Source organism: Lissotriton vulgaris, chromosome 12 (assembly GCF_964263255.1).
Source record: "Lissotriton vulgaris chromosome 12, aLisVul1.2, whole genome shotgun sequence".
In the NCBI taxonomy this organism is placed as follows: domain Eukaryota; kingdom Metazoa; phylum Chordata; class Amphibia; order Caudata; family Salamandridae; genus Lissotriton; species Lissotriton vulgaris.
Window position 1 is genome coordinate 418,393,342 of NC_141700.1, and position 72,089 is coordinate 418,465,430.

Here is a 72,089-nt window from a genome sequence, read left to right on the forward strand (position 1 = left end):
CAAATACACAGCATGCCAAAGAACCACTGGTCACGCATTAGATATCAAAACCAATTGCCCTCTCACTGTGATTTGATTTGATTTGATTTGATTTATAGATTAATAGAGCGCAACAACTATCCATAAGGCATCCAGGCACTTAAATAGGAATCAACATGAGGCTGATAGTCAAAACCACACTGAACTATGGAATAGATTACAAAAAAGATACCAGCTAGATAGTGGCTGGATGTTTCCAAGGAAGAGAATGCCAAGCTTTAGCTATGAGTATTGAAAAGGCATAATCTCCTCGATGGACCCTGGCTAAGCAAGGTATCACAGCTAGATTAGCATTCTGTGAAAGGATTGTTGTTTGGATGGACCTTTTGAAACAGTTTTTCATATAATGGGGAAAAACAATGCATAGCATTATTACAGAGTAAAAAGCTAAACACTTTCAGAGGAAGCCAATAGAGTGACTCAAGATGAGATGAAGAACATGACCTTTTAGGGATCCTAGGATGCAGTCTACTGTAGGATTTTGAATACGCTGTGGATGGAGATAAAATAGGGAGAATGGCCAACGGGAAACATTGTTTACAACGCCCGTGTTACAACGCGTGTCAGTACAAAAAATGTTTCACAACCAGAAATCCATTACAACACATGTCATTACATCGCATAATCCATTACAATTCATTCCCCAAAGTAACGCTCCAGCAGAGTTAGAATAGTAATTGGTTGCAATGGATTATGCGCTGTAATGAAATGCGTTGTAACAACAAGCATTGTAAGGGATTTAGCTATGTAAAAATATTGTTGTAATGACACACGATGTAACCCGTGCATTGTAAAGTGTCATATTCTCTGTGAGAAGATATGGGATTTTTCTCAGGGTGTGTAAAATGAAAAGTCAGTTATTAAACAGCGTGTCAATGTGATTTTTAAAAGAAAGGATGCTGTCAAAGATAAATCCTAAATTTTGAGTATGTAAAGATGGAAAAGTGGAGGTGTCCAGTTCTCCCAGCCACCAAGTTGAGAATCAGCAGGAAAGATGCCCAAAGCCAATCACATTCATCTTATTTGTTTTAAGTCACAGAGTATTGTTGTTACTCTAAGGTATGACTGCACAGAGAGAGTCTTTAAAGTGGTCATTGATTCTGTCCAAATGGAAGCATTAGGGCTACTAGCTGCATTGGTATTAAATAGTGTAGGACTCAGCTCTGAGCTTTGCAGAACAATACAGGCAATTGCTTATTATTCAGGGATGAAAGGTGCCAAAGAAACAGCTCGTCAGCAATTTGAAAGAAATAAAACAGGTTAAGGCTTAATCCTGTCAATACCTCGTTCTTGATGACAATATCCCAAGCTAATGTATAAGAATAGGGTCCTGGCCAAGTCCTGGTCATTGATACTGATATCCTCAAGCTGATGTATAGGAATAGGGTGGGACATGGTGTCCAAGGCCACTGACAGGTCCTACAGTGTCAATGTGGCAGTTCCACCTACATTCATAATCCCGGGGATCTCTTTTGCTTCTGTAACTAGGACTGTTTCAATGCTGCAAGCCAAATAAAAATCAGACTGATGAGGATCCAAAGTATCATTTGATTCAATGGAGTGAGTAAGTTGACTGATTGCTGTACTTTTGACAACTTTAGCAGCAAAGGGGAAACAAAGGCTTTTGGGTTATAGCTGGATAGGATTGCTGGGATAGGGTTCCCTTTTTTCAACTGTAGGGTGACTAGCACCCTTTTCTAAGAACTGGGAACATTATTATTATTTTTTTTTTTTTAAATATATTTTTATTTTCTCCCATTTTTTCCGTAAATTACATTACAATATATACAGTACAGAATTTTCTCACAATTATACAGTCATATATATTATCATACATCTTTCTTGCTGGCCTGTATAGGCTAGAACATCATACCCCATTTGCTCCAACAAATACATCTCATTAACGGCTATGTGCGTTTCTTGCAGGCAAACAATGTAAATTTTCCAGAATCGCAGTAGTGCCCCCAGTTTTTGTCTTTTTTCTCTGTTATTTAGACCACATATATTCAACGTAATTATCTTAGTTTCCATCTAACATGTTTTTTTCCCCCCCTTCCTTTTTCCAGCTTTCCACTCCCATTACTTCCAATTTTCCCTCTTGACATAATGATTATAATGACTTTTACCAATCTGTACTGTATTTTTACTCCACCAACAAACCGTGCCCCCCCACCACCCACCCCTTCTGAACCCCTTCTGAACCCCCCCTCCCCTGCTGCTCCCTCCCCCCCCCTGTGACAGGCAAATAGGTCAGTGCTGACCTATGCGTGTCCACTGTGCGTTGTAGCGTCGCCCCCCTCTCCTCCCCTATCCCCCCCCCTATCCAAGCGAAAAAAAAGAAAATCCAATCCCTGAAAAACTCCTATTCTCCCTAGTCTTTATACGGTTTTCCAAATTACCCTTTTTGCTGAACATTACTGTTTTCTCCCCAACTCCTTTTCCTCGTCTTTTCTTTTCTTTTTTACCTTTTTACCCGTCTGTCCCACCCTATTCTCATATATCTGCTTGATACTATCTTCTAGCACCACCTTTTTCCTTCATCTCTTTTAATTCTTCTAGATATTCTCCAGCCTTGATCTCTGAGAAGAACATTCTGACTCAGCCCCCAACAATAACTTTTAGTTTTGCTGGGAACATCAAATAGGCTTCAGCGCCTTGACTCTGAAATGCCGCAATCATTTGCCTGAGTCTCCACCTCCTTTCCACTGTGACGTGGCAAAAGTCCGGTCTTGCAAAGAATGTTATTCCATCCACCGTCTTTTTAGAGTCAGGTCTGGCTTTATCCATCAACTCTTGTCTCGCCAGAAAATTCCCGAAGAACACTAACATCGCTCTTGGAAGTGAACCATCCCCTCTTTTTTTCCCCTTTGTCGTAAGCGGAAACCTGTGTGCTCTTTGCACCTCTTGTTCCCATTGCCATGGGGTCTCCGGAAAGGCACCTTTTAACAACTTAATCACAAAGCCTCTGGGGTCTTGCCCCTCTGCCCCTTCCTCTATTCCAAGAAGACGTGCGTTATTTCGCCTCTGGCGATTCTCCAAATCCTCCACCTTCCATTGCAGGTCCTCCATCAACTTTGAATGCTCTTCTCTGCTTGCCTGCCAGTCCGTCACTTCCTCCTCAATCCTGCCAGTCCTTTCTTCCACTTCGGTAACTCTTTCACCCACTTCCTCGCATTTTTTGTTTATTCTCCTAATAGAGGCTTGAATTTTTTTAGTGTCATGCCTGGCTCTTCTACTCTCTGCTCTAGCTTCCATTTGAATTTGTTTTAGCGTTGCAAATATTAGGTCTAGTTTCCCATCCTCATTCTGAGGGTCTTGCCCATCCTCGTTATAGAGGTTCGAAGTAGCGGAGTAGTCCCAAATCAGTTTTTTATGAGAGCTCTTATGTAGTGTTGTGGGGGAGCCTGTTCTCCTACTAGTCAGCCTGCGTTTTTTTTGAGTACCTTTCTCTTTGGAGCCCCCTGTATTTTCAGTGCTAGAGCACGAGTCTCCTGTTTCTCTCTCTTCTTCACTACTAGTTATATATATAGAACTGGGAACATTATTAGATTCAAGTGAAAACATACAGAGCTCCATGAGCTTGGGACTAATGCAATTTGAGAGAAAAACTGTATCCTTTGACAGGCCATCGATCTAAAAACATTTTGGTGGAAGCAGTTTGAATTTTTTTATGTTAATTCCCTATTAGTTATTAAAGAAAAGGAGGGGATAAAATGTAATGCCTTGCAGACATTCTTTAGGAAGATTTTGAATTATAATGTTCTATGTTTCTTGATGATTATCAAGAACAATGCGTAAGTCTTTGGAGAAATAAAATCGTAAACAAGATCACAAAGAAATTGGGTAGGAATAATAGAGGAATTGTCAGCCTCTAGGTTGCTAATCCTTTAAAAAATGAAAAGCACTTCCCTCATAAATGTTTGAGACAAGGTGATCCAGCTAGAATAGTATGTGCACCAAGCATGCTTAATATGTTTTTGTAAGAAATTAGAGCAGCTTTGTAGTTCAATTTAGCCAAATCAAAATATTTTCCCCAGGCACATTCCAGTTTACTATAATTATAATTGACAGAGGTTAGCTAGACAGTGTATACCCAGACTTGGGTTATATAGTTTTATTGTTTTGTTGAGTAGAAGCATCCAAGGCAGAAGTGATCCAGTTGTTAACAGAATTAGCATCCCTTTGGATGCTGCTGGAAAAAAATAGGAAAATTGGTATCCACAATGGCGTGGTTTTGTTCAATATGAAGTTTGGTTCAACATCTGCTAAAACAGGCTGATTTATTAGAAGCATGTGTATGTTAGTCTGGGCAATTATTAGAGTAAAGAATGCTGCCTTGTGATATGTCCAAAAATGATGAAGGGTTGAGTTAAATTTGTACCATTTGGAATTTAGAATATAAAGTCAAGAGACAGGTTTCCTATATATGTGGCACCATTCACCAGCTCTGCCAATCCCATGGCAAACACATGATCTCATGTTTGTTTTGCTCAGGGTTCATCGATCTAAACATTGACATTTCTAGCTAGCAGTAATTTGTTGGAAAGTGTGAGAGATGTAATACAGTCTGTAAGGTGATCAATAAAGGATTTTAAAGGTCACAGCTCTCTAGATTAGTACTTTTTTGATGGTAGAGGAAGTGCTCAGGCCAAAGTTTGAAGGAAGAGTACACATTGGGTACAGAGCTTGTCGTGATGTAGTTTTATATGTTTAGTTATATTCCGCGAGTGAGGTGTTTCTTGAACAACACACTTCTCAAGCTATTTCCAGAAGATGATGATGGAAAGGGAACCTCTCAATTCAGGAGTAAGAGTTCCAGGTCTTTGTTACTCCACATCAAGAAAGATGAACTGAAGCTGTGCACCCTTTTACAAAAAGGAACCGTTGGAATGGAGACTGTGGGTTTTCATGTTTCTTTGCAAAATATTTAGACTGAATTGCCACAGACCCTTTGTATCAACTCCAAACCTGTTAAGACAGTTACACTATTTTGTTCCACATTGTGATACTTAGTACTGACCCAATCAGACTCAGCCTTCAAGCCTTCAAAAGTCCTCTGGCACTGAAATATGGTTCAATGCCAAGTTTCTATTAAAAGGGTCTGGGCTATAGGACTATTTTGAGGAGTTGCAACATAATGCTGATATTTTTTGACTAGAAATTAGTTAACAGTGTTGGTTGAATTTGCCACATGGGTGTCAACTTTTTTTCATATGGAACGTTAGATGAGCAAAGTCTGGCTCTGCACCTGAGAAGCAGAGTTTAGAAAAGGGGAGTATTATGTGGTGCGGGGGTTAGCCCTCACCATGTAATACTATCACGATACCTCAAAAATGGTCCTTGTATTCACACTAATAAATCCTTAGCTCATTTCTGGTAGTGTGGCAAACAACAGTCAGGCTTTACTAGAGGAACATGTCAAGTATTTCAGAGTACCATAATGGTTGATAAGTAATTGACATAACTCGACAGATATCAGAAACCAATTTATAAAAATAGAGTGCATTTTTTATATTAATTTAGACACCAAAATGAAAGGAATAGCATACATATAACTGAAGTTCTATATTTTGAAGCTATATAAAATCAGTGAAGAATAATACATGAAACTTTATCATTGTGGTCATTGGGGAAAACCACTAGTGACAATCGGTCATGTGCAGATCAAGTTGTGTGGTACCTTTGCAGGGTAAAGGTGATGCGGGTTCAAGGACCAAGCCACAACAGTCAGTTAGATTTTACCTGGCCCGTGGAGCCCAGGTGCAGAGTTGTCCTGGCTGTCCCTGGTGCTGAACGGGAGCTGCGGGACAGCTACTTTTACAACTGAACAGTGCTGCAGGGGAAAAAGATGCAAAAACTCAACAAAAGAGTGGTTGCTGATGTCAGTCAAAGGTCAGATGGAGTTCCCTCTTGATGTAGTGTTGAGTAAAGGGGTCGGTTTCCGAAATGGTAATCAACAAACCTTGGCAGCAGTAAGCTGAGCAGAAAGTAACGTTGACGTCCGGTGATCCATGGGAACCCAGTAGATGCCTGTAACTGTGGAAGGCAAGAGTACAGTTCCCACAATGCACTAGACCATCTAGATTTGGGAGATCACTTGCAGGGCCTGATGACTAGGGGGTGTTTGGATCTGGAGCATTGTATTACCAGCAGTTTGCCAGGGACTAGTGCCACAAGTCCAGGGAGTTTGAGGGTGCTTCAGGCTTCCACAGGGGTCCCTCTGTCTGGGGCAAGTGAGAGATAGCCTAGGACGAGTCTGGATCAGGCATTTGCAAGGGCATTGCCACAGGTGCAAGGTATCCTTCTTTAGCTTTGTGCAAGTCTTGTAGTTGCTGATAAGGGGCTCTTTTTATGTTTTCTATGATGCAGGTTGCTCAGAGCTGTGGTTCTGGTGTCAGGGGTGTCTCTTAAATCCTAGATTTAGGGGTTCGGGAGCAAGTAGTCAATGGGTTGCAATTCCCTGCAGCTAATCCAACCCTGAGGTGATCACATCCATGAGTGTGGGTCAAATTTCTACCCAGAACCCTCTATTTTGCCACGCCTAAAGATGGCAGAAATCTAATTAGTATACACACCAGGCTGCCCACCCTGGAGGTGTGGCTAGTCTTCTGTGGGTGTACACCTTCGTGACTAAGTTCCCTCCTGTCTGGGTGCAAATATGCCTTGAGCAGGGGAGGGCTGTTTTCTCCTGTTTGAGTCAGCCTTGATACATATCAGAGGTGATGCAGCCTTTGACGCTCACTGCCTTGATGTGCCACTTTACTTTATTTTTTAAATCTTTTTTATTGAGGTTTTCTTACTTTTGTGAGAGTGTTAAATTACATCATGCCATTTGTTGTACGGGAAAAATAGAAAATTATTTTCCGGCAGAACACAACAATGCAGATGCTTATTTAACGTGACTAGTCATTCATTAAGAAACAGCAGCAATCAAACGTATGCTGCACAGTGTGAAGGTAGGGGTATGAGCATGTGATTCTCTTTTCCTAGTAGTCAGTTCAATCAGAAGGATAATTCAAATTTTGTGACACAAAACAATTATCATCAATGTTTTGAGTGGAAAAAAAGTTTTTTATTTGGCGCCACTTTGTCATTTCATTTCTGCAAAGAAATTCACTTTTTTGGTGAAATGGAACAGCTGACACGTGTTTCGCCCTTCTTGGCGATTTTTAGCCCGGGCTTTCTCAAGGCTAAATATTGTATTCAGCAGTCATGCGGTCAGAGGATTCATATATGCATTCATATTTGCTTCAGAAGACTAAAATCAACATCAACAGGTATTTAAGTCCATATCCTATCTGTACAGACGAAAGGGTCCCAATTTAATCCCGTTTACAATTGATCCAGCGATGTTGCACAGTGCGCTGTTCCATGAAACAGGTAATGATTTCTGTAATGTACATCTGCATGGAGACACATAGTCTAGGATTAAACCTTGCGTATCCCAGGCTCAGAGTGCATGAGGTATGCCCTGTGTAGTACCATAATTTGAATGTACATGATAAAACCTGGAGGGATTCCAGGGCTCTGGACCACTCAATATCATGTAAGGGCAGTGCCAAGTCCTCCTCCCAGATTTGGCGAAGGCGGGTCGGCGGTCCCCGTGTGTTCTCTGATTGCTTTGTAGAGCCAATTTATTAGATGTCACCCTCCTCCCATTGTACGTACAGTGTGTATTATGGCATGGGTAAGAGCTTCCTCATCTACTATGCACCATAGAGTGTGAAGTGCTGCCAGCAGCTGCAACTGCAGCAAGAATTGGCCTTGAGGGTTGCCATGGTCCTGTCTTAACTGATCAAATGTGAGAAACTAGGTATCCTGAAAAAGTCAACCCACCATCTCAACAGATCAATCATGGCATGTTGTTAACTGGTTGGCTACGTAGTGCCCCAGGGGTCCCAGATGGCTCTGAATGAGGAAATAGGGGGAGTAAAGATGTATCTGTATCATCAGCTGGGAGATCCTCCTGAGGCATTTTGTGGCCACCCACACAGGGAGGGACCAGTAGTGTTGCAACTTTATAAAAGGGTAAAGTAGCTGGCGGAGAATATGCGGGGGCAGGGGTCCATCCCCAGTACTTGTCTTGTATGACATTGTTCTGCATTCTGTCCATCACCTGTGGTTTTTGCATGAGTTAACTACTGCCAGCAACTGGGATACCCATTGGACCTGTGCAATCTTACCCGTGAGAATGAGTGGCATCCATTGCCAAAACTGAGTTTGGGATTTGAGGGCTGTGAAGGCCTGTTTCAGGTTGATATTTGAACAGGTCCTGTTGTGAGTGGTATAGCCAAATTCCGAGGTATCGGACTGCTGAGAACCTCCACTATAGTGGTTTGCCACCCAGAGGTATAATCTGGGGTGGCTCATCATGCCAAAACAGGAAGATCTAGGATTTCCTCTGATTCACTGGAAGGCCTGCCACTCCTCAAAGCTATGGAAGATCGATGTGATCAATTCCACGTCAGCAGTCGCATCACTGAGGTATAGTAATAGGTCATCTGGGTATAGCAACACTGCATACCTGGTCAAAGATGGTGAGCCAACTGTTCTATGCCAATGGTGAAAAAGATGGGGGAGATTAGGCAACCCTGATGAGTGCCCAGACCAATGGGAAAAGGGGAGAAGATCAGACTGCACACACGCACACTGGATGTCGAGACAAAATACAGCAGTTTGGAGTATGCAAGGAGACATCAGCTGAGACACACCGCCTGCAGTACTCTGACGAGGTAGTCCCAGGATAAAGAATCAAAGGCTTTTTTGAGGTCCAATATGAGACACGCCCCTTGCTGGTAACACAGGGAGGCCTGATCCAGAATGTGAAAAAGTCTGATATTATTAGAGGTGCTGCAGCCAGGGACAAATCCTATTTGATCTGGATGGACAATGACTTGTAGTACTTGAAGATATCACTCGGAAAGCACCTTGTTGAGAATCTTGTAATTGGCTCCCAAGATGGCAATGGGCCGATAAGAAGATAAATGACTAGGGTTCCTATTAGGTTTCAGTAGGGAGACAAGTAGAGATTCCTGTAGGGAGAGAGGAAGTGCTCCATTGGTAAGAGCCTTGTAATAAATATCGACCCACTTGGGGGTAAGGTGAGGTAAGAAGCAGTCGTAGTACCCAAGTGGGAGGCAGTATGAGCCAGATCGTGTATCGCTTACTTCACCTCAGCCACTGTGATCAGTTTGTCAAGCTCGGCATGTTCGATGATAGCATTAATGTACAGACGGTGGAGAAGGGTAAGAAAACGTTCTATGGCATAGGGAGGTATGGCTTGTGTGCCCTATACAGTTTGGAGTAGTATGATTTAAACACCAGCAAAATGGCCAATTGAGAGTGTAAAGTGAAAACAGTGTCTAGGATTATTTCTATAATCAGAGGGGTATGCATCTCGTGGTGGGCTAGCTACACAAGTAGGCAGCCAGGTTTGTCCCCTGAGGCATGTAATCAGGCCATTTGGTCCACAAGGTTATAACAATGGAGGCGCTCAATAAGAGCAGTATGTTTTGCCTAAGCGGCAATCAGGGCCTGATGCGCATTGTTGCCCGGGAGTACGCGATTGCCGAGGGTAGATAGTGACACCTCAATGTCTCAAAGAGCCTCAGTCAGGTCTTGGGGTACCCCCGTCATGTTCTGAATACAGAAATCCATAGTGACAACTTTAAAGGAGTCTCATTCAATAGCATGTGTCTTAGCTGGTTCATGGTTATCAGTAAAGTATTGACTGGTTTGGGTCAATTGTACATCCTGGACTACTGGGTCATCCAATGTATCCTTGGATAACCTCCAGGTGGGAGCTGGGGGGTGTGTTGTCCCCCATTCCATGTTCATTATGTGGGTGGCATGGTCAGGCAGCACCCAGCTCAAATAGTCTGAGTGTGTAAGCTGTGAGAGCAGGATTAGGGAACACAAGAAGTGGTCCAATCGGATGTGTAATTCATGTGGGACAGATTAATGAGAATAAAGGAGATCATTTGGATGGTGAGCCCTCCAGGCACCGAGAGGCCATTGCTGGGCCCGGCGGGAGAAGTGTTGCTTGGGTTGGTGAGTGGAAGCCTGAGGGAATGGAGGTGCTAGCGATCAAGGTAGAGACCTACGCCGTTGTTATAGTCCCCCCTAATATCCAGGGAATATCTACCCACTGGTCTAATATACCTGACAGGGTGGTCCAGAATGTTGACTGTTCTGTATTTGGGGCATAAATGCAGCCCAGAAGAAATTAGTTACCATCTAGCCAGCCATCTGCCAAGACATATTTCTACTCTTTGTCAATGACAGTGTTGTGAGGTTGGAAGGGTGTACCCAAGTGGATCCAGAGCAGAGTACCCCGGGCATAGGTAGCATATTTCTTGTCATAAATCATGCCTCTCCAGCATTTACTGAGTTGCTGGAGTTCCACACTGGTTAGGTGCGTTTCCCGCAGGAAGCTAATATGTGCTTTCTGCCTCTTAATGTATGAGAATGAATAATGTTGGCATGCCGAGTGCAGCCCCTGTTCGCTCAGTGTGAGAAATAGGGTGGTTGGTTGGGCGCCAATGTAGAAACCGTAAGTGTATTAGTCAGGAGCGGGAGAGGTATGAAGGGGAAGCCCTGTCCCTCTGCCCATACCAACCTACGGATGAAATAGTAGGCCATTGCTCATCTCATAGGAAAAACTACCATGGGTAACAAACAATAGAACTCGAACATTATCTAGAGCCAGCAGCAGAGAGCTGCATGCCCGAACAGTCTCTCAATAATCAGGGAAACAGTAGGGAGTAGTGATAGTTGGTAACCATGTGCCAGTGGGATGGGGTGCCAGGTGGCAGGCAACCAAATCAATTCAGTGTTCCGTGCAGTAAACCATCTATCCTCAGCCTGTTGTATAGTCAGGCAGTGATAAGGTAATGGTCTGTAGAACAGGCAGCAGATGAGGGGTGGCAGGGGTTCATGTTCAGAGACTTTACATCATACAGTGGTCAGTTTTCTGAGTGTACTATGCAGCCATTCGCCGCTCAGCAGGGGCGATTGGTCTTTACAGTAAATCATCAAACATTTGTGGTGTGACAAGGTGACCTGACAGCAGTCTAGTTGTCTCCTAGGTGCCCGAATTCACATCGTTTTCACTCATGGCCAAACTGTAGTTGATATTTGGGTGGGGTGAGAGTTAGTGGAGGGCAAATGCTTCCGCAATGGCTGAGTGTTGACTCGACCTCAGCTTTTGCGAGGAAGGTGCTGCTTGTGGTCCTCCGGACGTTCTGCGGGCCCAACTCAGTCGACCCTGAGGTCTGCTAGGGAAAGACGTTGTCTGCCAGAGAGTGATAATTTCCCTCTAAGTAGATTTCCACCAAGTCAGAAGCCACCTCATTCTCCAAGAAAAAGTGGTTTTGTTAGTCATAAATGACTTTTGCCTCACTGGGTATAGCAGGGAGAATTGGATGTGAAAGTCTCAAAGGCGGCTTTAGACTGCGAGAAAGAAGGAGCGATGGCGCTGAGTCTGCATGGTGTAGTTGGAGATGATTGCAATGCGGCAATTCTCATATTCAAGTAGGGCAGACTGCCTAGCGGATTGCAAGATAGTGTCTCTATCTTTGTGTTGAAATAATTTGGTCACCATGGGGCAGGGAGGTGCCCCCAGTTGAGGATGATGAGCTTTCACGTGATGTGCTCTTTAAATGGAGAAATGTGAGGAAAGGGAGTAAGCTGGCACAAAGGACTTCACCTACTCCTCTAGGACCTCTATCATCGACTGGGTGCCCTCTGCACCCTCCAGCAGGCTCACCACTTGTACATTGTTCCTCCGGACCTGCCCTCCACCTCCTCTGCCCAGTGTTTCAGGCACAACAACCTTTCAAGGAGGTCACTCGTGCTCTTCTCCTGGTCTGTTAGCCATGGTTGTATGTCCTTAATGCTGTATTCCATGTCAGTAACTCTAGAGGTCAGCTTTCTCTGGTTGGCACGATGTAGCTTGAACTTCGCTTGAACCTCCTCGATTCTGGACTTCACAGAGGTATAAGATATTTCTATTATAGTAAGGATGGTGTCTAACCTGGAGGCAGAGTCCTGAAGTAGGGGAGGTAAAAAGGTCATCTGATGCCTGGTGGTCTGTAGAGCAAGACGTTGGCGAAGGGGGCCGGGACTGGCCTCTGTTTTGCTTCTGCAGGCCCATAATTTATGGGACGAACTGTTTGCTGACCCTGCTAATCTCTGAACTAGCCAAGAGATTATGTTCCCTCAGTCAGTGGGTAATCCAAAAGGAAGTTGGCATGGCAGAGGGGTGCGCGCAGCCACCAAGTGGTTTATCATGGGGGAGATTTTCAGCAATAGGTGGGCCCTTATCAAATCCCAGGGGTAAGACGGAGATGCCCCAGGGAGGCAGAAGTTTGATTTTGTTAACGTCTGGAGTTATGGGTCTCTTCCCCACCTGTGCTGTTGAAGTGCAGAGCCCTCTATCCCAGTCTGGCCTGGTCTCATGGTCCGGGGCTCAGGCGAACACCCAAAAGAGGACACTGAATGATGTGCCACTTCACTAGCCTGCTTGGGAGGAGGGAGGTGTGACCTCCTTCCTGCCCAAGTCTTTGTCCTTTACTCCTGGGAGTGATCGCACTTCCTGACAGGAGGTCAGAATCCTGTCTTAGCTGCAACAAATGCAGAAAACGTGGGCTTATCAACCAGAGCTTAAGGAAGCTGGCGCAACCAGGGGCAATCTCTAGGGTAGCCACCTGGGTGCACGGCACATCTCGCTCGACACGAGATTCGTGTCAGGGGTGAGAAGGCACATTGTTTGATACCAAATACCAAACGCAACACATCTAGGCGGTACCATAATGGAGCTGCCAACTTTGGGTTTGCCCGTGTGCCAACACATGTTATCCTGTGGACCGTCTACCACTTGCAGTGTTATTTAATGGTAAAGGGCACTATAGGGTCATATAAGCTTGCACCTACATGTCCATACCTTTGATATAAAGCACCCTGACTCCTGGAATTTAGGAGACTTTTCTTAGGGGTGACTAGCGTATATCAGAGATAGTGCCCTGACTTTGCTGCACACGGTGAGGGCAACATTGAGTTCAAGCAGTTTGTACTGCTTCTGCTGTTTGCAATGGCTGGCCTGCTATCAGTAGTTTATTTGGGTCACTCAGGGTGGCACAAACAGTAGTGAAAGTCCTATGGACGCCTTTACCATCCATGCCCTGGGTATGTATGTTACCACAAACTAGGGACTTATAAGAGGGGTAAAGTCCTTGTCAATTGGGATTGCCAATTCACACATAACAGTTTTAGGGAGAGAGCACTGGTACTGGGGCCTGGTTAGCAGGCATCAGTGCACTGTCAGTGTAGAAAAGCACAACTAGTAGTCCAAACGGGAGCAAAAAGCGGGGCAGATGCAAAAAGCCCGGGGTTATACGCATGGATTCTGTTGTGTATTAACCTATGCATAGACAGAAGTTCTACGATTGTTGTGGCATTTAAAGATAGGGCTACGTGCTCGAGACCCACCCTTCACAAATACATGGTTGTTTGTTAGTTGTCTTAGGCAATCTGAATTTGATATCTGTATAACACAATAAATTCCTTTTTTGTGAACTAAGGAAGTTGAAAGAGAGTGACAATGTGACTAGACTGTGTATGCTTATTTGAAATGTGCTGATTTATTAATTATAATTGAATCTTATAGCTCTGGCATATTGAAAGAAGCTACTTATGTATCTCTGAATCTCTTGACCTTCCAAGAGCCGTGAGATTAAGCTCTTTTGAAGGGTGATTTAAATCAATAGAAACGAAACATTTCTTGGAGGTGATACAATGGTTCATGGTGGATGGTCCCATCGAAGTTCATGGGAGTAACTTCTCTTGTTTGGCAGGTGAAGATGAGTCCGAAGAGGGAGACGCCACTGAATAAGGATGAGTTGAGAAGTGTACACTCCGTAATGAAAGATGACCTATAGATGGGGCTCATATTGCTCAACGAAGTTGAATATTGCCATGTAGACGATAGCTAGTGAGAATTCAAGAATGTCATTTTGGGGAACATCGGGAGATCATGTTATGCTAAGGGGGTCTGATGAATGTGCCCAGGACACAAGTCCTAAAAAAAGAAGTGGGGGACTCTCCAAGTTAGGTAGTGTCACAGAAAGTGCCATCACGGCCGGAAGTGCCATCATGGCCGGAAGTGACATCACAACAGGAAGTAATTCAAAAAAGGGGGTGGTGATGAACAGAGTGTCTGAATTGAGCAGACCACTCTTACCCAGTCCAAAGATCAGGGCTTGATCCATCACCGTTATATAGCTCACTGCACCATCCCAGCTCAGAACCTGGCTATATGCAAATTAGTCTGTCCCTGGCCCAGTGCATCATGGGAACAGGGCAGACCAAACTACCAAGCCAATTCTTCACCGGAAAGGAGACAAGCTTCCGGGGACCGGTTTCTGGCATTTCAGCCGTCGTCGGCCCGGCTTGCTTGAATCTTGATGGTGCAGTGAGCAACGGACTCATGTCTGAGTATACCCTGCCCCCTTTTCTGAATCGTTTTGTCCACCATAAGCATGGAAGGGTATACTCAGATGTGAGTCCCTTGCTCATTGCACCATCAGGATTCAAGCAAGCCGGCCGATGACGGCTGTAATGCCAGAAACCGGTCCCCGGAAGCTTGTTTCCTTCCCAGTGAAAGAATTGGCTTGGTAGTTTTGTTTGCCCTGTTCCCATGATGCACTGGGACAGGGACAGACTAATTTGCATGTAGCCAGGTTCTGAGCTGGGATGGTGCAGTGAGCTAAAAAACAGGGATGGATCAAGCCCTAATCTCTTGACTGGGTAAGAGTATTCTGCTTCATTCAGAAACTCTGTCCATCACCACCCCCTTTTCTGAATTGTTTTGTCCACCATAAGCGTGGAAGGGTATACTCAGATGTGCGTCCCTTGCTCATTGCACCATCAGGATTCAAGCAAGCCGGGCCGATGACGGCTGTAATGCCAGAAACCGGTGCCTGGAAGCTTGTCTCTTTTCCGGTGAAGAATTGGCTTGGTATTTGGTCTGCCCTGTTCCCATGATGCACTGGGACAAGGACAGACTTATTTGCATGTAGCCAGGTTCTGAGCTGGGATGGTGCAGTGAGCTAAAAAACGGTGATGGATCAAGCCCTGATCTCTTGACTGGGTAAGAGTATTCTGCTTCATTCAGAAACTCTGTCCATCACCACCCCCTTTTCTGAATCGTTTTGTCCACCATAAGCGTGGAAGGGTATACTCAGATGTGAGTCCCTTGCTCATTGCACCATCAGGATTCAAGCAAGCCGGGCCGACGACGACTGAAATGCCAGAAACCGGTCCCCGGAAGCTTGTCTCCTTTCCGGTGAAGAATTGGCTTGGTAGTTTGGTCTGCCCTGTTCCCATGATGCACTGGGCCAGGGACAGACTAATTTGCATATAGCCAGGTTCTGAGCTGGGATGGTGCAGTGAGCTAAATAACGGTGATGGATCAAGCCCTGATCTTTGGACTGGGTAAGAGTGGTCTGCTCAATTCAGACACTCTATTCATCACCACCCCCTTTTCTGAATCACAACAGGAAGTGACATCACAACAGGAAGTGGTTCATAGTTCATAAACTTTCATTCGATTATAAAATTGCATAATCATAAAAAGTACAGTTTTATAAAAATTCAAGAATTAATACATTGAGACACATGTAATAGTTAAGAAACGATTTCACAACGAGTTTTTGTTACTAGTTTTAAAAAGGTCACTATCATTTTAGCTTCATGCGGATTTTTCGGTGACTGGAGATAAGCGAGAGCTGGGTATGTACATCTGAGTCCACTTAGACGGAGAAGGGGAAGGATCCATTTTTTCCTAGCTGCTCTGTAGTATTTGCAGAACAAAATAACATGGACCGTTGATTGGTTGGAAACCCCGTCACAAGGACAGCATGACAGGCTCCTGGACCAGTTGTTCGGTTCTGGAAATGAGACCATTCGGAAGAAAAGGTCGAACCGTAGTCTTGTCAATAGGAACTTTTCGTAGTTCGAGAGAAAGAATGACAAGTAGGGCTGTGGTAACTTCTCTAATTGTAGTGAGCAGATTTTTTCATTTTGTGTTTTAACAATCTCGGCCTGATGGCGGAGTTCTCTTAAGTGGCCATACATAGTTCCTTCAACTGTTTCTTTGAAATGTCCTCTATTGATGGTGGTTCGAGAAAGTATTGCTCCCGATCAAGGTCTTGAAGGAATTTGTGGATGTAATTGAGCCAGGGTATTTTCCTCCAGTGGGCTAGGCCAAGGCATTCGGTGATGAGGGAACGCGTTATGTGGCTTTCAGGATTACACCATATGCGGTGCCAGAGTATAAGAGGCTGGCATCGTATGGTGTCTGTCACATATTCCATCCCTAGCTCCCGATGCGATGCAAAGATCGGGGCGCTTTGGGGGAGGGCTAGAACGTATTTAATAAAAGCGTTCTCCGTTACCTGGAGTTGGTCAATGTTTTCGTAGCCCCAAATGCCTGCTCCGTAAGTGGCCACGCTATGGCATTTTACGTAGTATATTGTTAGCAGTTCCGATGGAGCTGGTTTGCCAAGTTTTCTGGAGAAGGCACTTAGTGCTGATACTGCTCGGCGGAAATTGAGATTTCTAGTTTCGATTGCCTTGCGCCAGGTCATTTTGTCATCCACAAGTATACCCAAATAAGGGTATACCGATGTTTTTTCCAGTCGGTTTTTATTGATATACATGGATTTTGAGGCTCCGTGTTTTGGTCCGATGGTCATTGTGAATGTTTTTTTAATGTTGACTTTCAGACCCAGGGAATCCATAAATGCCACGTATTTGTTCAGCTGCCGCTGCAGTTGATTAGCTGTCCGGGCCAGGATGACCGAGTCGTCGGCATACAGGAGGATGGGTATTGGGCGGCGTGCTATCTGCGGAAGGTCCTGGCTCCCTTCCAGCAATGCTTGTTCAATCCCGTTAGTGTATAGGTTGAACAGGAAGGGAGCCAGTACGCACCCTTGCCTTACTCCTCGTGTTATTTTAAAGGGGCGTGATAGTTCGCCTGCGATGCCATAACGAACTCGGCCTTCCGCGTTGGTGTAGAGTTCCCTGAGGAAGGCTAGTATGGATGGATCCACTCCGAGGTTTATCATGGTCTCCCACAGCTTGGCATGCTGAAAGCAGTCGAAAGCCGCGCTCAGGTCTACGTAGACCAGATAGATTTTGCCTCCTTTCGCGCTGGTGTATTTTCCGGCCAGGAGGGTCAGGTTTAGAGCCTGTTCCACCGTCCCGAGCCCCTTCTGGAAGCCGTATTGCAGGTCTGTGATGATGCTGTTCTCCTGGGCCCAAGATTGTAATCGGTCCAGGAGTAGTCGGCCTGCAATCTTGCCCGTGGAATCCAGAAGGGAGATCGGCCGGTAGCACGCGGGATCATTACGGTCCCCTTTCTTGAATATTGGCAGGAGGGTGGAAGTAGACCATGATGGGAGAAGTCCAAGTTCGGTGACTGCTGTCATTACCCGGGTAATTATTAGTGACCAGTAGTCGCTGTTGTATAAGAACAAGTCCATAGGTACCCCGTCTGGGCCGGGAGCCTTGCCAGTTTTTGACGCAGTAATGGCCTTTCTAACCTCATTAACAGTAAAGCGTAGATTAATGGGATGGAAATTATTCTCTACTTGTGGTTGATCTTCTGCTTGAGAGAGGTCGGTTTGCGAACCAAACATTTTTGTAAAGTGATGGACCCAGTCATTCTCAGTTATTGCCACATCTAGATGATGTGGGTCTGTGGTGTTATCTAGAAGGGGTGATCTGATGGTCTGCCAGAATGTGGTGCTGTCTTTTTTTAGTGCGCTCTCGTGAAGTTGACACCATAGGTCTTGCTTTATCTGGCGCCTTCGAGTTTTCCGGGCAGTGTTGTACTTTTTCCTCAGGAGTGAAATTTTTTGGGCATCTCTGGGTTTCTGTCGGAGGGCTTCTTTGAGGGACGTGAGGGCCTTTCTGCAGTCAGAGTCAAACCATCTCTTTGTTGGAGGTTTTGCTTTGTTTGCAGTGTATTTAAATAGCTCGTCCCTTATTGCTCCTTGGATATTATGGAAGGAGTTGACAATTAGTTCTGGAGAGGCCTCTGCAGACAGACAGTCCCTTATCCATGGTTGCGTTTTTGCAAGTATCCTTTGTGAAGTAACTTCGGGGTCTATCTTTGACCATTTAATGGCATACCCATTCTTCTTCTTTAATACTAGTGATTGTTGATCGAGAAGGCTGGCTTTTGTTGTGGAGGGACCCGTGTTTTCCATAAGGAGATCCACGCTCAGGGGGTAGTGGTCGCTAATCGGACTGGACCCTACTTTGTAATTTTTTAATAATCCTTTACAGGTGTTTGAGGCTAGGATAAAGTCAATAGTTGACATACAGCCGCGCCCATGAAAAGTAGGTAGAAATTTCTGGACCGGGTCAACTAATTCGTTGGCAAAGTCTAGGTCCAAGGTGAAGAGAATTTCGTTGAGCTTGTTTCCACTCGGAGTGTGTGCAAAGTGTGGGATGGGATCTCCGGATTCAGTCTGTAGACCGCAGATTCCACTTTCATGATTTGGGCATGTTGTTTGATTGAAATCGCCTCCCCAGATGTAGTTTATTGTCGTATTTAAGTTCACGTTTTGTAATGAAGATATGTGTGCTACCATTTCGTCTAGGTAAGTGCAGCATTCCAGGGAGCCTGTGTTATTGTAATAATTTATGATTATGAATAAATTTCTTGACGCTGCCGTCTGATGAGTGAGTTGAATGATTTGATAAGTGGGTGTTTCCTTTGTTAGTTTTGCTGTTAGTGGTAAGGTGTTGGAGAGATAGATCAAGAGCCCGCCTTTTGGTCTTCCCATTATACTTGGCGTTGCTTTTGTGAAAAATGTCTTGTAGCCCACTAGATGAAGAGGGGATGTACGCCAGGTCTCTTGTAGGCACAAGATTTGGTGGCTCCTTGCTGTGTTCAGCCATAGAGGGCATGATATTTTTTCCGTTAGGCCTGCAACATTCCAGTAGGCTATACCTATGCTCATGACCTCTTTATTTTGCGTGATAACAGATACTGTCATCGCGTTGGTGTGGATTTCAATAGTTGTATCGGGCTCGATGTTTAATCTTTGGCCGGTATCCGCTTCTACTAGGTGGGAACGGTTCAAGAGATTGTTTAAATGAGTCAGTGATGACTCTGGTGTGTTGGGCGACTCTGGTGATGATGTAGGATACTTGTCGGAAGCAGAATGGTGTACGGAATCTGCATTGTGGTGGTTAGGTTTGTCCATAAATGGTCAATCGATCATTTCAAGGCACTCAAATCGGTTTTGGGTCGGGAAGCCCTGCCATCCGTCATATGCTTGGTAAGGTCTGTCCTGCCAATAGGGTATTTGGCGTTCAGCATATCTGCCTCTTGGTCCTCCCCTGTCTGAGTAGTCGCATGGGTACTCCCTCTGATTCCATGGTGTTTGACACCAAGGGTCCTGATTTCGTAGATCTTTAACATGATCTTTAGGATAGTGGTGCCATTCCCATGGTGGAAAGTTGCGATGTTGTTTCGCTGGGGGGTAAAAGAAGGAGAGGTGGCGGGCATCTATTCCCCCTTTTTTGTCGAGTTGGGGCCAAGCACAAATGTGGTCTACGGTTGCGGGATCTCTACATGTTACGATGATGCAATCACCGCGTATTGTTTTCTTTGTTTTGCCTATCCAGGCTACCCTACGGGCTGTAGTGATCCCTCCCGAGAGATGGGATTCAAGGGGTCTGTTTATGCTAAGCCACTGCATGGCCTTGTTTTTAAGTGACCATGCAGTTTCTGGGATGTCATCTGTTAACTCTGGTACTCCTGTTAAAACTATTGTATAGGGAGTAGCTTCCGGGGGCAACAGGAAGTGATATCACATGTGCAGCAGATCTATCATTTGTACGTATTGCAAGATTTAACAATTGAAGCTGCTCAGTACTTAAGACTGTAACTAAAGGTCCCTGTATGGAGGAATTACCAGCCCAAATGTGGATGAAGTTTACATTAGTCAATCCACAATATTTCGAAATTGCTGCAAAACACCTGAAATAAAACGTTGCTTTTCATTCCATGTTCACACATTCAAATGCAATCTATAGTTGTGAGAAATTGGAGAGCAAATAATGATTAGCCTACACATGCTTCAAGCAACGAAAATGTAACTTTCTGAAAGCCAGCCAATTAAAAGTGATGGTAAAGTACATTTGCTTCATGGGAGCATCGAACAAGATTGGAATGTACTTATTTCCCCGTCAAACCTCCTTTGCCCCATGATCTCTGTTCCTCCCTATCCATTCTGTGCTTCTCCCCCAGGAAGATGCTCCGTCTGCTCTGTGTTGCTCTCATCCTCGTGTACTTCCCTTTGCAAACTCCCTCCATGCTTTTTGTTACTCTCTCCCCCTCTGTATGCTTCTCTCCCCTGAAAACACCCCCTGCCCTGCACTCCTTGTCACTCTCTTCCTTTTGGGGTCCCCCAAAACCAGAAAAACACCTTCCCTGCTCCGTGTTGGTCTCTCCCTCATGGGCCTCCCTCCTCTAATTAACTAAACCCCTGAAACAACATTGGCAAAACAAGTAGCCCATCTTGTTGGGGTTTTCTTAGTTTTGTGCAAGGAAGCGTCGGGCGGCTTACAAACACTGGAACTAACACATGGCGAAGACGTGAGAAAGTTTAGAGAAGCTTGGCATGTGTGTAACATTAAACCGAAGTACAGCAACTACACACCATGGGCAAACACAGAAGATTCCAGAAGAGTAACAGAGATAACACAAACAAGCAAATCAACAGACCTAAGACAACATTAACAGATGATCAAGCTGGCCAAAAGAGGTACACCTGATGCTCACAAATGTAAACAAAATGATAACGATAGAGACATGTCACAAGGTACCCAAGACAAGGACTCAATACAAGGTTATTACACACACATTGGCGCCACTGGAAGCAGCTGCTCAGAGTACAGTGTTCTTTTGAACAACTGGAGTGGGATAACAATGTGAGGGAAAACTGAGGAACACACAATCTACTGGAAATGAGGACCTAGCACAAGAACTGCTGCAGCTGGACACCACCGTGGACCATGTCTTAAAATTCTGTTTCCTTGTCTGTGCCCTCTGATGTGTGCTGAATTTTTTCGTGGTTTTCTTCCCTGACACCTCTGCTGCCACGGAGAGCTCTCTGTTGACATTCCAGTGGCCTCCGTGCATGTGTCCTTGCACCCTCATTGCCAGTATGCCAGCCACAGGGGCGCAACTAGAGCCAAATTTGGTGGGGGGGAGGGCGGCTAACAATTTCGGTGGGGCTGACTCTTCCAGCAATATGCAGAGTGGAGATGCAAGGGCTCTAAGAAGGGGTGAAAGCAATTGGTCTTATAAAGAACTGTGAAGTACTCGGGTGCGACTGTGTGTGTGCCCGGGAAGCTGTCTCAGCCCGGGCTGACACACACGACGGGGGGGGGGGCTGAAGGCCTTTAAGCACAATGGGCGTTGCGCACCTTACCTGCCAATGGCAAATTATCCCCGCTCCGGCCCGGCCTCCATGCGGGCAAGTAACTCGCCATCTTAGATAGTCCAGCTTTTGAGCAGAGAGGGACGGCGTCCACCCTGTAAAATAACTGGGGGGACGCCGTCCACCCGCGTGGTCCACCCACTCGTGCCCTGGTAATCGAGTTCTTTTTTCCTAAACTGGAAAGATCTCAAAGCCCTTTTGGTCAGTCGATACATTATTAAATACAGACTATAACATTTAATGAAAATCTTCTCTTCCAGTGTAGCCAATGTTACTCACAGGTTTACAGATATTATTCAACTGGTTGTAGCTCAGAGTGGCTTTTGCTAGAGGAAATTATGCACGTGTAGAGACCAACATGAAACTATTAGCAGAGCGTTTGGGTTTAGAACTAAAGCACACATATCACCTAATCTAGTGAACAGAGAGTACCTTAACAGTTTAGGAAGGACCTGTGTTTCCCATCTCATGTGACTGCTGTGATTTTATCAGGTTATCAGGGAGTGAAAGCAGAATTAGTATTCCAAGGAGCGCAAGTGAGTAATATAATATATTGCAGTAGAACAGGAAACCAAGCAGGGCTGCCAACTGTCCTCATTGCTTTTACGGATAGTGAGGGATTCTATAATTTGTGCTATAAGTGGAAGAAATAATTACGGCTGCCCTAAAATACAGGGGCAGCAACAATACTATTATTTGCAGAAGATGCTGCAGTTTTTCCTGCATCCAATAAGTAAAGTGTGTAAGAATGAGTTGACTGTAAAATATTTATGAATTCCGAGTCAATGAATCAAAAACCACACTCGTCTTTTTAGAATTTTTCGGGATGGGAATTAGTCAATGAAATCGGAGTGAAAGGTAGCAGAAAAATAGCTTATCGGGGCACATGAATCTTCAGAAAGGCAGTGGGAAAGTAAAGCTTAAACGGACAGACTTACTACAATAAACAATGAAGGGCCTTAAAATATAGCAGCCTATGGCTGTACTTTCACAACTGTCATGCTCTGTTTCAAGGCCTGTCATATTTTCAGAAGAGCTTCTTTAACCAATGGAATGTTATTAAACCATCTCATCGGAGCATGGAAAACGCCCTGTACAGTTAGGGAGAAGCATCAGCAACCTTGGACCCAAGAGGGGAGGGCCGCTAAAAATGTCGGGAGGGCTGACTCTTCCAGCATGCAGAGTGGAGATGCAGGGGCTCTAAGATGCGTGAAAAACAACAAAGCCTCATGCACAAGCAAATGGTCTTTTAAAGACCTGTGAAGTGCTCGGGTGCGGCTGTGTGTGTGCCCGGGATCTGTCTCTGCCCAGGCTGCGACACACGACAGGGGGCGTGGGGGGGGGGGGGGGGGGGGGTTGGGTTGAAGCCCTTTGAGCATAATGGGTGTTGCGCACCATAGCAAATTATACCCAGCCCGGCCTCCCAGTCATGGACACCGCAGAGGGCACAGCAGGACTTTGATAGGTAGCGCATTTGCGCGCTACACGAGATTGACAGCGAAGGACGGGTAAGTCTCTGAGAAAGTTTGGGGCAGCTGTGCTGGCAAGTAACTCGCCATCGCAGATAGTCCAGCTTTTGAGCAGGGGGGACGGCGTCCACCCTGTAAAATAAATGGGGGGACGCCGTCAACCCGTGTGGTCCCCCGACTCGAGCCCTGAATGTGCCAAAAGAGTACGGTGTGTTGCAGATTGAGCCACGTCAGTTGCTGGGGACACTTAGGGGCGGTTGCTTTTTTAGCCAGTGTGCAGCAAGATTAATGGTTCTATAGCGGCAAACAACTTCAAAAGAGTGCCTTATCAACAGCCCATTGCAATTTACAATTGTGATTACTAAACTCAATTACATAACAGAGAGAATGGAGTGAAGAAGCACTTGGAGATGTTTTCAATGTTATCGTTTATATGCAAAGATGGCAGCGATTTCAAAGCCATATGCACAGTATGGAAAACATCTGGCGGTCCACATCTAAAGTAGCAGCAATGTATTTATCAAAACACGCACTCTGCTAAGACACCAAAGGCATCTTTATGCTACCCAAATGGCCAGCAGCTGACGACAGGCTTCTGCTGAAGGTCTTCGGCTGTGCAGAAATACCCTGCAAACCGAGCACTTGTTTTCTGTCATGGCTGGATCAAATCACAGCGCTGCGGCTCGCCTTCCAGCTGGGCCTGCACATCTCTGTTTCATGCATTTTGAATATACTTAAAACCCAGTAAATGGCAGCTTATAATATCATTATCTACAGTTAGAGATATTACAGCTTCAAGAAATATCAAATGAACAGAAAGTGCAACCATATGTCGAAATACTTAATTGCGCGAACTCTTAACCCCCAGAGGATTAGTCACGTGAAACAAAGTGGTCAGTTAAATAAAAAAAACAAAAAGCTGAAAAGTTGTTTGGCAGGTTTTATTCTCGTAGCATACACGAACATGTTGTGGCGCCGTACGCAACGTGCCCGCGTAGTGTGCGTAATAGCTGCTTTTTTTGGGCACGTTCCCGAACGTTTTCGTTATTATGCTCTCTGGCGTGTTCACCTCTCTACCCCCATCATATTACGAGCTGATTTAAACCTTCACTCCAAACAGCCGTAGGGGTCACGAGGACCAGCGCGGGTTGAATATGGATCAAGTTTAAAAGTCGTTAAAAAAAACCGTAGACCTGTTGTTCGGGTGAAAAAAAAATTCCCCTATCGGATTCCTTGAGTGCAAGTTTCTTTTCATGTGCAAACTGCACTAAATGGGGCATTTAATTCAACAAATCCCGAGATGTGATCCACCAGAAACAGAGACTGGGTTAGTTCAATTTGTAACAAACGATCTTCGGAATGATCAAAGGCCTGGACGCTGATTCCAACATGCGGCTTAAATTAGGCCTAACACCGAAGTGTTTGGCTCTGAGACAATATTTGGAATGTCTTACCGGGAGGGTCATTCTTCCGAACACATGGTTCCAATATATGGCTGGGTCAGCCTTGCTTTTTAATGGGCTGACGGGGTGCTTTCGGCGCTAACTTACTGACTTCGACGCGTTCTTTCGCTGTCACCCGCAAACCGGCCTGGATAATTCCTCCTCGGCTCCCTTATTAAGGCCTGAATGAAGGGATTGTGTGGCGTTATTAATGTCACTCGGTCTGTTTGCCATAAATCCCGGCCCCACGATGAAAGCTCCACTTATATGTCTCTGGGAACCGAAATCAAGGAGAAGGCACCCAGCTCGACAATAAATAACTTTCCTTGAATTATTAAGTATATTTCACATATGCTGTGTTATCCTTGCGTCAGCGGTTCAGATAATGGGTAATTAAAAAAATATAATCTGTGCAATAACATGTGACGTTGCCAACATCTGGGCGACACACATAATGAATGGGAAGGCAGCCCAAGGAGGGGAGAGTGCATCTGAAAACAATGAAACAATATTCTGTGTGTAAATGCAATTGTGATTTGTTTGGGGAATACAATTAAAAGATGAGAGTATTCACATATTATATTAGTGTGTGATAATGGCACTATCCGCAATATTGTCGGTTGTCTAGAGTTTTGGGTGGCAGCATCCCAACTAGAAGCAGGCACAGCTTCAGTGGTTATTCTAAAGTAATTTGAGGATGGTAATGAAGGTGTAAGCCCAGATTTACTAACACTTTGTGTCAGTTTTGTGACACAAACCCAGCGTAAAGTGTTAGAGTGGGATTTACTATCCAACGCAAATCAGGATTTGCATTGAGTAGTTTCCAAAAGTAAAGCAAATTTGTGCTTTGCACAGCTTTGAATTATTTTGTGTCAAGGAAGCGCTTCCATGCAACCACCCATGGATTTTGACGCAAATCCCTATCTACACTGGTAGGCAGGGATTTGCACCAAAATATTATGCCTCTTCGAGGCAGGGGTAACAAGGAGGATTGTTTTCATTTTTATTTGTTTTTCCAGTGTTGCATGTGTGATACATTGTACACAATGAGGAAAGCCTTAAAGCATAGATTTTTTACTGGAAGGTGCTCCTACCGGTACAAAGCCTATGCTTCAGAGAACCTACACTCCCTTGCAATCAGCGGCGGCTCCTACGCAATGGCAGAGGAGTGTCGCCCCTCTGCCTGGCTCAGAGCCAGCAAATGAAAAATAAAACAATTTCATTTTGTTTTATTTTTCATTTGCTGGCTCTGAGCCAGCTTGCACATGGAGGGGTGAGGCATGAGAAGGAGGAGTGCTATGTGCACTCCCTAAGTGCCCATATGTGTTTGGCCGGCCGTCTCAGGCCGACCAAAATACACATGTGCACATAGGTTTCTCCAGCCTGGCTACATTGAACAGCAGGGCTGGAGAAAACCTCAACAGACTCCCTGGTCTGAGCGGAGCTTCTTTCCAGGCCGTTCAGACCAATCCCCGCGCTGCTCTCACATGAGAGCAGCACAGGGATTGCAGGTAGTCCGGGATGCGGACCCATCGCTTGCTGGAACCAGGAAGGATAAGGCCTAGCACAATGCGGGAGGTGGGGAGCAGCTCCAAGAGTTAAAAAAATATATATTATTAAACCACCCCCACAGGAAGTCCACTTCCAACGCTCCCCCGAGCCCTCACCACCTCTTTATTGTGGCGGCCGCCACTGCTTGCAATATGGGCAAGGGGTGTACACGTTGGCGCTAGGCTGCCAAATTGCTCCAGTGCTGGGGGTGGGGTGGAGATGCATCATATCTTAGTAGATATGGCACATTTTCTCTCTCTCCCTTTTTTGCAAGGCAGCTGAGCAACTTTGGTGCAGTGTTGTCTTGCGCAGTGTGCCGTAGTGTGCAAAGGTATTATTGTAGGGTGTGTAGTTTTTTCCTGCCAGAAATACAGCCCTTATGTATCAACATTTTTTCCCATTGACATAGAATGGGTGACATTCTTTCATATATCAGGCCCTATCTGCTTTTTGCATTCTATGTGAGAATGCCACTCATGTGAAAACTAAGAACTTAGCCATGATTTTCATCTCTATTCTTACCTTCTATTCCAGAGCATACGTTTTCTTGTGCATCTTTCCCTGACAATTGGTCATTTTTTTAAACTTGTGCAGTGAATGTTGCAAACACACTCTACACGCCCCATTTAATAGTTCCAGAGAGACATTTCTGCTGTAACCAAATCTCCAGCAAGAAAAAGCTATGCTGTTTATTATTTATTTATTTATTTATTTAGAAGTTTTCTATAGCGCTAACAAGACCCGAAGGTAGCAGAGCTCTTTACAATAGAGGGAATGAAAAGAGAACAACATGACACAAATCCAATAAAGCGATCAGCGAGCGACAATTTGGAATGCGGAAAAGTTCGGACAGCAGGACTTCTTGGTAGCAGGATTCAATGTTACTGCATGGGTTCAGGGGACGCTTGCTGATCCAGGTTACCCGCAACCAAGGGAACGGATCAGGCACAAGGATTTGAGTTGGCTCTTGAATTCTGAATAGGACGGTATAGTTCTGATGTGCGGGGGGATGGCGTTCCATATTTTGGGAGCATTTCCTGAGAACGGGCAGTCCGCAGTTCTCTTCTTTCTGGTTTTTGGTAGGATGAGCAGCAGGGAGTTGGAGCTTCTCAAGCTTCTGGCTTGGCCTGCTTTTTTGAGCTTGTTTGCCAAGTATTCCGGTTTGCCGGTGTGGAGGGCCTTGTGGGTGAGGCAGGCCGTTCTGAAGGTGCTCCGCATTTCCGCAGGGAGCCATTCGAGTTCTTTGAGTGCCGGGGAGATGTGGTCAGATTTTTTGCAGCCTGTGATCATTCTCGCTGCCGAATGAAGTGTTGTTTTTAGAGGGGCCAGGTGCGATTTGGGGATGCCTGTTAGGATTGAGTTCCCATAGTCCAGTCTTGATAGAACTAGAGATTGCGTGGCTAGTTTGAGGTCCTTGTTGGGAATGTAAGGTTTGATTTTGTTCAGAAGTCTGAGGTTGAGAAATGCGCTTTTCGCCGAGTTCTTAATGTGGTTTGTCAGGGTTAGTTTGGGGTCTAGGGTGAAGCCCAGGGATTTGACGGAGTCGGCTAGCGTGAGGTTGCCTTTGAGAGCATCGATCGATTTTAGCCACTCGGTGATTTGAGGGTTGTCTTCTTTGTTTGAGATGAGGAGTGTTTCTGTCTTGTCGGGGTTGAGTTTCAGGTGATTCTTTGTCAGCCAGTCTTGAACTTCATTTAGGACATCGTTAAGTCTGTGGATGTCTTTAAGAGAAGAGGTTTCCAGGTAAATCTGCGTGTCATCCGCGTAGAGGTGGAAGTGGATGTTGGCGTTCCTGAGTAATTTGGCGAGCGGTTCCATGTAGATGTTAAAGAGCTGAGGAGAGAGCACTGATCCTTGCGGGACACCCTTGTTGACCTGCTGGGTTTCGGAGGTGAAGTTCTTCATTTTTATTGTTTGCGTACGGTTATGTAGGAAGGAGGAGAACCACTTGAGAACTACATCGCCGAGGCCGGCTCTTTCTTGCAGGGTCATGATGAGGAGCTTGTGGTCCACCGTGTCGAACGCTGCGGAGAGATCAAGGAGTATGAGGAGGCAGCACTTGTCAGCGTCAAGAGAACCATGAATGTCGTCTATGATGTTCAGCATCGCGGTTTCTGTGCTGCGGCCTTGTCTAAAGCCGGATTGGAGGGGGTCCAGGAGGTTGATGTGGTCCAGATGTTGCGTCAGTTGCAGGAGTACGCAGCGTTCAAGTGTTTTTGAAAGCAAAGGGAGGTTGGATATCGGTCTAAAATTGTTCAAGTCACTTGAGTCAAGACCGGGTTTTTTCAGCAGAGGAGTGACTTGCCCCATTTTTAGACAATCGGGGACCACTCCGCTTTGTAAGGAGCTGTTTATGATTCTTTATGTAGGTGTAAGGGATACCGCAACATATGTAAGCTATGGGTAGCCCAATAACACAAATCTACACAATCAGACTATCTTAATAAAACGTATGCATGGCACAACAACAGAATTGCTTAAAGTCAGTCCTGCTGATCACCTGGTTGTATTTCAATTCTTGATAATTGAGTTGAAAGTCCATTTGATATTATGTTGCTGGGTATCGCACATTGATATCAGAGGTCTACGGGACCGGAGCTCACCCAAGTTTTAGGGGAAGCATCCTTTAATGGCCCTGTGAAACCTGAACACAATTCACATTGACTGGTGTCTGCCAGCAGGGTATATGGTTCAACAGGCATTATTTTGAGGATCAGGTGATCACCTCTACTACTGCTACTACTAATGACCATGCATACAGCGCACAACAGAAACACATTTTTATTGGTGCCTTATAGCAGGTGGTAATTTACATCTAACTCAATGGTATTCTTTTTTTCACCTTAGAAAAACTAAACTTTGCAGTAATTCTGCAGGAGCTCACACTGGTGATGTCTACGTTACATGCAAGTCTCATCAACATGAACATAAGTAAATGGGCCATTTTAACAACACTGCAACTAGAGATCTGTAGGTTACAGCTGAATCTGCAACAGCCCTGTGAGCAACCATCTAGGAGTCAAGCCTGTAACCTGCAGATTGCACACAGTGCACTGAAGCAAATAAATTAACCACCTGAGCTACTTTACTATGATTTAAAGTTGACGCTTGCAGATTACACACACTTTTGAGAGGGTGTCTTAACCCACAGAGCTACATTAACAGCTGATTTCAAAGGTAATAGCCAAACATTGAATGTTCATAATTGTGGAGAATGTGGAGAAGTGTGGCTCAATGGTTAGAGCGGCAGACCCTGATGCAGAAGTCTAGCCCGTGACCAGGATTCAATTCCCCGCCTCGGTGGGTCTTGGGCTCAAAATTCCACGGACCTGATAATTCTCGCCTCGGTGCCTTTTCCAGTCATGGAGTCCCACTCTGCAACTCTGGGCAATAGCTTGCTTAATCTCCACAACGGCCCCCACAACGCTAAGGATGCCTGGCCTCCACCTTGGGGGTGCCCAGGAGTGGACGCCTCACAGGGAAAGCCAGGGAGGGTTCCACAGCGGTATTCGTACAAGCGCCTTGAGACCCTTGCGGGTGAGTAGTGCGCTATACAAGTATCAAATTACATCATTTAAGCCAACAACACAACATAGATTTCGCATCCAATGTCAAATGTATCTATTCTAATGACAAAGGGTAAGGATGCCATATAAGCTGCCGAATGTCATGGTGGTTACTGACTCCAGTTGTTGTCCTTATTTGTAGATTTGTGAGGTAATGGATTCCATTTCACTTGTTTTAGGCCACACTGTTAATCTAAATGGCCATAGTTCTGATAAAGTGTCTTTGGTAACGTCCTGTTATAGTCTTCCCTTCTTTTTCATCTCACTTACTGCACTGGTCGTTTTGCACCATCAGACATACAAAAAACAAACAACTACACTGGAGAAAATTGTATTCACGGGCATGCTCACAGAAAGGCTAAGAGTACACCGTCAGCAGTAGCAAGCAGAGAGCATGTCACATTCTCAGCAACTGAAAGCTGGCAAAAAAGGATATTCACGCAGATGGAAATACATACTTGCAGTACATGAAGTAAAAGCTTTGGTTCTTCAAAATACACCTTCAGTGAAGGTTGCTATGTGATCCAGCATAGTAAAGAATCAATTACTCTTGAAAAAAAAAATCACAACCAAATTAAACCACTTAATTAAGGTTAATTGTTGGCATTATTAACTGGGCCAGACACTAAACTCACCACAAAAAATATTACAGGGCCAAAGATTTTGAGTACAGCGCAAATTTCGGGATCTCCAACAAATGCCCAGGATGAAATTACACAACAATCTGAGGATTAGACAAAAAACTGCCCTGCAAGCAAAAACAGCAGACACGACAATTATAAGTTCACATCCTACAATACGTTCATGACCCAATAGTCACCCAGCCACTCATGCTCCACGGCATATTACATGGGAGCCTATTGCTCCAGAATACATTTGCTATGCTGCTGCTGCCACCACAAAACCAGCCTGTCTCTGGCACAGCAGGGTACCAGTCCATGGCCATGCAACTCAGCATGCTCATGCATATGGACTACAGAAAAAAGGACAACCACCACGTAAACCGTGCCACAAAATGTCACCTGGCAATCTAAATTCAGGATGCAGCACCCTTTTGGAGAACATCTCATTTATACAGACGAAAGATTAGTCTAAACAATTAAGAGATCAGCAACACTATCACAAGCAGGCAAAACAATTGTCCTCACTCAACTGTGGCAAAGTCACAGAACAGCAGAGCTGATTGTCTGGCATAGGCACTCACTCCACGCCTAGAACCTTGTCATATCACTACACACAGGACATCCATTCACAAGGCAAATGGGATACTCTCCAGAAAGTGTGTTTTTGCTCTTGTGGTACCAGTACAAACACATGAAGAGACAAGGCATCTGCATAGAAATATACATACAGTGCTGAGGAAAAATACACATCGCCAGTAGGATCATCGAGATAACCATGACCTCTCCTACATCAACACCAACAGACCGCGTTGCCCTGCCCTTTGTGGCATGCAGCGCGCAGCCAAAGAAGATGATACCCCAATCACACTAGAAATTATACCTGGGTCCTCAATTAGATTTTGGTAGATGGTTCAACAGTCACTCGGACTTAAACCCACCCTGGAAAAGGTCAGATATTTACTTATGCCAGGGGCAGAACAAATATATTTACATGGTGGAAAGATGAAGAGCCACAAGTTTGTAGGTTTACAGGTGCCAACAAACGTTCACTGCATTCCAGTCCTGGAATGCCACTTCCTGCCTGAGAGTAGATTTAATTACATTAATTTCTTACGAGGGTAAACTAAACTTTTGTAAAATCGAAAAGTGGTTTTACTTCTAACAATACAGGTTATTTGTAGTTGGTCCCTGTACTTGTATTTATAAAAAGAATTGCACATGTTTGCAACTAAACAAATGATGTGTAAGAAGGGTCATGCTTTCAAACTAGTTACCCTCATTGTCCAGTGCCACAATTACTCAAAAATCAAACTCTTCTCAGACACATTGATTTCTCTAGTCCACCTGCTCCACCACTGTTACATAATGAGGGGTGCTTGTAAATGCCCCAAGTGACACAGGCTCCCTTTTAGAAAGCCAGTGCAATATTTACTCCTGAAGGTTTCCTTTAACATTTGAAGTACATTTCATAATGGCTTGAAATTCACAAATTATTTGCGGAGAATTCCTGGAAAGCTTCATCTGTCACAGCTTTCCCAGAATATACCTAGCAGTCTTTTTCAAATTGCATTTTAAAACGAGCATGGATATCAAATCAAATTAAATAATAGTTATATAGTGCAGTACTGTCACCCCAAGGATTATCTGGGTGCTGAAGGTGTAGTGTTTCTGCCGAAGAGCCAGATCTTGAGCTTCTCTCTGAAGTCCACCAGGGAAGGTCCAGGTCTTGGCAGCGATGTATGAGAAGGAGAGTCCCGCTGCGACTGAGACCGATGCAGGGTGTGTGTGTGCGAGAGCAAGAGAGGAGGTGCACAGATGTCTTGTGGGTAGATCGAAGCTCAGTCGATGGTTGATGTAGGATGGTCCTTGATTGTTTTGGGATTTGTAGGGATGCGTGGACATCTTGAACTGGCATCTTTTCTGAATGGGGAGCTAGTGGAGGTCTCTGAGGTGGATGGTGATGTGGGTTCGTTTTTGGAGGTCCAGGATGAGTCTGGCTGCAGTGTTTTGTATGGTCTGGAGTTGTCTGAGGAGCTGGGTGGAGATGCCGGTGTACAGAGCGTTGCCGTAGTCGAAACAGCTGGTGACAATTGGTTGAGTGACAGTCTTTCTGGTGTTGACTGGGATCCATCTGAAGATTCTGCGGAGGATGAGGAGGGTGTGGAAGCAGGAGGAGGAGACTGCGTTGACTTGCCATTTCATGGTCAGTTTGCTGTCGAGGATGAGGCCTAGGTTGCGTACATGGTCTGTCAGTGTGGGTGTTAGTCTGAGTTCTGCTGCCCACCAACTGTGGTTCCAGACAGAGGTATTCTTTCATGAAGATCAGTACTTCCATCTTGTCAAAGTTGAGTTTGAGGCAGTTGTCTCTCATCCAGTTAGCTACGTTGGTCATGGCATCGCAGAAGTTTGTTTTGGCACTGGAGGGGTCCTTGGTGAGTGAAAGGATTAGTTGAGTGTCATCTACATTGGAGTTTATGTTGAGGCTGTAGGATCTGACGGGGTCAGCAAGGGCCTTTATGTAGGTGTTGAATAGGGTGGTGCTGAGGGTTGTAGTGGAAGACAATGTCGAATGTACCAGAGAGGTCGAGGAGGATCAGGGCCACAGTTTGTCCATGGTCGAGGTGAGTTCTGATGTCATCTGTGGCAGCGATCAGCGCAGTCTCAGTGCTGTGGTTGACACGGAAACCTGATTACGAGGCAGTGAAAAGCTGGTTTTGTTCCAGGAAATCTGTGAGCTGAAGGTTGATGGCTTACTCAAGTACTTTGGCTGGTTAAGGGAGCAGGGAGATTAGTAGATAATGTTTTCGGTCACTGTGGTCAGTGAAGGGTTTCTTTAGGAGGGGTCTGACATCTCCATGTTTCCATTTGACTGGAAAGGCTGCTGTGGAGATGGAGGTGTTGATGATGCTGGTGAGTTCTGCGATGATAGAGTTGGTTCAGAGGTTGTACAGACATTGGGTGCAGGGGTCGTTGAGTGCCCCAGAGTGTTTTGAAGACATGATGGTTGTGATGGTCTGTGTGGTGAGCAGGGCCCAAGTGGTGATCATGCGGATGGTCTGCGCTGAGTGGTTGAGGTTAGTGAGGTTGAGAGCGGTGGATTGGGGATCAAAACTGTTGTAGATTGTGACAATCTTGATGCGGAAGTTGTCCAAGAGGGTGTCGCAGAGTTCTTTAGAGGAGTGATGGTGTTTTCTGTGGCTCCCGGTTTGGGGAATTCCTTGACTATTTTGAAGAGTTCCTTCATGCGGTTGGCTGCAGTGTTGTTGCAGGCTGAGATAGCTGCTTTCTTGGATTGTTTAATGCGCAGGTGGTAGATGTTGACGGCTGATTTGTGAGTGACTCTGTTGGAGGGCTTCCTTGTGGTGCACCATTGTTTCTTGAGTCTGTAGCAGTTGTGCTTGGTTATTCTGAGTTCTGGGTGAACCAGCTGGACTGTTTTGATTTTTTTTGGTTTTTGATGGTTTCAGAGAGGCAACTTTGTCGGTGCTTTTGGTGACCCATGCAGAGAAATTCTGGATGGCTTGGTTAAGGTCTAATGAAGCTTCCGATTGGGTGGTGCTAAGGGCCAATGACCACTGTGTCTTGGTTACCTTGCCCCATCAGCGTTGGGGGGAGCTGTTATGCTTGGCAACAGTGTGCTGAGCATCAGAGATGGTGAAATTAACTATAGCATTGTCGGTCTGTGTGAGTTCTGTGATGTGGCTGAATTTGATTCTGTCACTGGAGGTGAAGATGGAGTTGAGTGTGTGTCTAGCTTTGTGCTTCGGTTTGGTGACAAGTTTGATGAGGGCAATGTTGTTCAGGTTTTCCAGGAGGGAGATGGAGTTTACGCCGTTGGGGTCGTCGATGTGGAAATTGAGGTCGCCAAGTAAGATCGTACACTGAGTAGGATGCAGTACAGCAATTTTAGGTTGTTGGTGGTCTTCTGTGTGGAAACAGCACAGTGTCCAGTACCAGTTGGCAGATCTGTGTTGCAGGAAAAGCGACAGTGACTGCAGGTGAAAGGTGTTTTGGTGGATCGTGGGGAGGAAGTGCAGCAGCTGTTGTTTCAATGTCCAAGGTCAGGAGCTCCTCAGGGGTGTAGCTGCGGATGGCAGGAGGGCCAGGGTTCCTGGAATTGGGTGCTGTAGTAACACAGATGAGTGTAGACCGGCTTGCCTTTAGCACGCTGATGGTGCACCCGCTGCGCAGCCGCGCAGCTACCTCCATTAAGTACGAAATGGGGAAGAAAGTGGCACTGTGTGGTGGGAGGCGGCTGGCAGCAAAAGTGGTGGGAAAAGGAGCGGCACGTGCGGGGCTGACATACAGAAGGCCAGGGCTAACTGACAATACAGGCAACAGGCTAACTAACAATACAAGAGACTAACTAACAATAAAGAAATAGCAGTAATTACAGTGGGACATAACACAGTAACTGTTACAACAGCAGACAGACACACAAGTAGGTGCAGGAGGCAGTCAGTTGCAGGAACGGGCAGAGCACTCACTCACAAGCTCACTGCACGGTCGTCAGACCAGGGCAGACAATGAAAGCAGATGATGTGAGGAAGAGCTGGTACAGGACCTGCTCTCGAGCATGTAAATGTTTGTGTATACTTAATACGAAAATATCGAAGTAAGTGAAAATGCCCTTCCTAACTTAAATTAGTTTTGCTCCAATCCCTTTTTCTACTTGCCTACCAGTTTTATGGGTGTTCCCTGACCAGTAGTATTCTGGAATGCATTTACTTCTGCCTTTGACAGAAGTACAGGTCAGTCAATTTCCAGGATGGAACTTTTCAAAGAAAAAGTGTATGAATATTCATTAACTCATGTTTGTGGGTGTGGCCAAACTTCTGGTACATTAATGGTCTGGAACGACCTCTCCCCACTCACCGAAAAATATTAACACCTACTTAACATCAGTCCCCACACTCGTTCACTTCTTTGCATCGTTGCCCAACTTAGTGAGACAAGGTGTTCTGCTTCCCACTCCCCCAGTACCCAGATGAAGCTTGCATGTTTCACACCGTCCACCTCAGAAACCTTCAATGATTTCACACATTTTGGGTTCTGAGTTAGAAGCACAAGGAAACTTTGTTCTCTTTTTGTACTGGATAGTTCTCGAATGTCTAATGAAACAGCTCTCAACATTAGGGAGGTAGCTATCAATCGTTTAGCAGGTTCACTGCACCAGGGCCGAGGGGCCCCACTGCACCTCAAATATATGGCTTAGTACTAAGAAACCAGAAGATTGGGGTCCATTTTTAGGTCGAGCCTAGTGCATGCGCTGCACTAGGAAAACGACCTCTTGCCATCAGTTCAGCTTTCCTAAAAGCTTGTGCATGTTGGGCTCACACGCCATTGGCCTTTGCGTCTGGCTTTATCATGCAATTGGCTAATGGTGTGTGGAAGTCCCAGCTTCTTTTAAAAGCTTTACTCCCAGAGCGTTTTGCTCTCGGGAGCCAGCAGAGGCGTGCAGGGCCATATGGTTTTAATTAGACACAGCATGCTTGTTTTCCCCTTACAAACAGTGAAATACCAACAGCAGCGCACAGGGGCCATGTGTTTAGGTCGGCGCGCACCACTACCAGGCTTGTTTTGGTAGGCCCAACGGGGAGACTCAAACCTGGTTCCCCTGATCCAAAGTCAGACGCACCTCATGTTACACAACACCCTCTCAGCTGCTTTCCTTTTAGATGCCTCCTCCTGAAATCAGAGTGCTTGTTTTCGTAGGCACAAGGGGAACCAACACACTTACTCGAATCCGGTTCCAAAGCCATCAAATAAAATTATCGAAGTGTACGCAAAATATCTTGATATTTTTTTCTATTTGGTTTTATATTGCCAACGTTGATTGGCTGCTGCTTCATTTTTTCGCACTCTTCTGGTTATGAACTTGTTTATATTTTATTTTACAACTGTGTCCCAAGATCTTGTTTTAGACCGATCCTTCCTCCAACCTGTTCGACGACCTTTTGGTTACTGCAATGCCCTGGCGTGGCAGCGAATATCATTACCAACCTCCAAACAAACACAAGCACAATACTACCAATCCTTCATATGAATTATGCTATCAGAATGTTAGCCTCCTGCTCCTTCGGACTATTTCCGGAGGACAGAGGTTTATGAACCCACTTTACATAAAATGCCAAAGTTTAACCTAGTGCCTGAAGTCTGCCTACCGCTCGCCCCAGTGACCCGTTCTGACAGCACTGCTCTCTAATGTATATTTCACCAGTTAAAGCAAGAATCTTAAACTCCTGCAGCCCTTAAAACAAATGTAATCTAAAGATACCACAGTCCGCTCATTTTAAGCGGGGCTTCTAAGCGCTCTAGATGTTGTCAGATAATGGCAATTTCAAATATGGAAATGGGATGTTCACAGGACCACAAACTGTAGTGAACTTGGGGAGCTGGGATTCAAAGTGTGGTCTTGTGCTGAAGAATAACTTTCATTAGTGCAGCAGGAGCAGTGGGACCAGGGCTAATATACCTGAGAAACCAACTCAACTTTCTTTATTACTGTATTTTATAATTCATATAGCAGCCAGGAGGGATGTGGGGTGGGGGCATTTTCTTCCACACACACTGGGTTGCTAGCCACCTCATACTGTGTATCTAAAACTTCGCACACTTTATAGCGCCTCAGAAATAACCGTCAGCCACTGATATCTGTTGGGAACCTGACTGGATGTTTAAAGTAACACACTGTATGGAAATCTGCTCTGCAGAACCAACTGCCTCTGGGCTCTAGCATCAAGTGTCTCGTTCCGGTGGCAATTCTTTTCTGCAGTTTTTTGTCCCCTGATAAAGATGAGTTGGAATAGTGTTATCACAGTTACTTATAGCGCTACGAATCTGCGCTTGTGTCAGTGAGTGCTATGTTACTGCCATAACAAGATTTCATCTGAAAATAGTTTTGCTCCCATGTTTTACTCTGAGCTCTCAAACGTCATTTAGAATTTGACGAACAGCACAGCAATACCTTGTTTATGTAGGAAAAGGAGGGTGGCTTAGCAAGAGAAGGTTATCTGGAACTCGTCTGGGGAAAGACATTGTAATTTACAATGCCAATAGCTCTATCACAAATGCGAGACCAATTGCATTGCAAATGCTTGTTTTCTTTTTTTGCATTTGGGCCCATGGCAGTCTATCTACGTCACAGCTTGGCACTGCATTCCGAGCAACCCCTCAGCTAGCAGCAACATGTGCGTGGGAGAAACAATGTCCCACACCGTGGCACTGTTGGCAGCATGCCACGCTGTGATACATGGCTAATCCCTCTCTACAGAAGTTCCCTGCCAACGATTTCTGCCTCTTCTGTGCTTCCTTTGCTGCATACTTTCGTCCTTGCAATCTGCGCCACATTGTGGTTCAAGTCTGTGGTGTTGAGCGACTTGATTGACCGTTTATTACAGGCAGCTGTGAGCACATTTCGCCTATTAATTAAAAGCTAATAAACACCAGGACACCAAAGGCTTTGCGTTTTTTTTTTCCTGCCACTTACGGGACATCGAGTGCTGCCTCTGTTCTGTGTAGAACGAGCACAAAGCACTAAGGCACATCCGGTTGACAAGCTACAATTAGGTCCCTGGAGTGTACTGCAGGGAAGAGTAGTGACGCGGGAGTGACATCAACCCTGAAGGAGGTGCAATTTTAGGATAACATGAGGCATGTCAGGGTGGCTTACTGAGATTATGCAATGTTTTTGAGCGATAAAAATACCTTCTTTGAAAAAAACGGACATCTGGCCTGCAGTGTGACAGGCATGTCGTAGTGTCAAATGTCAGCGTGGATCTATTGAAATCAGGATTAAATGGATGAGGGTGCTTAGGAAGACACCCTGCAATTTGTGTTCTTGTACTGTAATTACTGAGTTATGAATATCCAACACATAACCTGAACTCCGGCTTGTGAAAATGCCATGCCTTTTTCTAGTGCATTTAGATTGCGGGTGTTCATTTTTAATGACTACTAATTACTGTGTAACTGTTTAATAAAACTCACTGTACTCATTCAACCTTTAACCTCTGAGTAAAACTTGCTTGGGAGCCTGAATCCCAGCTTCAGAAAGGATGCAACTCTTATGGCCTGGATGATGCATTCAGAGTTACAATTGCTAATGTTTTTTATGTGTTCACTTCTGAAAACTAAATTTAACTGTTTATTTACCATGTGGTTTTCCAAATAAAGCAATCTTACTACTGCCCACCCCAAAAGTAGCAAATCACTGCCAGAAGATGATGCATACAAATCTTTTTGCTGAATTGGCAGAATATATCGTGGCCTTATACAACCCTAGAGAAAATATCCACCCACCTCATGTATTGCAAGGAATATGCCACATCTGCTGTGAGCCGCATAAGGAGTGTTGAGTCACGTCTATGAACTCCTTTTGAAATTCTGTGGACCTTTTCGATTTGGATCGTGAGCATATCATTTAAATTTTATACAGCAAACTGAAATTAACATCACTACTAATAGTCATCATGGAATCCTGGGGCTTCCCAAGGCTTGGGTCAACTGTCCAGATCTGATAACAAAGTGACTTTTACTGTGTGCATTTATGATAGATTTTGTATGGGTCATCCCTATACCCATTAATGCAGCCGCGGCCCGAGCTGGTAAGAGCGGTGGGGCCGGGTTGGGGGTATTCGACAGCCGACCATGAGGGAAAATTAAATAAATATTTTTTTTTCCTCGTCGTCGTCTGTCGAAAGGGGCCCCCCACCCAGCCCCACCGCCCCACAACTCTTACCTGCACAAGCCGCGGCCGCATTAATGTGATAACAAGAATGACGTTTTCACAAGTCCTAGATTGGATTGTTTTAAAAAAGGTACGCTTACCCCTGGATATATCGCGATCAGCTGATTCCAATGTTTTAATTTAAAGGAAGATTTGTTCCCAGCATTGAGATTATAGTTATCAGAGATACAATATTAACAAGTTGTTCCGGAAACTGCACAACCCACATTATTACACCTGAATTGCTTTTCTCAGTAGTTTCTCAAGAGGTTCTTCTTCCTTTAGCACTCTGTGCTATACAAGCTCTGCTGTTATTCAGTCTGTTGTATGTGATCACTCTTTAGTCATGATAGAGGACCCGATTTAGAGTTTGAAGGCAGGGTACTCCATCGCAAACGTGACACAGTACTGTGCCTGCGGATGGAGAACCCTGTCAGGCAAACCCTCGCTCTTCCACCTCATTAGAGACCGGTGGGTCCTAACGCTTTTGTTGACGGAGCCAAAGGGGGCTGTGTGGATGGAAAGCTTTCTCCAATGGCCCAAAGGAGTTGGGGCTGTCACAGGAAGGGCATTACACTGCCCATCCGATATAGGGTGGACAGTGAAATGTCTTTTAGTTCTGTCTGTCATCACCAGGAAAAACCTGACAAAGAGAGAAACAAATATTATTGATTACCACACCCTATGAGAGTGCTCCCAGCATGTGAGGGGGCCACTTGTTTTTTGTTTTTCTGAAAAACAAACTCCTGCTTTAGATGTTTGTTTTTGAAAAACAGAAAAATTAAAAAAGTTTAGCAAACAGTCATTAAAGCTACAGTGATGGTGGGTAATTTCAATGTACAAAGATGACCACTGGGCTGCTGGTCCTTTCTAAATTTGACGGACAGTAGTCCATCAAGGTGGTGAAATTAATGTTGTCTGCCACCCAGACAGATGTAGTGCCATTTGTCAAACTATAAATCAGGCCCAGAGTGTATAATAAAAATTGGGTAAAATGAAAATTGATAGAGGCACATTTCCCGCGTTACAAGTAGCTCAGGTAATTCCAGCCTGTGTGGCGAGTTACACATACTGAAATTATACATTTGGTGGCTAACGCTGCACCCCCATAGTTTCCCTCAATGCAGTTTCACAGGTCAAACCTATCAAAATGTATCTGGGAATATTGCCCAGCAACATCCTGGACATGTGGATATTGGAAAAGTAAGCCACCAAGAATGCAAGGTATTCCCTATTAATGGGAACAAACTCATAATTGGGTGTAATTTTTGACACCCAATACATTCCAAACCTGCACAGACAGATTTTTTGGGTGCCGTAAATATTGGCTACAATACAGGGCCACTAGTAGTGACAGCCATAGGGTTAAAAATGGATCTTACAAAACGGAGCAGATTTGTATCCAGTGGAATATAGCCTGAGGCTCAGTAAAGGTTTTACGAAGCGGCTAGCTACACAATACGCAGCCAGAAGATCTGGCTTTTTGTTAAAGAATATGTTTGGTTATAGGTAGGTAACTTTGTCTGTGTTGCCCCCAGCTGTCCTAAATAGTCCCACAATAAAGGAAGTCTTGGGCTACAACAATATGGAAGCTGAAAAGAGTACCTTAACAGAGTTAAACTGTGCCTTGAAAGAGGAGAAGTGTGAAAAAGAGTAAAAAGATGAAGTTTGGCTTATAAGCGGTTAACCTAAAAGTCATACTTTGCAAAATATTGCATTGTAGATATTTTTGACAATGGGCAGTATTTTAATTGCATATTTAAGTAAGCCTACATCTTGCTTTGTGAACAAAAAGGCCATGAATCCAGAATGTTATCATGAGAGGACAGTGGAACAAATTAGTCAAGGCGTTAGAAAATAGACTGCCCCTTAATGAGAGGCTAAAGAATCCAAGGAGCAAGCACTTCCTAACCAATAAAAGTAATAATTCAGCAGTTAAAACATCGCTATATCAAGCTACATGCTGCACTTGAAGTCTAACAAAAGCACTCCATGATATCACTATCACCAAAAACTAATAGGAACACAAATAGAACATCATCAGAATCAAAATACCATGACATCAAAAACAAGTAATCGAACAAAGGCAATATATGAAAAATATATGAAAGCCAATGGCTGAAGAGGGCGACCCAAAGCCTGTTCTCTTTTTGTATTTCTTATGGTACATGAGAAGGTTTTATATTATTATGGTATTCCAAACATTTAAAATAGTCTCCAGCTATGCCAAAATGGGGGGCCTGGGGTTGGCATTCAAAGAATGTCCACCCCGGGCTGCTTTGGGCCGATGGAATGGCCCAGAGCGAGCGCTTGCAGGCAAGGCGCCTGCTTTAGAACGCAGCATTTTCAAACGCCGCATTCTAATCGTTTGTCAGTTGGGGATCCCCTGAGGCAGGTAGGCAGCAGCACTTTGGTTTTGTGCTCCTCCCACCCTCCCTTTAGTTCAGATATTTATGTTTCCTAGGATCTAGGTTTAGGTTTTTGCAGTGTTCGGTGAGGCTTAGTTTTTCAGGTAGGCAGATTTGGACGGGATTTAGGCAGGCAGGAATGGTTGGGGCAGGCAGAATAGCTTAGGACAGAGGGAAAACAGATTACAGAGGAATGAGGCAGGAGGTATGAAAGGGGACAAACTAAGGGGTTGGGATGATTTTCAATATGGGGGAAATTCATGGGGGATCCAGTAGGGGTGGCGGGGGTTGCATTTGAGTTGTGTTAATCTTGCTTGCATTTTTCTAATTGAATTGATTGTTGCTAATAAAGCGACCTTTTACCCCCATTCGGTCTGTGAGGTAATTCATTGCCCGAATGGAAGCTGCTCTAACAGTACAGTTAGAAACTGAAGTGTGGGAAGGATTTGCAGGTCAATTATCCTACTACACATCTTAAGAAGTTTCTGAATTATTTTGATTATTTTGAATGTGACCTTCAATTCATAAATTTTATTTCAAATACAATATCGGGTCTCCAAAACATTTAATTGTAGTGGCATCAACCAGAGATTCCATTTAGGAAAGAAAGCAGACAGGAGGCCTGAGTCTCAAATTAGGTACTAATCGCCTCTTTTAGGCTTTGGAAGGGGGCTAATTAGATTACTGGTCTGACAGTGACCCTCAACTTATATTAACAGTGGAAGGCCACCCTCTCTATCTATATATAGCATTTAGTTGAAAGTGCATCTGCTGGTGCAGTGGATCTACTTTTGGCAACGCTGTATACTAGGTGGGCCAATATGTAGGTATACTAGATTGGCCAATATGTGGGTATTCTAGGTGGACCAATATGTGGGTATAGTAGGTTGGCCAATATGTGGGTATAGTAGGTCAGCCAATATGTGGGAATACTAGGTGGGCCAATATGTGGGTATACTAGGAGGGCCAATATGTGGGTATACTAGATTGGCCAATATGTGGCTATTCTAGGTGGGCCAATATTTAGGTATACTAGATTGGCCAATATGTGGGTATTCTAGGTGGACCAATATGTGGGTATAGTAGGTTGGCCAATATGTGGGTATAGTAGGTTGGCCAATATGTGGGTATAGTAGGTCAGCCAATATGTGGGAATACTAGGTGGGCCAATATGTGGGTATACTAGGAGGGCCAATATGTGGGTATACTAGGTGGACCAATATGTGGGTGGTGCCAGCTCTATTTTCTTCTTTGCTCAGCATAAGGAGAATCCCAAAGGATGGTTTCTGTTAACAGAATAAAGTAAACAAGCTTGCAGACACATAGATATTTTACTCTTATGCATCTGGGACATTTGCATCTTTTACTGCACAGGAAGCCCGTGCCTTTACTCATTTTGTATTTCTGAAAAGTGCATTCTAAGATACCTGAAAGAACCACATTTCTATACTTACTCCTCAACGATCAGTGACCTTCAGGGGCATATTTGGGTCCTCGAAATTCTATAAAAAAGGTATTTGCATATTAACTTGAAAGTAAATACTTTAGATTAAGGAGGAGTGTAGTGTTTCTGTGACTTATATACAGTTCTGCAAAATATTTAGTATGTATCTAATAGGAAAATAGTATTTGTTTTAAAAGTTAGGCATCCAAATGTAGTTATGTGGGTTGGTGTAGCGTGCTAGATGTTAATTATTTAAGCATTAATTCTAGTATATCATGTCAATCGTATCTCTTTCTCATTAGCATTGAAGCACTGCAGATATTTGTGAGTTAGCACTCATAGAATTATGAAATAGTACACAATGTTTTAAATGTAACTAAACATAGCTAAAGTCCAGGCTTCTCCAATGAATAACTTGTGAGCTACTGGTAGCTCTTCAGATCCCAGGAAGAGGCTGTCCTCTATGCAGCCCAGCCTAACAAATAAGAAGCTTTTGCTTGGTTGAATTAATGTACGTGCACCAAAATTGAAAAGTGTGTATTTGAGACATATATAGATAAATGGTTGAATTTTCTAAACGTATTTACATCTGATATTTGAGCAAGAAATCATGCAACGACTGGGAGACTTATTACTGATTTTAGTATGTGGCAGTCAGACCCCAGTACCTGCGTTTTTGTATGTATTACCCATGTACAGGCATTTCACCTTGACAAGGCTGTTTCTACATTACTGATGACAACGATGCCTGATGAGCTGAAGTGATCACTGCTTGTAATCTTGCTTATGGTGGGCGTTAATGTAAGCTTGGTAGAAGTGGTCACTAGTAATATTAGTAGCTTGGGATGATTTTCATTGGATAGAAAAAACAGCTCTTATTACAGAAAAGGTTGGAGACATCTGAATTTAACACATTGCTAAAAAGGTTATCATCATCTCTTGGCATATCATTACTTAGAAAAGTGTTCTATAATAATGTACATTGGGAAATAGTTTATAGGAGGCTTGCATTGAATATGGTTACACATTTGTAAGTGTGCTTGGGTAATTCTGTCTTGATATGCATCGTGAACCAAATCCTTGCTTCATAGTAATCTGTGATTAGAAGTTGTAGGAGGGTTACTCACAGGGGGCGTGGTTTGGCGCCCACAGGACATGGTGGCGCATCCGTGAGGCTCCATTATCACAGAGGGAGAAACACATATTCCTTAACTCCAGCATGCAGGCAACCGGCAGAGAAGACGTGTGAACTGCAGCGGAGAAGGCAATAAATCTTTCGGTGTCTCTGGCTAAGAGGTATGCGGCTGAGTTCAACTGCGCAGCGGGAGCCGCCATTTCGCTTCCCCGGTTATCGCCGTGACTGACTGACGCTTCAGGGCAGCATGGTCGGAGAATTTTCCTGGTCTCCTTTTGAAGCTCTGCGTCTCCCTTTAAATGCTCGCCTGGCCCTCTAGTGGAAACAATGTGCCTTTTTATGGCTTTTAAGCTGGCATTGCAGGAGTGAACTTCAGACTTTCACTTCTGAAGTGAACGTTTGCCTCCATTTTGTTAAAACCTCGTAATTATGAAGCCTGCACATCCTTAATGTGGTGAACTTTTTGCTTATTTGAAGCAATTTGGCAACAAACAATTAATACTATTATTACATTTGTTTGGCCGTGAGATTTGTAGCAATGAAGTGACCCAGTTTCACCTCACCGTTTCCTAAGGGCTGAGGTGATCGAGTTACAGCCGTTATTTTCTTTTATGCCTAAAAAAAAAAACATTTCAGCACTACTGAGAGTTGCATCAGCTGCAATATATCACTCCATGCAGCACTGTAGTCATCATTCCTCTTGTATGACACTTCCCTCTGCTTAATACATTTGTAGTAAGTGCCTCACAGTGCCTTCTCAAAATGTTTATCCGGTTGGTGTGAATGAACACATTTCTGACATACAAAGGCCATTATTACGCTTTGGACAGTATTCTTAAAGCAAAAACCTGGCATATTACATATTTATTATATTAAATTTAACATCTTGCACCCAATTCTTCAACTTTGCAGTCTGTCTTCACCTATGACTTTTGCCATCCCCTTTTCAATTTCATGGGTAGGAGAAAAGGTATTCTCTCCGGCACTTCAAATCCTAAACAAGCTTTAATCAGGAACTCTAAAGTTTTTTCAGAACTCTCTAATTTGGAAAGTTGGGTCTCCTTGAAATAGACCAGTGTGATGCAAACATGGACACTGTGCAGCCAACAACAGAGAAGTCTAACGTAAAACGTCTGAAAAAGGTTCCCCCTTCACCACCCAAATCAACCTCTCCAGTGTCAATGGAACTATTGCTACAGGAAATTAGGGCCCTTACACCGTTCATGGAAGAAACAAACACTAAATTACAAATTTTGGCCGATGACTGGTCACAGATGGATGCTAGGCTTAGACACTACTAAATGCGTCACTGCCTGCACTCTCAAGTATCAATACTACAAAAGCAAATCGAGGACCTTGAAAATCGCAATAGGAGAAATAACGTACGTATTTTTAATTTGGCAGAAGGGGCGGATCCTATTGCTTTCTTTAAATCCTCTCTTCCCAGGATCCTCACTTTACCAGAGGACACTGTATTAAACATACAACGTTCTCACAGATTAGGTCGCACTGCCACCACTGCTTCATCTCCGCAAAAACCAAGGGGAGTCATCTTATATTTTTTTTGAGTACACAGATTTGTTAAAGGTTTTGAATGCTGCCAGGCGCCTCAATACGATTTCATGGTCTGGTGCTACTCTGTTTTCTGCACAAGACTATTCCAGATCTACTGTGTCAAGGCCTAAAGCCTTTCTCAACATGAGACCAGCTTTTCGTTCCATGGGTGCTAGATATGGTCTATTCCATCCATGTTTATTTAAAGTCACCTACAATAATAAAACAATCTTATAAGACGATCTAGGACGCCTGCGGAGTTTCATAAATGCACATCAAACGGCTCTTATGGACTCTTGACGTTCTTCCTCCTCGCATGGTTCTTGATTTGTTAGGTCACACGCATCTGGTTTGTTTTGTTCTTGCTATTCACAGGATTGACATTGTTCGAGGTTTTTGTTATTATTCTTATTACTGCATATCTCAATCCTATCTTAGACAAGGTTGATTCACATTGCCGGTTTTTGATTCATTACATGATTTTACTCAATGTATATTTTCAAGATGATCGATCGTATCACTTTACTCCTTCTTTTTGTCTCTACATCAAAGTCTACGTTATAGCATGTTTCCTCCTTAGGTTGGTCCGGTCCTCTTTGGATGTTTCGTCTGTCCCATGTGGTTCCACCTCCCCCCACATCTGTGTTCCCTCAATGTAGGTAGGTTTCTTCTTTCGTTCGTTGTCTTTTGCTTTCTGTTTCAGTATTCCTCTCTCTTCACTCTTGGTGTCTCTTGTATCCTTTTTCAGCCTCACTTCTTCTTTTGCATATTCCTATTCATCATTCGAACTTTCACTCTTACTTATTCCCTACTTCTTCATTTTCCCATTTCTAATTCTATAACTCACTTTTTTACTATTCTAATTTTCTATTCATGGTGTATGATCTTCACGTATTCTTCTTCTTTATTAAATAAGTCTTTGTTGTTACTCCAACTCTTTTGACTGATTCCTATTCCTATACAATGTTGTCACAACGAATTGGGTTCTTGCTACACAGCTTTACTACATTTTGTTATTGATCATTTATGTCATTGAAACTTATATCGTGGAAAGTTAGGGGTTTAAACTCCCCTATCAAAAGGCAGAGAGTCCTAACTGAATGCAGACCTGGTGTTTTTACAAGAAACTCATCTCACAGATAATGAATCATTAAAATTGAGGAGAGGATGGGTGGGTGATATTTTCTCATCCCCAGGGGATGGGAAACAAAATGGTGTTATGATACTATGTTGTAAGTCACTTCCAATTTCACTCCAGTCACAGGAGTCTGATAGCAATGGCAGATGGTTGCATGTCAAATTGTTGTTAAAGGAGGTTCCTGTTTCTTTTCTTAATGTTTATGCCCCTACAGGATGTGACCCCTCCTACTGGCCCAAGTTAGTCAACAAAATTGCAAGCTTTATGGAAGATAATTTTGTATTAGCTGATGATTGTAATCAGGTTTTTGACCCATTTGTTGACAGAAATTCTACATTTCCCTTTGTCCCTAATAAACCACACAAGTCTTTTGTTCATACTATCAATCAATAAAAACTTGTAGATGCTTGGCGCTTATGCAACCCAATCGACAGAGAATACTCTTCCTACTCTTCCACTCATCACACTCAGTCTAGAATTGATTACATTTTTGTCTCTCACAACATTTCACAAACAATTACTGTTAGACCTGTCTGCCCTCTGGGTAGTCCCTCCTAATCATTTATTTATTTTTTGTCCCCTTTTTGCCCCTCGCAACCTTTGATTTTTATGTCCACTGAATTTTTGCAGTGTTGTCCTAGGGGTTAGGTGTTCTTTGCCCTCATGGTCCTTTATCTCTGGGCCTAGGTGTCCTTCCTGACTGAAAACTAGGAGGTATCTAAAATGGTGGCCATTAACTGCCATAACTGCCATCCCTGGAGAAAGACCCATAGGGTAGAATAGAGACTTTCCAGAACCTTCTGGACCCTGCTGGACTTTTGGTGGTCAGTCTATAAAAGGCGGAATGTTGGTCAGCCATTTTGTGTGGTCTTAGGTGTTGGTGTGAGAGGAGCGGAGGAAGGTGCCTTGAGAGCTAAAGTGAGCTGGAGTCCAGGCTGAGGAGTGAGGAGGAGGGCATGCAAGGGAAGAGGATTTGATAGCCTCTAGGGGCTGCTTCCTCTCTGTTGGCTGATACCCCCCGCATCCTCAGATCTAACCCGGCGGAGTTCTTTGGCATCCTTGAGGTAACAGGAAGGAGTGTCTTCCCTTCCCCCAGCAGGGAACACTGATCGGGACTCAAGAAAAGGTAACGAGAAAGTGTGGCTGGGATTACCTCGGAATTGGGTAATTACGTGGGGGGACGCCCGCGGAAGCAACCCCTTTGCTGATGGTCCCGGGTAGCAGGCATTGAGACTTCCACACGGCAAGTCTGGCCGGAGACTGCCCTGTTGCCCCTCTCCTCCCCAACTTCGTCTTCCTGCAGCAGTAACCTTACCGGAACTTGCCTGTGACCCAGCGGTGGCCACCTTTCCAAGTCCGAGCGGCCCGTCCCAATCGAGCTATCAGGGCTCCTGTGAGGTGGGGGACGCAGCGCTGAGGAGTCGTGAACGGCAGCGCCATCTCGCCACAGCCGCAGCCCAAGGTAACAGAGAGCCGGCTGAGGGGCGGAGCAGGCGCGACCGGGTCTCTGTCGGTGGCCCGCCTGATAGGAGGAGAGAGGAGAGTTGAGGAGGCTGACCCGGCATCATTAGGGAACCCGACCCGGAAGGGGGCGTGCAGGAGTGAGGAGAGTAAGGCAGGGAGGAGTCGAACCTCCGAAGGGACGGTAGTGAGGAGACGTCGACGGAGCGCTTCAGTGCCTCAGGGTCCCGTGATAGAGGAGGGGCCGGCTTCTCAAACCCGGTCTGAATTAACCCTCCACCTGCTCAGAGGACTACAACTGCTGGCTCCAGCTGATCGAGATCCAGCTTCACTCGGGAAAATAAGTAAGGAAAGGTTTTGGCTGCAGGGACAGGGAGGAAACTATTAGTACACAACCTCCTTTGGCTGAGACAGGGGTTACGAGTCCTCGTGTCCTGCTTGAACAAACCAGAGAGGGGGTGACACTGCCAGAAGTCAGTGAATGGCAGGACTAATAGAAGAGATCTCATTAATCTGCGCAGTGAGTTATTCAACTCGAGGTTCAGTACAGAACTGCTGTTATTGAAGAATAATCGACCATAAGGAGTTTTTATAGTGTGGTAAAGTGGTAAAACCTGTAGTGTCCATGCATGCCCAGTAAACAGCCTCTATTTGGAATTGTGAAAAAGCTATTAAGTGGTAACAGCCGTACAAATGAGACTAATGTGTAATCTATGAAGGGAAATGAGCTTTTAACTTGATTCTTGATACTAGCAATCTGAAGGGTTCTTAGAAACTGTCTGGTTATTGCTAAAAGTGTTCTACTGGTAGAGTTAAGTCTGAAATCTTCATCCAAGTTGCATGTGAATAAGATAAAATTCTGGAATAGCCACTGTCCACTCTTCATTAACTGTGCAATTCTGCTAGGAAACTGGTGGGTGAAGATAGCGCTGAACCTTTATGTAAATGACAAAGGGAGTGTAATGTGACTCTGCAATGTATTATCCAACTCGATAAGTGAAAAAGAACATAAGGAGAAATAATTGTGTGAAAAAGTAAAAGTGAATCAAACTATTTTTATAAACCAGTCCATATTTTTCCACAAATTTGGTGTAGTGTCGTTTTTAGTGTGGAAGTACATTGAGTTACTGCTGGGTGGAGCGCAAACTTTACACATGTGCTTCTGGGATCTGACTGTCTTACCCCAGGCCAGGCTACCTTATGTGACTTGGTAACTCTAGGTCCCACACTTACATATGCAGAAATTGGTCCGATCCTACTCTCAGATCATTCTCCTGTCTCAATCGGCGTTGATATTTTTCCTAAGTCCTTAATCCCTAAAAATTTGCGTTTCATTAACGCTCTTTTCTTAAACTCAGAATTTACCACTTCCTTCATTACCTTTTCCAATGAATACTTTGAAATCAATTGTACTGAACACATGTCATTCTCAACCGTGTCGGATGCCTATAAAGCTTTGGCAAGGGATTTCATTATTGCGTTTGTTGCCAAACAACGTAGAAATGCTTGCTCATGCATTAGGGATCTCCTTCTAGATATCAAGAAGTTAGAACACTCCTATTACACATCACACTCAGAAGACTGTTTAAAGGCTCTTATAAATGCTAAATTGGAATTTAATAAAAAAAATCGACTGATGATGCCTCATTATATTTGCTAAAATCCAGTGCAAAATTCTATGGAGGTAAAAATATGGCTGGGAAAATACTGGTTTATTATTTAAAAATCAGACAAAATAAATTAAACATAGAATCGATTTATGATGTCAATTTAGATTTGAAATTTAAAGATACTGACATTTTATGAGAATTCTCTCTTATCTACAAATCTTTATATTCATCTGAAACGCAACCTACTCAACATTCCTTATCACACTTTTTTCTAATATAACAAAACCTAATATTTCCTCTCTAGACCTGTCCCCTCTGGAATCGGATATTACAACAGGAACTATTATCCGCACTTCAACATCTTAAAAAAGATAAAGCACCAGGTCCAGATGGTTTTACAGTTGAATTTTATCTCTATTTTTCCAAACTCCTTATACCTAAATTGCACTCTTTAATGAATTTCTTTAGCTCTTTGAATAAATCCTCTGGTTCCTTTTCAGAAGCACATATATGCCTTATCCCTAAGGATGGTAAAGACTCTAAATTTTGTAAGAATTACAGGCCTATTTCCCTGGTTAACATTGACTATAAAATATTTTCAAAAGCATTAGCAATTAGGTTAGATTCTTACCTACCAAACTTATTGGGAAGGGAGCAGTCTGGATTTGTCAAGGGACGCTTTATTACAGGCAACACCCAACTTCTTTTTAACATCTTATCTAAATCGTCTTGTCCAAATCACTCCCTAGCTGCAATCGCACTAGACGCTGAGAAAGCGTTTGATAGAGTTGAATGGGCCAATTTATTTTACGCTCTTCAGTGGTTTGGTTTCCGCCCAAAATTTATATTGTTGATTTCTCTTCTTTATTCCAACTCTTGAGCTGCAGTCTGTGCTAACGGTCTGGTTTCTTCACTCTTTGATTTAGGCAGAGGAGTTCGCCAAGGCTGCCTGTGACCTCCATTTTTATTTAATCTGGCTCTGGTACCTTTCCTCTCCAAATTACGCCTAAATCCAAATATACAAGATTTCCAAATGACTAATTGCCATATCAAACTTGCAGCTTATGCAGATGATATCTTGCTTTTTATTTATAATCCTAGTGAATCGGTCCCTGCCTTTCTCGCTGAAGTCCAAGCTTTATTCCCTTATTTCCGGATATACATTAAATAATGATAAATGTGAAATTCTGCCCCTAACAAAATATACTTTTAAGCCTGATTTTAGCGCTTCTAATTCTCAATGGAAAACTAATCATGTTAAGTACTTAGGACTATACATTACATCTAGCATTTCAGGCACAGTAACACTATGCATGAACAAATGAAAGCACACGATTTCTGACTTAACTACTAAATAGAAAGGTAAAGGTGCCTTCAAGGGAGTTTGTTTAGAGAACAATTGATAATTCAAGCTGATTTTGGAGGTTGAATTATCAATTGTTCTCTAAACAAACTCCCTTGAAGGCACCTTTACCTTTCTATCTAATCACCCAAGCCCTCAAGGGTATTTTGGGTTGCTCACTTTTTTTGATCATTAACTACTAAATGGCATCCTCTCTACTTATCTTGGTGGGGGCGGTTAGATACCATTAAAATGATGCTAACGCCCATGGTCTTATACACCATTTCCAATATACCGGAGTCAATTCCTGTTAAACCATTTAATAAGGTTAATTCAATTCTCTCTTTCTTCCTATGGAACAAGAAAAAAAACAGAATGTACCTGAAGAGGTTAATCTGCTCTAAAATTGAAGGTGGAGTTAACTTTCCAGACTTTCGGGGTATCAGAAAGCATTTCTTCTATGACAGACATCTTATTGGTTACTTGAACCTACAGATGATTGTCCTCTATGGACCTCAATTGAACACCTCTTTCTTTCCCCCTTTTCTTTCCAGGAATATCTTTCCTTCTCTTGCAAGCCGCAGACCCTTTCTACTCCCATAATTAAATTGACTTCTAAACTCCTTCATCCATCACCTCCCCTTAGACATCACTCTATAGACTCCTTCCTCAACTCAACCAATTGGCATAATAAAAGTATGCTAATCCATAACAAACCCTTTTATTGGAAAAACTTGGCAACAGAAAGGATTAATCTGGATACACCAATTATTTTCCCAATCAACCTTTTTATCCTTCTCCTCACTCAGCCAATTGCATAATCTGCCTACTTCATTTACTACTAAATGTAATCTCTTAAAAGAAGCTGTGATGACTACCTTTACCCAAATACGTAACACAAAGACCATTTCGAAAAGCCCTAATTCCCGCTCACAGCTGCACACTTTGTTAAAAAAAATACACCTAAAGCTTCCACCACATATAACTATCTACAAGATACTGCTATTATTAGGCAGAAGTCTAAGATAGAGAAAGCATGGGAAACTGATTGACCTCTTGGTCACTCTCTTTATGGAAAAATGTATGGATTAAAATATGTAAATCTTCCAGAGCAGCAAACACAACCCAAACACTGTTTTATGTATGTAATAGACTTTTACTGTCACCATACGTTTTAGGCAAACGTTTTTCAACTGTGTCTGACGCTTGTTGGACTTGTTCCTCTCCCAATGCTGATTTATTTCACATGCTTTTTTTCTTGCAATTCTGTATGTCACTTCTGGCAAGAAGTCTGGGCTCAAATCAACTTAATTTTTCACACTAAGTTTCCCTTTTCTTTCACCAACATCTTCTTAGGAAGTCTGTCACCTGTTTGGGAAAACATGAAGTTTAATGTTAAAATTATTGATTTGTTATTAGCTGTTGCCTTTCAACAAATTACCATAAATTGGAAAGATTTTACAAACATGTCTTATAGAGCCTGGTGGTACGCTGTCTGTCACAACCATAGGCTGGATACTGCTTTTGTTTTCCCTAAAATATTTGGCGACGAAACCTCTGGATCTACGGTCACCCGTTACTATATTTCTTGATGCAAGCGCTAAAAGGTTCTCCCAGCAACAACCTTCACAACAGGACAATCTTAAACCCCCCTGCCCCCCTAATTGTTCCTATTTTCTATTGTAATTTTTTGATATTCAGATTTTCTGTGTATTATTTGTAATCCATGTATTGCCATTTATATCCTGATTCGTTTATTTGTAAGTATGCTTTCTCTTGATATTTGCTATGCATTTTATACAGACACCTTTACATTTGTCAATAAAATTTTCTTGAACTTAAAGAAGTTGTAGGAGGCATTGCAGGAATGAGAAAGGAGGGTGGATGAGTGAAACTATGCAAAACATCACAGTGCTCCTAAGAGTAGGTGTAGGTAAAGGCTACAGAATTGGCAGACATGGGCAGGAGTTCTGACTGAAATAGAGGTACATTGTTGAAAATTATTTAACTACTACTCTGTAGGCAACATAAAACAAAAAAGGTGTGAGAAAAGTTTCAAAGGTCCACTGTACATCCTCCATTTTACGCAAATAACAGACATAAAGTACGATTGGCATGGCTGAACTTGGGATGAATAATGCAAGCCTGACCGCCCTAGACCATGCACCTATTTATAAGATAAAAGACCCCCAGCCACTAATGTTGACATTCTTCATCATAAGGTCTACCATTAATTCAGATTTAGCAGCATATTCATGTGAATGGGTTCCTGATGGAAGGAGGAATTATGGAAATCTTTTCACAGCGCAAGATGGTAATTTAGGACTTGGAAACCAAGGGGCTGATTCACAGAACTAACTTAAGACAAAATCCTAAACTTACTACTTTTGGTATTCACAGAAGTTAGGATTTTGTCTTAAGACAGACTTAAGACAGACTTAAGACAGAATCCTAACTTAAGTCTGTCTTAAGTCTGTCTTAAGACAAAATCCTAACTTCTGTAAATACCAAAAGTAGTAAGTTTAGGATTTTGTTTTAAGTTAGTTCTGTGAATCGGGACCATAAAGCTTGAAACTATAATTACCTGGTTATCTGATTGTTAATAAATTGTAATTTATTAACTTTGCCATCACCAAGATTAAAATATAATTTGAGCAAAACCACCATCCCATGGTCAGTATGTTTAGGCCAACATTACAAGCCCTCTACAAGGTTTGTGGCCTTCTTTGGGACTAGCGGAACCCAACTAACACTATAGCTACCTTCATAGTAGTGTCTATTAAGTGTGAACATGAATAAAACAATGTCACCATAATTGATTTATAAGAGGCCCAACTTGCGCATTATTTAGCACCCATGTGTCTTACTGCAAGCTTTAGTCTCTATGGCAACAGGAGTATTGGCCCCATGGAAGGAATGTGGTGGCCCCTTCTGTAGTCATGCACTAATGAAGAGATGTATGTATATATCTATCTATCTATCTATCTATCTATCTATCTATCTATCTATCTATCTATCTATCTATCTATCTATATATATATACATTTCTTTATCCGGGTGCAATGCATCCATAAAAGATACAGTTGAGATGTATAGGTATGTGTGGTTATTAAGGCCAAACGTGGAGCTTAGTCATGCATCAAAACCCCTCTGCATTTATTCAGATTTCATGTAACTTCTTCATCATAAGGTGGTGCCTGCTTAGGACACATTACGGGAATGGGGCCTACACCAAAAGTGAACTTCTCAGCAACATGTCTCTTCGCTTCAAACTTGAACAACTATTTCCCATTTAAAATTCTCAGAAACTCCAGATTCCAGTTTCAAAATGTCAGCAGTATTTAGCCCTTCCTCCCAAAACAATGCCTCTAGTTGGTTATCCAGACCCTTAACATTTGACGAGGTTGTGTGGTACTTTATCGTGTGCCACTGCATCACTTGACCACTACATTACCTCCACTACATCATATGATGTTTCATCATCTAGGTTGGAACCTTCCTTTTTTTAAATGGCCATTTAATTACCTATACCCTATTTTTAATTATCGTTAGCTTTTTCATATTGCTAACCCTTAAAAATGTAATTCACACACTAATGGAAGGCGAAATATTTCAATGCCAGGTTTCCGGAGGAGATTAACTTCAACACTACTATTTTATTTGGTTATTGATTTTTGCTTGGTCTATTAATGTATGTATGCTATACATACATCCATAAACCAAATGAACTTAAATAAAGTGTCAAGTTTTGTACTGTAGTACTGATAGGACTGTTCCTTTCAAGCTCATTAAAAATGCAAGCATCGTTGAATGTACTCTAACCAAATCAGATATTTCCATACCTAAAAGCTTTCTACTTTAACCATTAAATCCTACCCACCAAGGGCTGGTGCATGCTATATTAATATACCCAATAAAATAAAATACAGCTAAGGTCATACGTTTGTAAGCTTGACAGGGCCCGTATCTCCATAACCGCAATCAAGCAACGCTGCACCTCGCAGTGTCACAAGGAGTGATTGCAAAATCTAAAATTTAATTTAATTTTCTGATTACGGCCCAGACTGCTTTTTCATTTTCACCATATTTACTGACTGCATTTAGATATTGGAAGAGCTTAATTTGGTCTGCTTTTTTCCTACACCCCAGAGATAGTTTATTTGTAAACAAACGATAAAATTTTTATTGCTACCAGGTGCTGCATTTTGTAAAAATAAAACAGGTGCCCTTGCTGTAGGGCCTAAATCATCAGCAAATAGCCCTGCTGCCTCGTCTCTCTGAACTGGGCCCACGTCCAAGGGCTTCCAGAACCATGTGGGCTGCGTTTTGCGATAACTCAGACTTGGTGTTGCCCCTTTAAACACTGTTCAAAGTGCTCTAAGGACAAAGAATTCAAAGGTAGAGCGAGTGGTAAATATTTGCATTCTTTATGGTACAGTAGTCTTGAGATTCAAGAAAACTACTCTTGAATTTTTCTTAAATATCTTTGTTTTCAAAAGGCAGTGGCTTGTCTGTGAAATCTACATGTAATTTCTGGAAGTATGGAACGAATGAGGAATATGTCCAGCCATTGTCGGGGTGAAGAGGGCAGGCAAATAAAAACTCCTTTGCACATAAATCCTTCCCACCAACATCAAATGAACAGGATACTGCTCAGAGTGTTTGTATAACGCAGTAATTTATGCAAAAAAGAAGCTTTTGTCAGCACTGCAACAGAGCAGCCTCGATAAATGCCCTCTAATTTATTGTCATGTATCTGAAATCAAAGTAAAACATTTACAGTCTGCACACTGAAGGATACCAGGCCCGAGACAGGGAAAGTCTTTTTTTGAAGTAGGGAGAGCAGAGTTAGCCAAAAGGTTAAAGAGGATTTATTTTGAATGCCGAGAAAATATCCACTTGACAGTAAACAGGCAGACATAATAAAAAGGCTTGTTTGTGAGGACTTATGGGATATTGGCCTAACATCTAGGCACCATGCTGACAGAGATGTGTTGCCCTACGCTTTTTTTCCCCCACACCTGGATGTTTCGTCAGACTCACTCTATTTTGATAATGCCATATGTCGATGGTGTGCTGAGCATGTCGGATACACATGGTGTGCTGCTTTCCTACACAGTCTTTAAGATGATATCTGGCCGTATTATGTTGTTTTTATTAGGTTACATTGAAAAGGCCCTGAAAAGAAGAATTGGCCATTGGGGACTGGTGTGGCGCATACGGCTAGCCTTTCTAGTAATAGTCTGGGACTGAATGTAAATGGTAGGTATCTTTGAGAATGTCAAGGCAGCAGCTCGGTCTAGCTGACCTAAAGTTGTGACTGGAAGAGTGGTTTGGGACTTGGGCCAGTGGCTTAACACAGTCCCCTGCAGCCCCCACGGTGCGGGTGGGCCCCGGAGGTGCAGGGGCCCCCCTCAGCACAGTACTCCGCCCTAAGAGCTCTGGATTAAATCCAGAGTGGGGGCCCCTCTATGTACCTTGCAGGGAGGCCCCCTCAACTTTTGCTACGCCACTGACTTGGGCTAGAGTTTGAAGAGAGGAAAGGCGAGCCTTGCGAGGAGGAAGTCATTATTAAATTACTATATTTACCAGGCAACAAGAGGCCTTTCATTCTAGATTTGTATTTGCAGTCCTTTACAATGGTTTATCAAAAAGGAAACAGACACTTGTAACACTAAGCCATTGGTTATGTAAATTTAGGGTAACCTCAAAAACCCTATGCACATGTGGATATTGCGGTATATATGGTTCATCCGCCCCGCATATGGGTTGTTGGCAGTTATCATTGGTTACCCTAAGTTAGTGGTGTTGCCAGCCTCAACCTGAGGCACCTCTGGCATATAGTGCAGTGTCCAGAGAAGCAGGAAAAAACGGTGTGTCAAAGAAAGTTGAACCAAGGAAAAAAGGGGATTTAAAAAAACTGAAACATCACCCTAAGTGATTTTATTATATGGTGTGATTTTCAGGTTGTTAAAAAAGATCTATTACTACTAGATAGATCGAGTAACTAGATCATAGTAGTTGAAAAAACATTTATCACACAAACGTCGACATGTTTCTGCTCTGTCGGCCCACAGGGGTCTATAGAGCATTCGTCAGGACTAACAGTAAAAATAGACATACATTTTTCGAATTACTCACACCTTTTGTGTAGTATTGCGTTTATGACCTGTATACTTTGCAGGGTTATGACTCCTCCGTTTTCTGAAAAGAAAGAAGGGGAGAGAACATCGAGGAAGACACACTCTTTTATACTCAATCCTAATTTAGGCTGGTACACAGTAGAATAACATTATTATTCGTTCTTTACTAGAATCGGGAATATTCATTTCCGAAGTCGGGAGGGTTTTGGAACATGATTTGAGCTTATCGCGCTGTGAACAGGGAAATGTACACACGTTGCAGGCACCTTCAACACGAGTGAATTGAAAGAAGTGCGCGCTGGCCTCTTGTCAAGCAGGATATGTTATGGGAAAGCAGGCTATAAGGGCGCGCGGGGAAGCAGCTACTACAAAGGAACCAATTCGGTAACATGGGCGAGTTATGTTAAACGCAGCGCTTTAGCGTACCTTGTAAACAGAGAGTACTGGCTTGCGTCGGGGGGCCCTCAGGACTCAGAGCTGTATTTGAAAAGATATATCGAGTTTAATCAATATTATGTTGGTCACCTTACCGAGATTCAGTAGGAAATGCTGCACGACTCCGCCATTACCCGCGTGTGCTAGTGTTCACGTCTTGTGCTGACTCTGCCCCCGGAAGTTAGTTAATCCGGCCGGGCAGGCGTCTTTAAAGGGCAGGCACTTACTGCTCACGTGTTAGCGAGCGTGTCTAGATGGATTGTTTTTTGTGTAAACAAAACTTTATTGCTCGCATCAAGGGGAAATGGGAATTCAGCGAGTGGGGTTATGAAACCGGCAATCTCTGATGTTATAGATTGTACAGATACTCTGGCGTTGATAAGTAGGTTGTCTTTCATAAACAAAACTTTGCAGCTTGCATCAAGGGTATATGGAATTTTTGCGAGTGTTGTTATTGAACTGGGCAGTCTCTTATAATGTAGATGGTACATCGTATAGAGATTCAGTACAATGGGATTGATGATCCATCATTTAGAAAATTGATGCCACGGAATAGAATCATTAAGGCCATTTTCATGAGTTCTGAGGCGTTCTACCCACCTCTGTTCTTTCTCGAATAAAGTCCTTTCGCATCTCTGGGATTTATCGGTTAGCATTTCAATTACTGACCAGTGGATGTCATCGCAGGAATGGCCTACTTGCACAAAATGGGTACACAGTTTTGTGGTATTCTTTTTTAATCTTATGTTACTGCGATGTTCGCCAATCCTTGTTTTTATTTTGCGGCATGTCATCCCGATGTAACGTTTTCCGCAGGGGCAAGTCACTGTGTAGATGACATGGGTCGAATTGCAATTCGTGTGTTGACGTTGTTGCCACAAAAAGGTGTCAGAAAGCTGTAATGTTTTTGTAGCAGTTGTAGTTTTGCATGCTACGCATGACCCACACGGATAGTGTCCAGTTACTGGTGACATAGTTGTGTCCCTGGGCAGGCTCACTTGTAGTTTTTTTGGTGGCGGTCGAGTATGTACCAAGACATCCTTGATGTTTTTAGATCTTCTATTGGCAAACCTTGGTCTGGGCCAATTGAATTGTCCTGTGTGAAGGATATGCCAGTTCCTATTAACTAGTTTTTTTACTGCGTAGGATGCCTGGCTGAATGTTGTCACACAGGTGGTTAGGTCAGGTATTGCTTCTTTCTCAAATGTTTGTAGGAGGCATTCTCTCGGTTGGTTTGTAGCTCTTTTTTTGCAGATTTTTATTGTTTTCTCTGTGTAGTTTCTTTGTCTCAGTCTTTCACATAATTCATTGGCTTGTAGTTTAGGGAAGGTTGTCCCTCAATGGTTTGGGATGAAAGCTTTCATAAGACAGAATGCTGTTCTTGGCCGTGGCTATTAAGCCAATTCATGAAAGTCTGTAGGTCCAATTTGTTGTCCCAGATCATAATGATATCATCTATGATCTGGGACAACAAATTGGACCTACAGACTTTCATGAATTGGCTTAATAGCCTTGACCCATGGCTTAAATTTACACATACAGCCACCAGCTACAACCTTGATTTCCTCGACATAACCATATTCGTAAAGGATAATGAGTTACACACAAAAACATACAGGAAACCCACGGCCAAGAACAGCATTCTGTCTTATGAAAGCTTTCATCCCAAACCATTGAGGGACAACCTTCCCTATAGCCAGTTCCTTCGTTTGAAGAGGAACTGCAGTAACAACTCAGATTATAAACTACAAGCCAATGAATTATGTGAAAGACTGAGACAAAGAAACTACACAGAGAAAACAATAAAAATCTGCAAAAAAAGAGCTACAAACCAACCGAGAGAATGCCTCCTACAAACATTTGAGAAAGAAGCAATACCTGACCTAACCACCTGTGTGACAACATTCAGCCAGGCATCCTACGCAGTAAAAAAACTAGTTAATAGGAACTGGCATATCCTTCACACAGGACAATTCAATTGGCCCAGACCAAGGTTTGCCAATAGAAGATCTAAAAACATCAAGGATGTCTTGGTACATACTCGACCGCCACCAAAAAAACTACAAGTGAGCCTGCCCAGGGACACAACTATGTCACCAGTAACTGGACACTATCCGTGTGGGTCATGCGTAGCATGCAAAACTACAACTGCTACAAAAACATTACAGCTTTCTGACACCTTTTTGTGGCAACAACGTCAACACACGAATTGCAATTCGACCCATGTCATCTACACAGTGACTTGCCCCTGCGGAAAACGTTACATCGGGATGACATGCCGCAAAATAAAAACAAGGATTGGCGAACATCGCAGTAACATAAGATTAAAAAAGAATACCACAAAACTGTGTACCCATTTTGTGCAAGTAGGCCATTCCTGCGATGACATCCACTGGTCAGTAATTGAAATGCTAACCGATAAATCCCAGAGATGCGAAAGGACTTTATTCGAGAAAGAACAGAGGTGGGTAGAACGCCTCAGAACTCATGAAAATGGCCTTAATGATTCTATTCCGTGGCATCAATTTTCTAAATGATGGATCATCAATCCCATTGTACTGAATCTCTATACGATGTACCATCTACATTATAAGAGACTGCCCAGTTCAATAACAACACTCGCAAAAATTCCATATACCCTTGATGCAAGCTGCAAAGTTTTGTTTATGAAAGACAACCTACTTATCAACGCCAGAGTATCTGTACAATCTATAACATCAGAGATTGCCGGTTTCATAACCCCACTCGCTGAATTCCCATTTCCCCTTGATGCGAGCAATAAAGTTTTGTTTACACAAAAAACAATCCATCTAGACACGCTCGCTAACACGTGAGCAGTAAGCGCCTGCCCTTTAAAGACGCCTGCCCGGCCGGATTAACTAACTTCCGGGGGCAGAGTCAGCACAAGACGTGAACACTAGCACACGCGGGTAATGGCGGAGTCGTGCAGCATTTCCTACTGAATCTCGGTAAGGTGACCAACATAATATTGATTAAACTCGATATATCTTTTCAAATACAGCTCTGAGTCCTGAGGGCCCCCCGACGCAAGCCAGTACTCTCTGTTTACAAGGTACGCTAAAGCGCTGCGTTTAACATAACTCGCCCATGTTACCGAATTGGTTCCTTTGTAGTAGCTGCTTCCCCGCGCGCCCTTATAGCCTGCTTTCCCATAACATATCCTGCTTGACAAGAGGCCAGCGCGCACTTCTTTCAATTCACTCGTGTTGAAGGTGCCTGCAACGTGTGTACATTTCCCTGTTCACAGCGCGATAAGCTCAAATCATGTTCCAAAACCCTCCCGACTTCGGAAATGAATATTCCCGATTCTAGTAAAGAACGAATAATAATGTTATTCTACTGTGTACCAGCCTAAATTAGGATTGAGTATAAAAGAGTGTGTCTTCCTCGATGTTCTCTCCCCTTCTTTCTTTTCAGAAAACGGAGGAGTCATAACCCTGCAAAGTATACAGGTCATAAACGCAATACTACACAAAAGGTGTGAGTAATTCGAAAAATGTATATCTATTTTTACTGTTAGTCCTGACGAATGCTCTATAGACCCCTGTGGGCCGACAGAGCAGAAACATGTCGACGTTTGTGTGATAAATGTTTTTTCAACTACTATGATCTAGTTACTCGATCTATCTAGTAGTAATAGATCTTTTTTAACAACCTGAAAATCACACCATATAATAAAATCACTTAGGGTGATGTTTCAGTTTTTTTAAATCCCCTTTTTTCCTTGGTTCAACTTTCTTTGACACACCGTTTTTTCCTGCTTCTCTGGACACTGCACTATATGCCAGAGGTGCCTCAGGTTGAGGCTGGCAACACCACTAACTTAGGGTAACCAATGATAACTGCCAACAACCCATATGCGGGGCGGATGAACCATATATACCGCAATATCCACATGTGCATAGGGTTTTTGAGGTTACCCTAAATTTACATAACCAATGGCTTAGTGTTACAAGTGTCTGTTTCCTTTTTGATAAACCTTGTACTTTCCCTGGGGAATGAAACAGACCTTCTAAATCCCTAGTCCCTCCTCATTGATTGATTGTCCTTTACAATGGGTCAGACCTGCTGAGTGGCTTCACTTCTTCATGGGCTCTGTCAAATGAACACCCATCCCTATGTGTATACATGAGTAGGACATTTCATTAGGATGACATTTCAGGGTCAGATTTGGGGTTCACCTCTAGGATTTTCAATTTCAAAAGTATTGCCTCAATTTTCTTTTTGCTCTTCCTGGTCAATGGACGAGGTTACTCTTACCTTTGGTAAGGTAAAACAGAATACAAATGCCATCACTCAATTATAACAAGCATTTGCAATGTAATAGGTCTCGCATTTGCAAGAGTTTAAGCTATTGGCATTGTAAAATACAATGTCTTATTTATGTGTTTTGAAAACCAACAAATAAATAAAAGGCATTGTCATTTATAATGGTAATAGCTTAAACTCTCGTGAATGTTAGGCCACTTTAATAATGGCGGCGCCCTTTCTCGCCATATTCAGCTTACAGTTAGCCATGTCTAAAGAAAGGGGCGCAGCTGCCATTAAAGTGGAAGCACAGCAAGGGGGGCTTTTACCCCCCCCCCCCCCCAAAATTGTTTTAGAACTTCACAAACAAATGTTATAAAGTAATTAAAAAACTCAGGTAATTTAGTTTCAAGGTCTAATTTGGCCCAACAAATCAACAAATGTGTCTAACAAGGTTTGAGCCCATTTGGTGTTCTTGCCAGCAAGACGTGGGCATCATCAGCATTCAATAAGATGAGAATTGTCTTATCCTTGACACTTGGTATATCTTTTGCCATGCTTAGTTAGAGCAGCTTCTCACCCTTTGATACACAGCAGAACATGTCCAGGGGCAAGTCTGCATCCCTGTCTCACACCGCAGGATATGCTAATGGGATCTGTGCATTCACCGTTAATACCATATCTTACAGATGCTTCCAGGTTACAGTAAAGGGCAAGTAGAAAGGCTTCTTCAATTTAGAGGACCCAGGAGTATTTTTATCCAGGTCCTGCACAAATACTCCCAAGCGTTAACTGATATAGAACAATTGGTGTGCAGTTCCTAAGTGTAGGTGAAAATATTCAGGTGTTTGAAAAAGTGCCCTCACACACCCGAAGGATGTCATGTTTCATCATTGGACTTTGCTCCTCGTCGGACTGGTGCTGTAATGCCCGACGTACACCTGTGAAGGGACTCTTTAGCGGAGTTCTTTTGGTGATGAATCTGTTTGGTGAGTGCGGGTGTGTGGGTTAGGTCATACAGTGAGTGCAAAGTGATATTAAAATAGGTTTAGAGCTACCCTACAGTCTAAAATTGTATTCCAGGGGTGCGCTAACCTAACTAAAATGGGTTTGCCCTAACTAGATGCAATGATCCTAAAGGGTATGTGTGATGTGGAAGGTCAACATTTTCCTTGCCTTAGAAAGCCCCTAACGGGTCTAATGGCAATTCATCAGGACCAAGTGCGAGAAAAGGAGTAGTCTCCTGTTTGCTCTTACACTACCGCAATACTGGTTCAGGTATTGACCAAATAGAAAAGTAACCAGTTTTTGCAAGAAGACATCAGGCCAGGTTAACATGGTGTGGTGAGACCCCTATGTAAGAAGGTGAAGGCTGACAGGAGTAGTATGTCAGAGCACCTTGTTGCTCGAGATTGGCGGTGGCACGGCAACTAGGCGTAGTCCTACCCCTGCTCTGCTTCCCATCCGTGAATTGCCATTAGACCCATTAGGGGCTTCCTAGGGCAAGAAACATGTTGACCTTCCTGTTTGGAGAATGTGCCTCTGGCTAGCCATGAGGCTTGCTGGGCTTGTGCTCCTAGTGAGAAGGCACACTCTGCCACATATTACTTACCTGTTGTGTTGGGGCAGCAGAGTGCATATCTGACCATTCTTTGGTGTCTTGAGAGTACATGCACATTCATGCTTCTCGAGGACATGTTTCAGCTAAAAGGCTCACATTTGATGTCACAGTGACCTGAAAGGTGGAAGGGGCGTGTTGATTGCTCAAATCATTAAGATCTACAATTTCTTACTAAGGCTCCGGAGCACATTCATTTCTAACCTCATGATGTTGGCAGATTTTCAGATTCCAATCTAGAATCTTTTCTTATCAATCCAATCCTACACAAAATGGCCAGCTCCATGTAGTGCAAGGAGAACAGTCCAATCTAAAATGATGCATTGTTTATGGTACATTTTGACATTTTGTAATTTCCTGTTTTCTATTTCTTCCTATAAAATGTAAAGGTTTTACTTACTATAGCTGTGCCACAATGCAGCTTTTGGTTTTATTGATGTGTTTATTGCTTCTGTCTTGTGTGTACTTTTCATCCCTTTTTCACTCACAATGCTATACATATAATTACATCTTTTGTCAATACTGGCTGGTGAAATTATCGCCATATATTATCGCTGTATACTGGTATCTATTTGAGGTTTTGTATGCCTTTTTTTCCCTGTAGCCTTTTCTGAACGTACAGTGACAGTTCTTGCAGACACCAGCATTTTACATGTAAATGACTTTGGTGTGACAGAATTTTGGCTTCAGGAAGGTATTGCACATACATTCAGCCAGTAAAGTCCAGGACCAGGAAGGTATCAATTCAGACAGATCTTACAAAAGATAACACGTTACTTTGGTGGTTCAAACGTTAGTATTTGACACACTATGAACCAATCACAACGATACTGAATATTTAGTTTGATTTTCCAGCTATGTGCCTTTATTCCCCACATGTCTTTCATACAGACATAAAACAACTTCTGTATTTCTTTCAGGTTTTAGAGAATATAATTTTCTGTGACTATGGCTGAATTAACATTTTCTTACATGATACTTGAGCTATATCCGATTAGACCTCCATTAGGAGTACACTAGGAGCTCTGCTGAGCGACTCCACATAATTTACATAACTTAGCCACATAATCGTATTGGCCTTGGCAATGGTAAAGCTCTGTATAATGAGATCATTATTTTGTGTGTTGTACTCCTGTCGTGGTCATGACTGAATGTCTTTGAAGAACTCTTTATGTTTCATTTTGTGGTCTGCAGACAATATTTCTCTCACAAGCCCACATTTTATGAGCAAATCATTTCAAGAACAAAGAGAAATATAATATGATGGACAATTCAATGCTGGGAAAAAGTAAGAGGGACAACAAAACTATATAAAAAATGAAGAGGAAGAAAGGGATGAATCGGCTTGAGAGTCACTTTTCATCCAATAAATGGGTCACAAAGCAGAACAATAATCTATCACCATACCTAGTATCTCTTTGTGGGGTTCAAATATAAAATGCACAGTTACAAGAGGCAAAATCAGAGTAAAAGTGGTACCAACTGTGGAAGAAGACAAACTAATTATCACTGTTCTTGGGGTATCTCATACGACAAGCTGATAAGATAACCTGAAAGTTCAAACATGGTTGTTTAAATAAAACTGACTATTGGGAATTTCAAAATTTGAATTACTTAATAATAGTAGTATATGAAATATATCACATAATGTAAGCACAAAACTGGTTGTTTTACATATTTATATAAAAAAAAAACATTTACTGTGTTCATCTTTCTTGGAAGTGAAATTGAGACCAACAAACAAGTAGGAAACACAAAGAGGCAATTGAAAGAAGAGAACCAAAGCACACAATATTATTGGTTATCGTAGAAGATGCCCTTACTTGTCTGCTCTATGCATGCTGAATATTGGCCTTTGTGTTTGAGAGAAGTGATAGGTTGAAAACGTCACATCACTCAAGTTATATGGGCTAGATGCACTAATCGGTCTCTTTTACATTAGGATGATCGGGGATTGTCAAGAGTTGCTACTATTTTATATGATTATCACATAACCTATTGCCAGGTTAGCTTTTCAGTGGTTTGACTGTAACCCGTCTCTGGCAGCAATTTTAGTCTTTTAACCAAAACTATATTAATCAAAAACTGCTCTAAATTCACCAACATATTTTGCATGTTCATTCCATGTGTTACAGGTTTTTTGCAGAACTCAAAAAATATTAATTCATTATGATTGACCTCAAAGTTTGACACCCATGAAATTGTAGCTCTGGATTTTACTGGACATTTTGTTTTTGGATAATACAACCATTGTGCATTTTCGTCTACACATCAGATATCGCCCGCAACAAATCGCTGAAGGCACCGCTATGTAATCCTGCATAGATTATTTGCACGTGCACTTGATTAATGGTCTGCCATTTCAAGAGCAATTCTGTAAGTTTGAAAGAATCATGTTTGATTATTAATGCACTGAAGCTATTTTGAAAGCTCCCCCTATAAGCTTTCAGACAGCCAAGGAGCAAGCTATGTGCTTGTTTGACAGTGGCGTTGGGTTTGGAAGAAAAACATCTCTCTGAAAGTCTTTACTGCCCTGTCTGGCTCAGTTTTTATGAAATATTTTGTGCATTTTGTTTCCAGCTCTAAACTAAAAATCAAGAGGATTAAGTGTCATAAGGTGAAAGAAACGAAGACAAAAAGTGCATTTTTAGAAAAGTATTGCAGAACAGCACAATGTGCATTTGTTTTAAAGAATAAGCAACATAGCATGGACACATGGGTGTAATATAGGAAAGACTAAGGGGTATATTCACAAGAATGTGTGCTAAACATCACCAAAAAATGCTATCACAATTTTACACGTCTCAGCCTATTGAGGGAAAATAACCCAGTGTTAACGTGGAATTCACAACACCGCTGTACCACTCGATAGTCTGTTGAAATCGCGGCCAATGTCTTGCGATACAACCACTGTGACAGAGATAAAAACACAAACCACAACACCAAAAAATGTACAATGAGCCCATTCGCGATGAGGAAAGCAGGGATAAGCACCGTCAGGCCCGCGACACACACAGAAGTGAAAACCACACTGCCAGAAAGGTAGAAGGGTGAGCCAATTCAGAGCTGAAGGGACATCTCAGACACAATGTAGCACACACACATAGGAAGCAGAGCACCCCAACACCGAACACAATGTGGTACAAATACCAACATTTGCACAAGACACAAGTGTACCCGCCTGTGGCCGGTAAACGGTCATATGCATCTGGCAAAGCACGAAACAGGGACATGAGAATGCACAAGAACATACAAATCAAGACACAACACAGTTGAAGACAAGTGAGAGTGCAGAATCTTTATCAACAAGTGCGTGTCAGGACGGCCAAGAGAAGTGCCTCGATATGCAGACCAATGCAGCAGCATGCCTGAATGAGGAACGTAGGAAAACACCCATGTCCACCTCAGGGGAGACCATCACCAGCACAAGTCAGTGCCAACCCGCGTTAGTTGTCCATGCCGGGATCATGAGCCCAGGCTAATGCAGCCATGTTTAGTGTCGCCTTGGGACATGTGACAAGATTCCCAACCTGCAACCATGCGTCGGGACACGTGCAATGGGTCACATCCAGTCGTGGCTGCAGGTACCTTGTCACTCGTCCATGAACGTGAGTGCAGCAGCGTAGGCCAACAGCTCCAATGAGCGATCGTCGTCCAACACATTTGACATGTCGTCGACGTAATCCATCAATTGATCCGGACAGATGTGCTTACTCCAACCACTTGACCCAATGTGCACCAAAGCCCAATCGGGTAGTGGCTCAATGTGCACACTGCACACGACGACTTGTGCAATCTCCCTGGCCCAGTTTCCAGCCTGCATGCCATATATCCATGCATGCCATAAACGGCCATCACGGTGACACTCCTGGTTGTGGGCCAACAGGGGCACACACACACGTCGAAATCCAGGTCAGCTACCGTTACGTTGGAGAGGCAGACATCCACTGACTACTCGAAGATGCAGGAGAGACAATGCAACAAAGGCTGAACGCAGGTGACGTCCGCAAGGCGGAAGCTCAGCCGGTAACTGATCTGCAATACTGCCAACTGCAGTGCCCCAGGACATGCAGCAGACGTGCACGGTACAGCTCCACATGAGTCAAGCAGGTATCTGGGATGGTCTGCCATTGCGTCAGTGGCTCTGCTTGAAGCAGCACTGACTTCCCCTGCACCAGTCCTGTGGATGAAATGGCACTGCTCGGTGCAATGAGCAGTGTCTATGTGCAACAGGTGCAGGCCTGGGGTGGGGTGGGAGTACGTGTGAAGGCCATTTCATGCATGCTAATTACGACCAAGGACTTCTGCGTGTGGGATGTGTACACATTGGTCTCACGTTGGGCAGTGCGTAGTGTGGGAGTTGCAAGCAAATGCTATTGTATCTGTCAGGGGGTGCTGGATACATGCAAGTTATTGCTCGGAGCTGCAGCTGTGCTACCGCCTGATAGTTCAGACAAAGGACCTTTCATCCCTACAGTAACTTCACCATCTGCATGCATACAGAAGATGTAGAGAGGCCTGTTGTGAGTGTGGTGGGAATGTCTGCGACCCTGGGAATCATGGATGGTATGCCCAGCACGTGGCACATGAGTGGCCCCACTGTGTGATACTAGGCACTAGGCAGTTGCTGCACGTGCACTCCTACGGGACACCTTTTCAATGCCTGTCCACTTCTTTCCAGCAGGGAGAAATATCCAGATAGTGATCTGGAAAACTTAGTGCACTGCTCAGCACACTCCGAGGAGTTTAAAGGTCTGTATACAATTTTCAACTATACATTTCATACATGTTTAGGTCGGTGGCAGCGCCTAAGGTTTGCTGGAGAGATTCTGTGTGGCATGAGCTGATTCTCAACCTAAGAGCTCGCTAATTCCATCGTTAAGCTTGTCAGGCTACTCAGTGTGCGCAGGCATGATTTAGATGCTGGCGCCTAAGTCATTTTTTAAATTGTCACTTATCATGTTGGAGCACTAATTTTAACAACCGCATTTCTTACCGCATCTTGTGCATATTATTGTCCCTCCTGCGGCCTCCCTCGCCCCATTCCACCGCAGCTGACAGTGCTGTTTGAGTGGAGGGCGAGGCGCCATCTTGGGCTGTGTTGGTCGTGAAGCCTGGCCGGAGTTAGCGGTCTAGCGCTTTTGGAGGGGCAGGGCATAAAAAGACAAGCAGCGCAGGGCTCACTGTGAACCTTTAGGTCGGTGGCAGCGCCTAAGGTTTGCTGGAGAGATTCTGTGTGGCGTGAGCTGATTCTCAACCTAAGAGCTCGCTAATTCTATCGTTAAGCTTGTCAGGCTACTCAGTGTGCGCAGGCATGATTTAGATGCTGGCGCCTAAGTCATTTTTTAAATTGTCACTTATCATGTTGGAGCACTAATTTTAACAACCGCATTTCTTACCGCATCTTGTGCATATTATTGTCCCTCCTGCGGCCTCCCTCGCCCCGTTCCACCGCAGCTGACAGTGCTGTTTGAGTGGAGGGCGAGGCGCCATCTTGGGCTGTGTTGGTCGTGAAGCCTGGCCGGAGTTAGCGGTCTAGCGCTTTTGGGGAGGCAGGGCATAAAAAGACAAGCAGCGCAGGGCTCACTGTGAACCTTTAGGTCGGTGGCAGCGCCTAAGGTTTGCTGGAGAGATTCTGTGTGGCATGAGCTGATTCTCAACCTAAGAGCTCGCTAATTCCATCGTTAAGCTTGTCAGGCTACTCAGTGTGCGCAAGCATGATTTAGATGCTGGCGCCTAAGTCATTTTTTAAATCGTCACTTATCATGTTGGAGCACTAATTTTAACAACCGCATTTCTTACCGCATCTTGTGCATATTATTGTCCCTCCTGCGGCCTCCCTCGCCCCGTTCCACCGCAGCTGACAGTGCTGTTTGAGTGGAGGGCGAGGCGCCATCTTGGGCTGTGTTGGTCGTGAAGCCTGGCCGGAGTTAGCGGTCTAGCGCTTTTGGGGAGGCAGGGCATAAAAAGCAATGTGCTTCCGGGAGCGCAGCGGACGGGCGCAGCGGGCGCGACAAAGTCGCGCCGGAGTTGCGCCTGAGTTAAGCCCGTCTGCGCCCGTCCGCGACCGGCCGGGGCTAGGGGCACGAGATGCTGCCCGTCTAACCACGTATTCGCCTTCTCTGCTGTGCTCGTATTGGGCCCCAGGCTCCATTGACCCCTCTACAACTACTTACTTGGTGCATCTTGGTCTGTACACCCCCCCTCCCTACCTCCCTCCCGGGATTGTATCACATTTAGCCTCGTCGTCCACCACACCTCCCCTTGTTCCCCTATCACCATCTGTCCCCCTTGCTCCTGTATTTAGCACTTCGGCCACACTCCTAAACACTAGGTCTGCGGTCAATCACCAATACGAGCTATTCGATTACATCGACTCTCATGAACCAGATCTCTTATTTTTAACTGAGACCTGGTTCAAGGCCGACTCCCTGCCCAACGTGCTAGCCGCTTTACCACCTTCATATTCCGCCATCTGGGCGGACCGCCCAGAAGGCAGGCGGGGCGGAGGAGTGGCCCTAATAGCCCGTACTGACCTCAATTTTCAGATTCTCCCTTCCCCTCCTATCCCTGACGTAGACCACCTCGTAGCCCGTTCGACCTCTCACCAGGCACCCCTCACTTTCGTCCTAATTTACCGTCCTCCCCAACCCACTCCTTCTTTCCTTTCCAGTATTCCGACCCTCCTGGCTACTCTGGTGATCAACAACTCATCAGTACTAGTCTTAGGGGACCTCAACTTTTGGCCCAATGATCCTGCCAAAAGCCCTCAATCAAAAGAGTTCACCAGCCTCATGAACAGCTTGAATTTCTCATCGCTCATTCACAGTTCCACCCACACACATGGCCATACGCTAGACCAAATCTGGTCATTGAATGTCCCGTCCACATCCCCTACAATATCCCCGTGCTCCTGGTCAGATCATTCCACTATCACCTTTTCCCTTGCTCTAGTGCCTTTGGCCAAACCCCAGCTCCCCAAGAACACCTGGGTCCGGAAATGGGGCAAAACCGATATGCCTTCTCTCTGCTCAACCCTGGCCAAAACCAGCCCTGACCTTTCAGGCCTTGCAGCTACTTCCCAGCTGGCCGCTATTAACAACTGGCTTACCCTGGTGGGCGATGAATTCGCTCCCCTAAGGCGGCTTACAGTCAAGCGGGCCCATGCAGCCAATCGGTGGTTTACCCCAGACCTCAAAGAAAAGAAATTAGCTGCAAGGAGGGCCGAGCGAGCTTGGAGAAGAACTTACAGCCCCGCACAAAAGACAATCTATTTGTCCGTTCTACAAACTTACAAAAAGGGCATTCTCGAAGCCAAAACTGAGTTTTATTCGAACAGGATAATGGCAGCAGAGTCCCACTCGAAGGAAATTTTCTCCACCGTCCATGAACTGGCATCATCTAGCAGAGCTACGGCCACCATTCCCCCTTCCCAGTCCCTCTGCAACTCGCTCAACGAGTTCTTCATTGACAAGGTTGCCAAAATTAAACACAACATCCCCCCGCCTTCCCCTACATTTGTCAACCCCTCCCCACCCCCCACTGCCCTTAAATTGTCCACTATTCCGCTGCTAACCAATGACACAGTCCTCCCTCTGCTTCATCGGGTTAAATCAGGTTCTCCCCTGGATTTTGCCCCAGCTCACATCCTTAAGGAAATCTATTCAGCCTGCCCCACACCACCTCTGACCCTCCTTAATGACTCGCTCACACACGGCATTGTCCCCAGCCCACATAAATCAGCGGTTGTCATTCCAATCATAAAAAACCTGACGCCGACTCATCTTCCCCCTCCAACTACCGCCCTATCTCCCTCCTGCCCTACTTAGCAAAAGTCCTTGAAACCCATGTCACGACCACTCTGAGCACCCATGTAGAGGCAAACCATTGCCTCTCCCCCTGTCAAGCCGGCTTCCGTCCCCTGCACTCTACGGAGAAAGTGGTGATTTCAGTAATGGACAAACTGCGTGAAGGTATCGACATTAACCTTCCGCAAGCCCTGATCCTCCTGGACTTGTCCGCCGCTTTTGACACGGTGGACCACTCCATCCTCCTCAACTGTGTCAGGGCGGCGGGCATAGAGGGCTTGGCCTTCTCATGGCTCGAGTCCTTCCTAGCCGGGAGAGCTCAAGCGGTCCATCTGGCTGGCTTCGCCGCGGCCTCCCGCAAGGTAGAGTGCGGGGTCCCCCAGGGCTCATCACTTTCCCCTCTTTTGTTTAATTTATACATCTACCCCCTCATTTTTATGTTACAGCAGCTGGAGGTCACCGTGTTCAATTACGCAGATGACCTCCAGCTAATTTTCAACCTTTCCCACTCATCATCATCTGCCCAGAATGTCCAGACAGTTATGACGTTCATTCAGGACTGGATGAACTGCAACCACCTCAAACTCAACCCGGACAAGACCGAGCTGGTCCTGACCGGAGGTGGTTGCAGTCCGTGGTCCCCCTCCTTTTGGCCCCCGTCCCTTGGTGTCCCTCCACTCCCTGTACCCAAAGTAAAAACTCTTGGGATCCTCTTAAACCCCAAGAACACCTGGGTCCGGAAATGGGGCAAAACCGATATGCCTTCTCTCTGCTCAACCCTGGCC